Source organism: Panicum virgatum, chromosome 5N, assembly GCF_016808335.1.
Source record: "Panicum virgatum strain AP13 chromosome 5N, P.virgatum_v5, whole genome shotgun sequence".
NCBI lineage: Eukaryota > Viridiplantae > Streptophyta > Magnoliopsida > Poales > Poaceae > Panicum > Panicum virgatum.
The window spans coordinates 6,923,273-6,993,436 of record NC_053149.1 but is presented as its reverse complement, the minus strand read 5'-3'; the positions used below and the strand labels follow the sequence as shown (position 1 = coordinate 6,993,436).

Sequence of the window (70,164 nt, the reverse complement as noted above, 5' to 3'; positions counted from 1 at the left end):
GGTGCGGAAATGCTTGCCTTTCGCAGACATGTGAGACGGTGCGGAGATATTCTTTCCTCTGACGCTTTGTCTCATGCACTGGCTCATTCGATCCGCCGGAGATGGCATTGATGACATTTACCGTGCCTCCGACAGGATCATTGGCTCTCTCTGGGATCGTACCAGGTTCTAGCTTCGGCAGTGGAGGGAGGTAGTTGGATACTTGTGGTTAGTTTTGTGGGCGCCACCCTTGATGTGGTGCTGAAGGGGTTTGGATTTGTGGGAGTTGGGGTGTTGGCGCTCCTTAAGTATCCATTTTATCCCATGTTTAACTTTGATAATGGCATGAATTTAATATCAAAATCACTAACCATCCTAACCTCGGCCCGATTATTGGTCGTTTTCGCATTTGCACATATATTTTGGAGGTATTTCGTTTTTGCAGGTTTTTGACCAATTTTGGAGAATGAAATGACGAGGCCCATGATCACGCAATAACACGAAGAAAGACGAAGGCCAAAGCCCAAACAAAGGACCAAAGGCCATGACAACTAGAAGCCCGTTCATGCACATCCACCCTCTAATGAAGCCGAAAGGACAAAGCCCACAAGATGAGATCGAGATACTTCGGGGCTAAGCAAAGCAAATAGAGATTTAAGGAAGGATTCTCCGTCATATCCTTTCCCTCGAAGAAATCTCGAAGATAACGACGTCCAACGGGGTGCAATCGTGAAAGGTATAAACTCCAGAAGACTCCAGAAGACTTGGGGAGAAAGGAGGACGCGAGGTGGCGAGAAAATGGGCCAGGCCGGCCGGCCTGGGCCCATTGAGCCGGCCGGCCCAGGCCCTTTTCGGGGATTCTCGGCCTCCCCTTTGACCTAGGGTTTCCTAAGGCTATTTAAAGACCCCTCCCCCAGGCTCACACAGAAGATCATTGGGGAGACGTCGCCAAGGAGCAGGGAAGATAGAGGGACACCTCTCGGAGAGCCGAGGGTCGTGCTAGTTGTCTAGGGGCTTCCCTAGCCGACGTGGGAACCTTGCAAGGAAGGCCACGTCGGAGTTCTGGAGCTAGGATCATCAAGATCAAGGTAGGGCCCCGGTTGTGATCTTGTGATGTATAATCATTCATGGTGAAGTTACTTGTGATTCCGAATTTTTAGCGACCATGTTCTCTCTTTCGATTTCGTTCTTTTCTTTGGGTTTGCTTCATCATAGATCTATTATCGAGATAGATCGCTTAGCATGATCTTATAGTCATGGTGGCTAGAGGTTCATGGCGGAACTACCAAAGGGGGTTCGACTTGCTTCTGGGTGCTTTCGTCCAAATGGGGGCGTCGTGACAGGGCGTTGCTTTAGTTGATGGGGGTATCAAAGGATCGGATTGGAGATTTTGGGTTTAAAGATGCTTTTCATTGAGATTCACATCTGTCTCGCTTCACTACATCTGGCTTGAACTACAACATATGCATGATCTAGGTGATCTAGATTGGTTATCTCTAACTTTCTCTTGCTACCTTCGGTGTTTGCTGTTTTTAGTAGATTAGATTCGTTTTACACCACCTCAACACAAAGGATTCTCTATGTTAGTAGATTGTTTCTTCTATCTTTGGTTCTGTGGATTGATAAACCTTGGGGGAATACTCTAAGGGAAAAGCTACACGATCCCGTGCACTTGCGGTATATAAATTGGGGCGCTAAGGCGCGTCAACAAGCTTTTCTGGCGCCGTTGCCGGGGAACCATCGTTTTAAGATCCAATCTTACTTGCATTCATAAATATTTCTTTTTCTTTTTGACCTTTTTAGATCTCTTATTTTTTGTGCTAACTAAAAAAACGGATCTATTCCACGAAAATCAATCTAATCTAGAGTTTGCTTTATTTTGCTTTATTTTTCTTTTATGTTTTAGATCTTGTATATTCATCTTTCAGATCTTGTATATTTTTTTATTTTCACTAACCCCTAACAGAAGATGGACGGGAGCCTCTCCAACAAACCCGAAAATTTTGTGGATGATCCAGAAAAAAATTTACAGGCAAAGGAGACGAGAAGCACGATCAAGGAAGCTGGAACTAGTAGATCCAAAAGAAGAAGTCGCCGGTTCATCGTCTTCACCTCAAGCGACTCCACCAACAAGTCCAAAGGAGGCGCCACTTCACCAAGGGATGGCGCTACCAGAGCAAGAGCGTACGATCAAAGAGCTATGCACTCCAGACATTCGGGACTTGCCAATCCAAAATCTCGACAACATCGGAGTTCCATTCAAGATCAAGACTTCAATCATAAGGATGGTGCAAAGCTCGCCCTTCACTGGAAAAGAAGACGCTAATTTATATCTTCAAGCGTTCCTCCAACTATGCTCTTCAAGCGTTCCTCCAACTATGCCGCACCTTCGACATGCAAGGGATGACTCAAGATCAAATGAGAGCGAGGCTCTTTCCGTTCTCTCTACTTGGGAGAGCGCTGCAATGGTTTCATTCTCTACCGGCACACACGGTGCAAAATTGAGAGTCCTTGATGAAGGAGTTCATGACGGAGTTCTACTCGCCGGGCAAGACCCGAATTTTGCGCAACAAGATTGCTACATTCGCGCAAGCCCCGACGGAGACTATTGCGGAAGCCTATGAGCGCTTCAATGACTACCTCCGCGCCGTACCTCATCACAAGTTCTCAAGGGAAGATGTGGTCCAGAAGTTCTATCAAGGCCTCACTACTGCATCAAGGGGGATTATTGATGCATCGGCAGGAGGATCGATCATTGAGCTCACGCCGACTCAAGTTTTCAAGCTATTCAAGAAGGTGGCGGACAATGACACATGGGCATCATTGGGGCGCCTACAACCACTCCAAGCCGTGGGCGCCGCGTAGAGTGCATTGCAAGTGGAATGAGAAGAAGTTCTAGAAGGGGAGATCGACTCGCTCATGAGAAGGTTGGAGAAGATGGAAGTGGAAAAGAGAGAAGCCCAAGCTATTGATTTGAAGGCGGCCGAAGCAAGGTCTACATGTGAAGAATGTGGAGAGTATGGCCATGTCCAAAAGAATTGCCCGGAGGAAGCCAAGATGCTCGACTACATGAAGAAGGGAGAATGGATCCCGCAACCCAACTTCTGCTACGGGCAAGGTAGACCTCAATTTAATGCAAGCTCTTCCATTCAAAACTCGGTGCCTCTTCGTATACAATTGAAGGAGTTCATGGAGGAGATAGGCAAGATCAACAAGGACACCGTCACCAAGTTCAAGGCTATGGACAAGATCTTGGAGAACATTGATGGCAAGGTGACGGAGGTCGGGAGCTCTATCCTTCAAGTACTCAACATGATGAAGATGCTAGAAACGCAAGTAGCCCAGCTCGCCGGACGCTTATCTAGCAACGAAGGAAATTTTCCCGGGCAACCTCAAGGTCTGGAGACGGCGAAGGCAATTCAAACTCGCTCGGGAAAGGAGACCGAAGAACCCGAACATGCGGCGGAAGCAAGGAAGCCTAAGCCAAGAGTTGAAGTGGAGACCATCATCAAGGAGAAGGCGCCTACTCCTACGCCAGAGATAGTCACCGAAGAGCCGGAGTTTGAAATAGATGATATAGACACCAAGATTCTACCGCCAAGGCCACGATACTGCAAAGGTAAACATGAAGATGAGTAATTCAACAAATTTGTTGACATGGTACGCAGGTTGAGCATCAACATGCCGCTCTTGGACGCTCTACAAGTTCCAACATATTCTCGCTACTTCAAATACATCATGGGAAACAAGCGCGAGATACCGCCAAGCACCGTCAAGCTAACCGAGGAGTGTAGCGCGGCAATCGCTAATGAAGCTCATGAGAAGAAGAGGGACCCCGGATATCCAACCATCCCGTGTTCCATTGGATCTCTTATGTTAGAAAGAGCACTTTGTGATCTCGACACAAGTGTGAACGTCATGCCAAAGAACGTGTTCGAGAAGCTAAGCTTACCGGAGCCGGAACCCACCGCCATGTGCCTAGAGTTAGCGGACAATTCTGTTCGCTATCCTTTGGGAATCGCCGAAGATGTGCCCGTGAAGATTGGAGAACACTTAGTCCCCGTTGACTTTGTGATTCTCGATATGGGAGAAGGGAGCAAGGCGCCTCTCATACTTGGGAGGCCTTTCCTCAAGACCGCAAGGGAGAACATCGACGTTGGCAAGGGGGAGATCAAGTTCGACATCAATGGCACCACAAGCGAGTTTAAGTTTCGTCCACGCCTCGAGGTATGCAACATGATCAATGTCAAATATGTTCCGCCTCACCGCCGTGTCACCGAGGAGAGGCTGAAGAAAGAAGAGGAGCCGAACAAGAAGGAAGCGAAGAAGGAGAAAGAAGTCGTCGCGTCCATCGCGACAAAGAAGATCGCTACACCCGTCAAGATAGAAGCTAGAGGCACGCCTGTGAAGACCAAAAAGATGACTAACCTGGAAGACAAACCCGCACCAAGGATCGTGCGGAAGTGGGTACCCAAGACTGCAGCGCCATCACCGAGCGTTGGTCCGAAGTGAAGAAGAAGAAAGTCTAGCTATAGACTATAAACGAAGCGCTTTGCGGGAGGCAACCCATTCGTCGAGTCAAGAATAAAGCTATCGGGAGTTCAACCCATTCGTCGAGTCAAGAATAAGCTGCCGAGAGGACAACCCGTGAGAGATTTGGGTATGTGTGTCGAGAATTTTGCTACGCAAGGACATGATAAACTTTTGAACAATTGGTCGTTCGGTCGAACAATTCGATTTGGATTTTATTCGCTCGGTTATTTTGATGTTGTTTCTTATTTTAAACCAATGACATGAGCCATCCTATGATTTATTTGCCTCTTTTTTAGAAAGCCGCATCCAAAATTCCATACCTATTTTTGGCGACCGTCCTCTCCATGACGGCCGGACCAAGTTGAGATAAAAGACACGAGTAAAGCCGCGCTATGTTTATATTATTTAAATTCTTGATGCGTAGGCTCGCTCAAACATAGAGAGAATTTTCAGTTTCATTATCATAGGATTAGAATTTTCCTAACTTTAATTGTTCCCTTTTTCAAAAATTTCTCTCTCATTTTGGCAAAAAATTAGAATCTAAACCCAAGACCCACGGTTGAATTCGAGATTGTTCGCTATCAATTCATGAAAGTGAACGGTTCCGGTGCAACCAAAATTAATGTAGTCAGAAAATATTTTTCGACTTACAAATGTAAAGATGTTTTGATTCCCCTCTGATTATTCATTTATGCTCATTGCATGCTTTGAGTTAATTCTGAAATTTCGAAGTTAGAGGAGGATTCAACATCTAAACATGATTTGGAGAGGATTTATGTGCTTGATTAACATCTATTGATCAAAGTGAGTTCACGGGAAGGAATTGTGCTCTCTACCTACCACCACATGCAAATGATCCAAAGAAGGGAGCAGCCATGCATGGTAAGGACATGAAATTTTCAGCAAAGATGGCACCATGTGATGAATGAAGAAGTATGGGACAAAGTGAATGACACAAAGTGAAGAAATAATGTTGCAAGTGGACACCAAGGACAAGGAAGGAGTGGTGCATGGGTTTTGGACGGTGCAAAGCATAAAAGATGTACTGGACAGAGGCAAGAAATTGCGCCAGGAAGTCACCAGAAAAAGATAAAGTGAAGGAGGGCCAAGAACACCCTAGGCCGGCCGGCCCCATGGCCTTAGGCCGGCTGGCCTGGCCTCTTTTTAAGCCCCCTGGTGCTCCCCTTTCACAGGTATGCTCCTCACTCAATTCCTTGTTCGTGTTCTTCAAGTTCTTCACCCAGAAACATAAGCTAGAGCTCTGAAAAAATCGTCCACCAAAATCAACTCCAAAAATCTCAGAAAATTCACCACAAATCCTAGTTTGCTCCACTCTTCGATATATTGTTCTCCCACCAGCAAGAAACCCCCGGTGTGTTTATTTTTTAGTGTGTGCAGCAAAGAGTCACCATGAGTGACTTCATGAAGTTCGTCACCGGGAGGAGAAGGACGCGTTCATCAACACCCGACGCATTGGCAAATTCTTCGCGGAGGCACTCGGTCTCCGGGTCTCCGCGGAGCATGGAGGAAGACAACCTCGCACCGAGGAGCAACATGTTGCTCCTTGGTGGGATGAGAGACCCAAGAAGCTCCTCCACGAGATTCACCGAAGGGATGCCGCCTCCTCCACGGCGTTCGACAAGGTCATCCGCACCACCGCCATATAAGCCCAAGCATTTCGAATATGGGTTTACCATCTTGTCAATGGAAGAAAAAGAAAGGCTCAAGTTCATGAAGGGAAGGCTGCGAGCAAACTATGATTTTGATGATGAAGCATTGGAGAAGTTGGGATTCCATCATGACATCTACCAGCTCTTGGAGAACATCGGTTGGAAGTTATTTTCCGACGGTGTTACGGTAGACATACAAGAAGAAGTGGCTTTGGAGATGTTCATGACACTAGAGAAAATAACAGAGGTGGTGGATGATGAAGAAGTGCCATGTCTGAAATTTCGGCTCAAGAATGAAGAAAAAGTCATCACCTATGGAGAAATAGGGAGTTTGCTCGGGTTCAAAAGCAATGCAAATGAAATGGTGGAAGTCGAAGATGGAGAGCTCGATGAGTTTTGGACGAAGATAGCAAAAGATATCAATCGCCAAAGGAGGAATATAAGTAATGTGATTCTCCAAATATTCCACTCTTGGGTGAGCAAAAGAATTCTCGGGAGGATGAGAGAATCAAAGGTCACCGACCAAGAATTTTATTGGATGTATGCAGCATTGGTGAAGAAGCAAGTGATTGATCCCACCTACATCATGGTTAAAAGATGGATTTTTGAAGCATCATCCAGCACGGGAGAAGTTAGTTCAGGGTGTTATCTTACACTAATAGCCCGAGCCATGAATCCGGGGTTAGCGGTGATCCAAAAATATTATGTCCCGGGAAGAGATATAGGGATTGAACATTTGAGGCAAAGCCATTATATCGGAGGGGATGAAAAGAAGGGATTCACTATCTCCGAGATGGATATTTCCCTCCCCGATCAAAGGCTTAAATTATTCGCAAGAGGAAGGACCGATTGGCGAGTTGAAAACATTGGAGCAAAAGTAAAGAAAACAAAAAGAGGAAGATTGATTGAAGGAACATCAGAGTCGGCACAACAAGAAAATTTAGAAGTAAAGCTTCCACCACCAAGTTCCGCTTATTGGAGGAATGAATTTCAAGGTGCATCAAGTGGACAAGGACAGCCGCAAGGATCGATGAGTCTATGGGAAGGAAACCAAGATCAAGCATGGGGGCATGGGATGGCAGCGCCTCCACCGGTGTACCCGGCGCCCCCACAATTTAGCAACTATGGCTGCCCACCCCCATCATACCAAGGAGAGATGCCCGACCTGTCATTTGGAGCACAATTTTTTGACCTCCCTCAACCGGAACAAGGAATGAGAATCATGGGTGCCTATGTAAGAAGAAACATAGAAGACATAGACGCCATCCGAAGGCACACAAGCCAACTAGAAGATGGAACCGCGGGAATTGCATATCAAATGGGACTTCTAGGCCTAGCGCCACCGGAACAATTTGATGGAGGATCATTTCAACAATATTATGACCAAGGATACAACGCAAGAGGCAATCAAGGAGAGTGATCGACGACAAGACCATCAATAAAATGCGCGCACGTGTGGTTTGGAATTTTCTATTTCTTTTCATTTATTTTCGGCATGTGTGCAAGCTTGTGTGTGCGTAGCAATTTTCTTTTTTATTTTTTTCAGCATGTGTGAAATTTTCTTTCTTTTACTTTCATCACCATGATAAATAAATGCATCACCCACGCTTTAATGTTATGGTTAGTAATGATGATAGAAAGTTTGTGCCATATTAAAATATGATGATCGTTGCCGCCTTGTCTACTTTCTTGTGCTTGGTTTATGCATGTTTAAACTAATGCTCTCCCTAACATGATCTGAAAAATTAATTAAATGCCGGCTAATTCAATTGTGGAGGTTATGATAAATTAAGACCCACATCTTTCTATTCTTGCTCTCTTACTTAAGCTTGTCAAGGAAAATTTAATTCAGATTTAATTTTGAGCTAACCTTGTCAATGATACATTTTGCAATTGCTCTACCCTTCTAAAAGCCTAAATGTTATATCAGGACAAACCATTGAGCAAGATTTATTTTCAGGTGAATTAATTCAAGAATTATCTTCTTTGGTACGGGACTAAGAAGCTGACCATTCCGTATTTTTGTGTACCTCTCTTTTGATAGCCATTCTATCCATGCATTGTGAGTTTCTATACCGGGAACATCGCAAACCTCGCTGGATATCCACCCTTAACCAAAAACATCTCTTTGTGAAACACCTCCTTGACCACAACCTATATATTGAGTATATATTATTATTTCGACGACAAAACAATGGAATCAAGAGCAAAATTTAGTAAAACAAAAGCTTGGGAAGCCTCAAAGAATTTGCAGCAGAAAAATCCGAAGAAGTGGCGGCCTACAGGCAGTAGGCCGGCCGGCCCAACACCCCTAGGCTGGCCGGCCTGGGCCTTTTCTTCCTCTGTTGGCTTCAATCTTTTACGAGGAGATGCCCCATTGAATTCCAAAGTTGAGTCCAGAGAATTGATACGAGTTTTGTGCACTCACTCCATCAAATTATCATCACTTCATTGCTTGGGGACAAGCAAACGTTCAAGCATGGGGGGGGAGGTGGAGTAAGTGCATTGTGTTGCCAACGGTTCTGAGGAGCAAAAAGAAACAAAAGAAAAGAAAAAAAAAGAGAAGAAAAAAAAGATGATGAAAAGCTCCTCAGTTCCGTTTGCTTCATTAAATTCCAAGTACTTTGAAGATTATTCTATACTCAATTATTCCAACCATGTGCAATCCGATAACAAGGACTTCAGTTGTGCCTTGGGATCAACCGTTGCCATTTGCACATGTCCACCATCTAAAGTGTGTGTTCCATTCTCTCCCTCTCCACAAAGAAATTATTTTCCAATAGTCTTTTTGACGAGTATCGGTAAATCCATAAGAAGTATTTCTTGTTTTGATAATATCTTGATTATAATATCTTTTGTTAGGACTAACCTTTCCAGAGCTCCAGATAAAGCCGCACACATATATATGAGAGAAAGAAAGGAGAAAGTTCTAGCAAGTTTGAGAGACAAGATGAGCTGAGAGTTTCCATGAGCAAATTGCAATGAGGTTTAAATTATTGATCTTGTTTTAAGCATTATTTATGGAACTTACTTTCTTAATTCTGGGACTTGTTTAATTTTGAGAGCATGTGCTTAATAATTGTGGGGAAGCATTTAACTTGTATCTACCTTCCACATTGAAAAAGCCGGTTACAACTTGAACTATTAACTGCAAAATATTTTTGGGAGCATTGTGTTTTCTCGTGTATGATCAAGTGCAGGGATTGGACACCGAAAGGCAATACTGATTTTTATCAAAGACTTACTCGAGGACGAGCAAGGTTTAAGCATGGGGGGAATGTTGGCGCTCCTTAAGTATCCATTTTATCCCCTGTTTAACTTTGATAATGGCATGAATTTAATATCAAAATCACTAACCATCCTAACCTTGGCCCGATTATTGGTCGTTTTCGCATTTGCACATATATTTTGGAGGTACTTCATTTTTGTAGGTTTTTGACCAATTTTGGAGCATGAAATGACGAGGCCCATGATCACGCAATAACACGAAGAAAGACGAAGGCCAAAGCCCAAACAAAGGACCAAAGGCCATGACGACTAGAAGCCCGTTCATGCACATCCACCCTCCAATGAAGCCCAAAGGACAAAGCCCACAAGATGAGATCGAGATACTTCGGGGCTAAGCAAAGAAAATAGAGATTTAAGGAAGGATTCTCCGTCCTATCCTTTCCCTCGAAAAAATCTCGAAGATAACGACGTCCAACGGGGTGCAATCGTGAAAGGTATAAACTCCAGAAGACTCCAGAAGACTTGGGGATAAAGGAGGACGCGAGGCGGCGAGAAAATGGGCCAGGCCGGCCAGCCTGGGCCCATTGAGCCAGCTGGCCCAGGCCCTTTTCGAGGAGTCTCGGCCTCCCCTTCAATCTAGGGTTTCCTGATGCTATTTAAAGACCCCTCCCCCAGGCTCACGCAGAAGATCATTGGGGAGACGACGTCAAGGAGCAAAGAAGATAGAGGGACACCTCTCGGAGAGCCGAGGGTCGTGCTAGTTGTCTAGGGGCTTCCCTAGCCGATGTGGGAACCTTGCAAGGAAGGCCACGTCGGAGTTCTAGACCTAGGATCTTCAAGATCAAGGTAGGGCCCCGGTTGTGATCTTGTGATGTATAATCATTCATGGTGAAGTTACTTGTGATTCTAAATTTTTAGCGACCATGTTCTCTCTTTCGATTTCATTTTTTTCTTTGGGTTTGCTTCATCCTAGATCTATTATCGAGATAGATCGCTTAGCATGATCTTGTAGTCATGGTGGCTAGAGGTTCATGACGGAACTACCAAAGGGGGTTCGACTTGCTTATGGGTGCTTTCATCCAAAGGGGGCGTCATGCAGGGCGTTGCTTTAGTAGATGGGGGTATCGAAGGATCGAATTGGAGATTTTGGGTTTAAAGATGCTTTTCATTGAGATTCACATCTGTCTCGCTTCACTACATCTGGCTTGAACTACAACATATGCATGATCTAGGTGATCTAGATTGGTTATCTCTAACTTTCTCTTGCTACCTTCGGTGTTTGCTGTTTTTAGTAGATTAGATTCGTTTTACACCACCTCAACACAAAGGATTCTCTATGTTAGTAGATTGTTTCTTGTATCTTTGGTTCCGTGGATTGATAAACCTTGGGGGAATACTCTAAGGGAAAAGCTACACGATCCCGTGCGCTTGCGTTATATAAATTGGGGCGCTAAGGAGCGTCAACATGGGGCGCCGAAGGCGCTGGGAGGGTTCGAGGGGTGTATGTGGGGTTGTAATGGAATGTTGGGAAGGATGGTGAGAGGGTGGGATACGCCGAAGTCCAATGAGGTTGATGCGAAGGTTGCCACTGAATCTGCGGTGGGGGGCCTTGCGGCTGGTTGGTGTGGGTATAGTTGACGGGCTTCGGCGGCTGCTTGGTGTTTGCGGCTCGATCCAACTCTTCTTTCTTTTCTTTGACGAGGGGGCACTCACTCGTCCAATGACCTTTGTCTCGGCCATGTATGCAACAATAGGGAACTTTTTGCTTTCGGCCGAAGTTTTCCCTCCGACCCCGATTGGAATTGTTCCAATCGTTCCTCCCTCCTCTGTTGTTTTGAGGCTGGGAGTCGCGGGCTTCATCAATGGAGACCGTGTTCACGGCCTTTGGGGTCTTCGCTTGCTCGGCCTGATATGGCTTCGGTCGGTCGCGATTGCGCAACCTCTTCTCATTCATCTCTTCGATTCTCCGGCTTTTTCCTCTGTCTGAGATGCAATACTCTTGCATGATCTCGAAGAGCCTGTTCAGGGTCTTCGTCTTGCGGCGCTCGAGGTACTCCCCATATGGGCCGAGGTTCAAACCAGTGATGGCGGCTTCGATTACGGTCTTTTCTGCTACATCTAGAGCCCTCGCGCGAAGCCTGACGAGACGGTGCAAATACTCTTGCAGTGTGGATCCTTCTTGCTTTAGGTTGTGGAAGTCACATGAGTTGACCTCTTCAGGCTTCGGCGCTCTGAAAGCGGCGATGAGTTCGCTTCGGAGCTGGTCCCAAGTGTGGATGTGTCCACCTGGGAGGTTGGAGTACCAATGCTGAGAGAGGCCTTTCAGCGCAAGGACAAATGCGTTTACTTTGCATGCCACGCCGCCTCCGGAAGCTTCGATGGCCGCTTCATACTTGAGGAGGAAATCTTTCGGATCGGATTCTCCATGGAATTGCGGGAGAATGGTGGGGTTGAAGCGTGGTGGCCACGGGAGCTCTTCGAATTCTATGGCGAGAGGCGTGACAAGGTCTTGTTGCAGACGATCATGTTGCGGACGAAGCTGACGTGGCATCCTATATTCGCCTTCCTCTTCGTCCGAGAACTGATCTTCTTCAATGATAATGGGTTCCTGGCGAAGCCTCTGGGGCTGAGGTGCCTGTTGTGCGGGCCTGGATTCTTGGTGAAGGGGCTTCATCATTATCAGACGATCTCGAATGGCCTGCCGCATGGCTTTGCAGTGAAATTCTTCTTCTTTTAGCTTGTTGAATTGCTCCTCCAGCTCTTCGGCAGTGAGTTCCTGCCCTTTTCCCTTCGCTCTTGTCGCCACTAGAGCATTTGACATGTTGGCTTGAGTTTGCTGAGCTTGCTGTGTTTGACGGAGACGCTCGAGTAAATGAGCGTCTATTCTTCTCATGGTTTGGATGTCTTCGGCGAAGATGCCAAGGTCATGAAGATCGACCTCGAAGTCACCGTCAGTGAGGTCTTCGACCCCGAGGTCTTCGCCGTTGTCTTCGGTGTTGTCGCCGTTTGGCGCGACGGTGTTGTTGTTCGCAGGCTGGGCTTCGATCGAAGCGTTGGCCTCCGAAGTGCCGGGGTTTCACTGCCATGTGGTCGTGTTGAGGACGAACCGCGGGTGGACGCCAAAACTGTTGGTATAGGACACTCTCCGGAGCGAAGAGGTCACAACAGCTCGGATGGCAGAAGGCGAAGCCGTATGCGAAATGGCAGCAAATGCAATAATGACACGAAAATTAAAGCAATAGCAAGTTTGCTCTGTATTCCATAAAATAATTTGTATAGTTACAGGGGTGGTATTTGAAGCCCTACAGCTCACCTACCCACTTGGTAAAATTCCCTTGATGCCCCCTAACTGCCCCAAATACAGAATATTCCATGGGCTCTTAGGTAATATCGAATCTACAAACTCTCAGTGGATTACAGCTGGCCCGATATGTGGGTCCTAGTCTTGTTCCCGATCCTTCGCCACCAGATGCCCTCGACCATGGATTCGGCTCTGGACCTTCGTCGAGCGAGTCCGCCACTCTTCTTCCGCCTGGTTTCCACCCATCCTTGAACCTTCGCTTCGGATCCTTCGCGATCGAGCAGGACGGAGGTTGACAGTCTCGACGATGGGCGGGACCTTCGTCGATGATACTTCGCTCCGAAGCCTTCGCTTCGATGTCTTCGCTCTCGATCGCCGGCGCCTTGTCGCGAACCAGCATCTTCGCACCGCGCCGAAGGTGGCTTCCCCAACAGTCCTATTGTTCTATCCATTTTCTGGCCACCGCTATTGTGGATTAGTTCAATTTGGATCAGAGATGATTGAAGTATGGTTATGTTCATGATTCTGGCCACCGCTGTTTTGTGAACATTTAATCATAGCTTTGCTACTCTAGTTCATTAACTAGCCACCGCTGCGGTGGGCTAGGTTAGCAAAGAAAGCTGATCAGTGGTATAGTTTTTGTTGTGCCAAGATAAATAGTAAATGAGCTACCGTTGTGAATTATTTCAGATAAGTTTAAGGGCTGACACTTCTAATATTCTGATTATTCAGAATTCAATGGAAGCTCACAAAGAAGGATGGAAATAGAGAAGAAAATCTTAATGAGATATAGGATAAGTTTTCTCTATATCGATAACTTGAGATGAGATATATATCTATCTATATGTATATATATGATTTGATATATATATATATCGTGCCATAAGTATTTCTCCAATTTTCATTCAAACTCAGTTAAGGATTTACATTAGTTGTGTAACCATGATGGAAATACGTAATGTTTAATGATAGTTTAAGTTTTGGGCACAAAAGTAATAGCCTCAGTTATTTTAAGATTAATGGATGTGAATTTTGAACAATTCATATCATGTCAATTTTCTGATGGAGTCAAGGCAATAGGCTGTAATGGGTCTACAAGTTTTGAAACGTGATTCCAAAAGAAACTAAGATGCTAAGTTCATGGGTAACTATGATTCATTTTATAAAGTAAAGGTGGATTAATAATTATCTTGATACTCTAAGGTGAATATTTCCTCCCTAAGCTGACTAAAGTAAGAATGCGTTCCTAGTTTTTGGGGGAACATAATACTAAGATGGGACCATAGTGATTATTGGGATTTGTCACTAAATGGCGTATGTTAAGAAAGACTCTAAAGTGACAACATGTGAATGTATACACAGCCATGCCTGTTCTGTTTGCGTGATATAGCAAATTTCGTTATAAGAATAAAGTTAAGAATAAGATAAATAGGAAGATGTTCCTAAGGTTTCAGTTTTGAAGCTCTATGCTAAGCTCTATAAGTAATTGACTTAGCATGACAAGCCGTAATGCTTGACAAAACTTTATTAGTTTTAGTCCAGGAGAGGTCCACTGGAAAAAGGTGTTAAAAGATAGAAACACCATAATAACATACTTATTTAATTAAGTTACTATTTAGACAAGATTTTGTAACAGATATAAATGTGCACAATTAGTCTTATATCTTTTCACTCTTACATATATGAGCAATTCTGCAGAAAGCTCTAAAACAAGATTGGCATAATTAAGGCCAATTTTGTATAGCATGTTTGTAAGGATCGATGGACCAAGAGGGGGGTGAATTGGGCCTTTTTTAAATTCTAAAACAAAGTAAAGCAACCTTAACCTATGCAATGCTAGTAGGGCACCAATTCACCAACCGGATAACTAAGCTACCTACACAAGCTAAGAGAGATAAAACAAAGTAAAGCCTAGCAAGATAGAGCTAAGTTATGATCTCTAAGTCAAGCACATGAGTAAATTGCATGAAAGAAAATGCTTGAATAAAGAGAGCGGACAAGAGACGACCGGATTTTTTCCCGTGGTATCGATGTGTTGGCACACACCCCTAATCCACGTTGCGACACTCACAAAGAGTATTGTCACCTCCCAAGTCACCGAGACGAGGGCGCTCACTAAGAGTCTCCGTTCACCATCCCGGCGTGGTGGAGATCAAGCCACGTACAATCTTCTTCTCCGGGCTCCCACAATCCTTGGCAAGCTCCGCGAGAAACACCTCGATCACCGAGATCGCCTAGGTGATGCCAATCACCAAGAGTAACAAACTAAGGCCTTCACTTGAGCAAGAACCGATCACCAAGAACGGATGCACACTAGCTTCTCTCTACTCTAGTCCTTAATCTTGCTTCTTGATTGATTGAATGCACAAGTATGTGAATGATGAAGCTCAAGGTTGCTCTTGACTATGGTATGAGTGTTTGGATGTTGCCTGGTGTCAAGAGTGGGCGAAATGACCCATTGGAGGGGTATATATATGCAGCTCGCACAAATAGAGCCGTTGGAGAAAAGCTGCCAGAAAACTGCGTAGCGCCGGTTAATCCGACGTCCCTCCAATTGCATCGTCGGTTTAACCGGTGGATGTAAACTGCCTCTTCTGAAAACTAGCCGTTACAACTGGGGCAGATTAACCGACGTAGCATCGGTTTAACCGGTGAGTGTAGTTGTCCACTGAACCACTGAAAAACCAAGTCTCTGGACAACTGCACCGACGTTAACTCAAACCTATCGTCGGTTTAACCGATGAGTACAACTTTTGAATTTCTCTGAAAAACCATCTCACTGGTCAATTGCACCGACGTCTTGATTCAAACATCGTCGGTTAATCCGGTGAATAGAACTTGAATTGCCCTGGAAAAACCAACTCTGGACTAATGCACTGACGTTAAATTCAAACACGTCGGTTTAACCGGTGTATTGAATTTGTCCAGACTCTGCTGACTTCGTTTAACCGACGTATAGAAAATTGAGAGCGTCGGTTAAACCGGTGTATAGACTTTTTCTGATTTTATCTTTTCTGATTTGAGTCTTGAATGAAATCCAAATATTCTTGAGATATAGTTTGAGAACCACTTATTTGAACTTCTAGAAACCTGAGTGACCATAGTGTGCATCCATTTTCAAATGACCATGTCCATGCTCAAGTTACTAAGCCTTAACCCCTCTTAATAGTGCGATCACTACAAAACTATAAAACCTATACTAACCTAAGTGTCCTTCTCAACCTTGTGACACTTAGGACTAGAAAGATCCTTAGCCTTGACATATATAAGTTGAAAAACCGAGATCGCCTTTTAGAATAACCGAAATTGAGGGGCCTCTTTTGACATATGACCAAATGAGCGATAATGGTCTATTAAGCTGCACAAACTCATTAGTCACAATAATGGTTGTCATTAATCACCGAAACATACCTTGAGGGCCTAGATGCTTACAATGTTTTAGGCAGGCATGTGCAATATATATATTCTGGTAATATTAATGTATTAACATTGGTTTTGAATCAATGTCGCTGTTTAATAACAGTATTCCCTTAAAGTAACAACTTTTGGTTGATGGTGTCAAGCCCATTGATATTTATAACTATTATGTTGTGAATAAAGGGTCCCAGGATCAAGTCATTTTAATGCATTAAGTAAAATTGCTAGCAACATGACTAACTGAGGGTTTTATCTCTTATCCTACTTTCGCGAAAATTAGCATGGATTTGATGATAAACCTGAAATGTGATTCTAGATGAGGCCGAATAATTAAACTCCCAAAATAAGTTAAGTAAGTGTTCTATCGAGGTACTGTAGTGGACTTTGGTTAATGGTGTCCCAGTATTTCTGTAATGTTTGCCAATGACTCATTTGCTGGGTTTTGCTATGGTATTGAGTGTGAACATAAGGCGAATAAAAGTTTAAGTTTAAGATTAAGATTGTTCGATTAAGTGGGAGATTATTGATCCATGTGTATCCACCTTCACGTGATCAATGTTTTGAACATTATAAAGAATAACTTGTTGACCTTCGGTCAAGGGGGAGAATGTTGGAATTATTGACCTCGGTCAAGATCTAATTGGGCCGAAAGTCCCAATCCTAATCCAATTATTAATCTCTGTTAGTTGCCTTTGATCGGGAGGCAAACTCAGCCCATTTAAGGGTCCGGCCCCAAGCCTACAACACTATATAACCAAGGGAAAACCCCTGGTTTTCTCTAATTGTGATTACTCACGAGTTAAGCCATCAAGGTTAGCGTATCCTTAACCTAACCGATCTCTAAGGTGCTGGAAGGCTTGGAAGCACGGTGTCCCTCAATCTGCATCGACATCCACCCTGCTCTACTACCTCTACGGCACCAACGGGAGTTGTTGCTCGTCATCTACATCAAGATCTTCAACAACAGAGGCATCCGTGATGGCTATTAGTTCTGGTTGGTCATTAAGTAATTAATTCCGCATTAAGATTAATTAGTGATCATGATTAGACTAAGCTAAGATCCTGTTTATGGTTAATTAGTTCTAACAGTTGCTAGCTTCGATGGTGGTACATCTTCCCTGTATTTTTAATTTGTTATGCTGTAAAAATTTGTCCAATAATATGATATGATCTACAATTTTGTTTTTCCATATAAATCTTTAGGTGGTACTAGAATATAAAATATAGACCCAGGTGATGAGAGGAGAAAAAAGATGATAGAAAGATACACAAGTTTGACGGAAGAGGGTCAAGCGTGCAAAGACTAGGGAGAACTACCATCACAGGAAAGCTACATCCAAATCAAGCATATCGATTGAATGTGCCTCTGGTAAGAAATGGAATCAATGGATGATCGTAATTTAGTCTATGCACAATGTTCATCGATTTGCTAACAGTTTGTACGCATGTATAGGGGGCCATGCTCGACCATCTTCCATTGAGTGACACAAATAATAGCCAATCTGTCCAGGCGTGTTTCTCGTGAGTCTACTTGTGTGCTCGCAAGGATGAACAAGACTATTGATCCAACTGGAAAGAACACCAAGAACATTGTCTATAGAGATATGCTGGAGTCATGAGGTGTGTTTGGTTCTATTTTTATTGTCCATAAGTATCAATATTTGCTCCACTCATCATATTGTATCCAATACATTGATCTTACTTATTTTTTGTGAAAGTTAATAAGTAGACAACATCTGGATAAAATTGATGTTTGTGTGGTACAACTGGTGGTTTTTTCTGTGGTTAGCAGATTAAACGAAAGACAGCATGTAGATTTCTTATATGGAAATAGCATGAGCACAATTAAGTGTCTCCTTCTAAAAGTTGTATCCAAATGATTAGATAAGTATTGAACGGTCATGTAGATTTATAGTACATATATATTATATATATTTAAAGTATATATATATATATATATACTTTAAATATATATACGGTAGCGCTATTTTACACCCTAGGTGTAGAATGGGATTCTACACCCAACCAACTCAACATCCAGCCAGCTAACCAACGAACCGATAACCCCACCGCTCCGCCCCGTCCCCCACCTGTTCAGCTTCTTCCTTCACGAGCACGAGTTGCGAGCGGCGCAGAGCGCCGCGAGCGACGAGTGCGAGACCTCCCTGGATCGGCGGTGCGTAGGGCCAGTGGGAGTTGCGGGTGCGCATGCCGGCGATGGCAGCAGAGCGCGGGGCTGGTGGGAGCTGCAGCTCTCGGGCCCATCGACGGCGCGCAGGCCTGTAGCAGTCGCGATGATTCGCGAGCAGGAGTCGCGAGCGCGCTCTGCGCGGCGAGCGGCGAGTGCGAGCCTTCTCCGAATTGACGGCGCACGGGCCAGGGGCAGCGGCGATCTGCAAAGAACGAGCTGCGAGTGCCAGCCTTCTCCGATGGCGCGCGGTGGCGGCGGCGGTGTGGCCAGTAGCAGCGGTGCGAAGAGTAGATGGGGGTGGAGCCTGCTGCAAGATGGGGCGGCGTGGGGGGAGGCAGCTGCGCAGCCGGCGGGATTGGCGGTGACGGGCCGGCCAACAAACTGCAGTGGAATAATAGCCAGGCGCTCAAGCTTGATGATCTCATTGAAGCAAGCCGTGGCAGCGGGAGGTGCAAGCTCTCAGAGAGCCGGATGCTCGAGGGCCCGCGGGTGGTGGTGACGCAGTCTGCACAACCCTACTGCTCGGTAGCCGGCGGTGGGACCTGCTTGTGTGTGTGGGGGGTGGCGGGGGAGTGAGCAGCGGCGGCGCGTGCCGCCATGCCGAGGCCGTAAGGAGGCTGTACCAGGGTGAGCAGATTTGGGGGTTGAAAATTACTGAAACATTCGACTTTTCCTTTCAGTAATTGAGCTATTCCACCACAAATATAACTTCTCTCCGTGTATTTTGCTGTGTTGAGTTCAGTAGTTTATAGCATGATTTTTGGTTTTGTTCTTAGTCATCGATTGCTGGTTCAATAGTCTAGTATTTTTTTTCAATTGTTCAAAAAAACATTGGATGTTGCATATGATGAGTTCTACAGAGTATATATCAAGCTTGTTGGTTTTCCTATCAAGAAAGAATAGGACAAGGAAGAATAGACAACAATTTAATTACTTGTTCAAGGGGGTCACAATGCTAAAGTTGTGCTAGAACGGCAGGGGAATGAAGGGCCTGCACCATTGTTGAATTCAATAATTCAAAATACTGAACTACCGCATTTACGAATTACTGAGTTGACATACATAAGCATAAGTGGATCTGCATAAAAAATACTGAGCAATTGCCGGTACACCATTGTTGAACGTAAAAAATCATGTAAGAAAATAAGAAAATTATTAAACGTATATAATACTGAATAACTGAAGAAATTACTATAAATTGCATAAAATACGAAACTACAAATTGCATAAAATACTGAATAGGCGCTCTTGGATCCAAACATCAGCTGAATAGTTTTTTCTAAGTCTCTCGGTAAGTGAATCAAAACACAGGGGTTATATATACATCCAAAAATATTGAAATCATAGAAAATCATCCCATCCCCCCCTCAAATTTGTAACAATTACTGGCTTGCGTGGAACACTAACTAACTAGATCTATATTGATTACTGAATCTACGTATGCATATGTATTACTGGATCTGTATATAAAAAAGTACTGAATAATTGGATCTCATTTTTTTGAATCCATCCAATGTAAAAAATGGTGTAGGTGAAAAAGTCTCGAGTCACCAAAAAAATGTGAACAGAAAATTACTGTATGTACATAAAGAATACTGAATAACTGGATCTCCCTATTACTGAATCCAAGCACTATTACTGAATCCAAGCATGTATAGGGGTGTTACTAGAAAATAATGATTCACCAGCAACACCAGAGAAATAATGGAGAAGTGCATACTGCAGAAATAAAAAGGCTTCTATGGATTACTGAATCCAAACATATATATGTATTGTCCAGGCTACACATATGTACAAATATTAGTCACAATTAACTGTATCATGCCGCCTTCAAAAAAATCTTAAAAATACAATTGAGGCCTCTTAGTCTTCACTTGGAATCCTCTCCCTTGTGAAGTTCAGTACTATCACTATCATGTGCATGAGGTGATGGAGTTGGAAAAAGGGTGTCATGCCATATGAACCTGCCACTAGTAAAACTTTGAAAAGATTATTGACAAAAACGGAGCAAGACCCGCAGGATATTGAATTATCGGGTTACTGCTTTACTGAGAATAACTAGAGTGCTACATAGTATTACTAGTTTACAAAGAATTACTGAAAAATAAGCAAGAAATTCTAGGGAATTCAGAGATTACTGATATTTGTAACTATTACTGGATTACTGAACACATATCGTAAGCGAGGGCGGTAGGGTGACCATACCCCATATCCAACAGAATTGAGGTTTAGTTCTTTATCATCAAGCATCAGTAATAAAAAAATACTGGGCTATCTACGAAACCTAAAAAATTACTGATACTAAATCCTAACAAAAACTACTAGCCTAACTACCAAACATTGAGCACTGTTTAGAGCATAAAAAATATTCAGTAATCGCCAATAAAAATGGGGTGATTTTGAGTATTAAATATTACTCGTGTTGTTCTCACCTCAATTTGTTAGCGTCGTTGCTTACTTAATGACTAGCTTGATGGGATCCACGTGTCTTCATTTCCAATATACCCCAAGAAAACCTAGAACTTATATATGGAACAAAAATTGCGTAGATGATTCAGTAATTAGTCTATTCAAACTATGTTGAGTATCTGGCTCTAGATGATTCGTGAGATGATTGAGCTCATTAGTTTTGGTTACTGAGCTCTATTTCAATCTCGTGTAGTTCGGTAGTCTAGTATTTCATTACTGAACTACTAGTTCGATAGTCTAGTATTTCATTGCTGAACTACTAAACTACCTACTCAGTTCACATCATCAGTGCTCGGAATCGGAAAAAAATACTGGCCTAACAACTAAACCTAATAAATTACTGATACTACTGGCCTAACTACTCAATTTTGAGCGTCAACATTCAATAATTTCCGATAAAACAATAGTGTTGGGAATATTACTTAGTCTAAGCAAAACAAGCCTCTGTATTGCTAAACTAGCAAAAAAAATTACTGACACTAGATGCTAAATATAACTACTATACTAACTCATGTTTTTGAGTTGGTAGTTTATGGCATGGATATCAGTATCCTGCTTTAGATGGTTCAGTAAATAGCCTATTCAAACTATGTTGAGTTACTAAATATAAAAAATCGCACGAGTTCAGTAATTTTTTTTAGTTCCTGTAGTTTTTGTTATTGAGCTCTATTCAATCTCATCTATTCAACCTCATGTAGTTTAGTAGTCTAGTGTTTCGTTGTTTGATCCAGTAATCCAATAATAGCTACTGAAGTACTGTACTAACTCAAAGCACAGCAATGACCGAAAATTACCGATACTAGACTAAAGTATTGAGCCTAAAGTAAGCAATAAAAAGAATAATTATGCTTGCATTAACAAAATTACTGAACTGAAAAAATAAAAATACTTACAGAACTACTAGACTAACTACTCGATTCATATATCATCAGTGCTTAGCAATAAAAAAACTAGACTAACTACTAAATCTAACAAATTACTGATACTAAATCCTAACAAAACTACTGGCCTAACTAGCAAACGTTGAGTGTGGTTTAGAGCATCGAAATATTCAGTAATAAATTAAAATGGGCATGTGATTTTGGATATTGAGCATTACGCTCACTATTCCCACTAATTTGTCAGTGTCGCTGCGACCAGTTTGATGGAATCAGCGTGTTCATTTTCAATTGAGCATACATATAGATATGAATTCCAGATTAGAGGATTGCAAAAATTAGAAAAATGATGCGGTGTGATGCTCACCGGAGTACCTCGTGAAGGATCAGGACGCTTCTTTAACCTGCTGCTCGTCAGGACCATGCAGGGGAGGGACGGCAAGGTGCGCAGAGTAGGGATGCTTTCAGGCAGCATTCCCACAGATCGAGGTGCAAGGGCCAAATGCAAGGATGGGGAGAACGCCGGCATCTGAAACCCCGAGACACCGCTCGGTGCGCGAAGGGCCCAGGCGGGTGTGTGGAGACCGCGGCGGCCGCTCGCCCCGCCGCACTCCATCACCGGTGCCGTACCCCCGGCCGCTCGAGGACGCCGACGAGCAGCCTCCGCACCACGCCGCTCAATGCCGCCGCAGCCACGCGATGCTGCTCGCTGCCGCTGCAGCCTCCGCGCCCCGCTTGCCGCTTCCGCTTCCGCGCCCCGCCGCTCGCCGCCGCTGCAGCCTCCGCGGCTATCCCGCTATTAGCCGCCGTGCTACCTCTAGCTCGAGGCCGCCGCGCGCGCTCCTGCCGCTCACGGAGGCCGTGTTGATTTTTGGATCGGGAAGAGGTCGGGTTTGGGGAGGAGACGAGGGGGTGATTGGAGCGGGCGTGGGCCGAGTGGGTTCGGAGTGGGTCTGGCGCGGGGGAAACTGGCTCGGTCGGTTGGTTGGCTGGCTAGAGTCGGTTGGGTGCTGGGTGTAGAATATTATTCTACACCTAGGGTGTAGAATAGCATATATATATATATATATATATATATATATATATATATATATATATATATATATATATGTATAGAAAGATACCCATTTATGTGGATGGAAGTAATTCCATGGCCTTCTAAATATTGCACCAATTTAATTGGAAATGTATTGGATGACTATGTTTGTAGGAGGAAAAGAACTTTTTATTCTTAATATTTATATATTATTGTTATTTAACCTTCTATACAGTACTCTGATACATTTAGAAAATGTATTGATTAGGCAATCAATCACCCTAATTGATTCAAATCCATTTGGAATGGTATTGACCGGCCAATAAATCTCCATAATTGATTCAACTCGATTAGGAAAGGTTTTGGTGGGATATGTTTGAAGATTAACTTTTATAATCTTGGTCCCATCCAATTAGGAAAATATATTGACAGGCCAAGCTATTCATGTGAGGGCCAATAATACATAGGGCTCTTTGTGTAGAGATATATATCTTCTATGATCAAATTTTCATTCAATAAAAATATATAAAAAACTTAATTTTTAGTTTTTAATTTAATCAAATTATTTTCAAATAATTATTTTCAAACACGTGCCTAGGTACACGCATCTTCATTAGTTGTGGTAGTAGTAGTAGTAATAATAATAATAATAATAATAATAATAATAATAATAATAATAATAATAATAATATGATAAACTATATTTTCATAATATATCTATTCGAAGTTATATGAACTTATTAAATTTAAGAAAGTTTGACTCAGTTCAAATTATAATTACATTTTTTGAGGAATGGAGGTAGTATGATGTATGAAATCTTCTGCCGAGTGCTGACCGCCTGACCGTTATGAATTCCCATCCCCGGGTAGTTGGCATTCCCGCGACGACGTACAAAGCTTCTGGCGGCCGTAGAGGATCCTTCGAGATCTGGAATCGTTGCTACAGGCATGGGCTGAGGATGGACCTTGACAAAAACCGTAGGAAGCTTGCAAGACCGTAGAAAACAAGTTCTCACTGTCATGATGTGTTTTTTCTACTTGTTTGATGGCAATACGTGATGGATATGTTAGCATTTCTGTTTTTTTTAATCCAGAAGCATACAAATGGGGTGTCAGGGAGGTCTTTGTTAAGATTAATTAGGAATAATAGTGTCACACACATTTTATTCCACGTATCTCATTGATCTTAGCACACCTGACAGACAAAGGCTAATAATGATCACCATCAAACAAATGCTAATCACTCCTTTGGCACAACCTTGATGCCCTTGACGAGGAGCCCCCTCTTCCACTGCCCGCCATCGTACTCGAACAAGGAGATCTCCACCTCGCCCTCCTGCCCCGGCAGCACTTTCAGCTCCCCGGCCTTGAGCTCCATCCACTGGTTCCTGGGCCTCTCTTGCAGCTTATCCTTACGCTCCTGCACCGTCCTGTCGGGGAGCTTGAGCCGGAGGTTCACCGGCGCGGTCCACCCGTACGCCGGCTCGGTGAGCATCACCTCGAAGGCGACGTCGTAGTTGACGCCCGGTGTGAGGTGGGAGAGCTCCAGCTTCCCGTGGATCTCCAGCCAGCACACGTTCAGCAGCGACGCCGCCTCGATCTCGGAATCACTGATCAAATTGGGACATGTCAGACGTTTAGACGTGTCAGGTTCAGGACAGAGCAACAGAGTCAGTCACTGAACAGAGTCCTGAAAACAACAAAATGCTCATGCAGGCATAGCCTTATCCTTTTCTCACTTTTTTGGCACTCCAGAAATTTGCACAATCTCGTGCCGGTTCGTCTAGAGAGAGAGAGAGAGGATAGTTTCTGCAGCAGAGCATTACCTTGTTTCTTTCAGGGGATGCCAGCTCCTGTATCTGGGGTCCTCACTCCAGGTAATGGACAGCCCTCTGGGGAACAGCATGAAGCAGTTGCACCTGGTTTTCTCGTGCACCCAGTACTTCTGCATCAATCATGCACGAAACCAACACAAACACTGCAGCTGTAACGATTCTGTACAGCCAAGCACCAAAGATTCAGGTGTGTTCATGGCTGAAATTTACCTTTGTTTTCCCAGCCAGGTAGATCCCTGCGCCGTGCACCTGATCCTCCAGCTCACCTGCGGTGGCGGCCTTCTCCTGGGCCACGATCTCGTGGAACATGTGCGGAGCCGGCGCCCGCTTCGACTGGGCCTGGTTGCTGTTGCTGCCTGTGCCGGAAGCCCGGAAGCGGTGCTGCTCGCCGCCACCGCCACGGCGCGGCCCTCGCCGGCGCGCGACGAGTCGGACGACGTCTCATGCCGCGACGGCGACGCCCCCATTTCCCGCCGGCCTGACCAACTGAAAATCTCCTGCGTGCCGTGGGATGAAAGCTCAGCTGATGACCACCGGCATATATAGGTGCGGGCAGAGGAACCAGGCGGCGAGAGCGTGGATGAGCAAGCTGTTCTGAAGCAGCCGCGCGCTTTACGATTCCTGAAAAAAGAAACGCAGAGGGAATGCAACCATCCTGACTTTTGCCGCGGTGGACGGCCGGCGAGATGTGTCCAGAAGATCGATGTCAGCAGGCGATCGAGACGGTATAAAGCGCTTGCGGCGGGGGAAAGCTAGGAACTGAGCCTGTTCTTTTGCTCCAGCTTTGTGCACAGAATCTGATTCGAGATGATGAATTTTGCGCACGGAGACAGTGGCAGCCATTTGCTTCAGGAGAATCTAGCTTTCGGGTGAGGGTGGCCAGGATTTGCATGCTCCTGTGCCCGCTAACGCTGTGCGCTACAGCGATGAGCGGTGAGCGCAGCCGCAGCCGGTGACATGTTTAGCAAGTCCAAGGTTCAGAGAGACTGGGAAAGCGTTAAAGATCAGGTGAACACCAGAAGGGGAGGAGATCGACGATTCGTTAAGAGTACTCGTTTCGTCGATCTTCTCTCGTGCGCATTTCGTCGACCACGTCCTCGCCGACGGTGAGAGCTTAGCCTCACACCCCGGACCGCATGGAGGAAGAAGAATAGAAGAGGGAGGGGGAGATGGGCCAGTGGACCTGGGCCCTGAAGCTTGCCCACAAAAACCTGGCCTTGGGTCCAGTTCCCATTCTTCTTTCTCTTCTTTGATATGCTGAATTAAGGGAAGCAGCCCACTTATCAAAGGCCCATTGGTTAGGGTAGGGTTTCTTGACCGCAGTAGGCACAGGAAATAAAACAGCAATTGGAAGGACTTGCTCGCCGCTAGGCGAGAGCTATGACCTAGGCGACTAGGGCTGGGCGACTTGGACGGTGATCATCTCCGTCGAAGGCTTTCCACCGACACCGTGCCCTCCTCTTGATCCGATTGATCTCCCTCTGCTCGGGCTGACCAAGGGGTTGATTTTACTCAGCTTCCCGGCCTTGGCAGGTGAGAGATCTGATCTACAAGGGGTCGGCAGTGAGTGGATCATGGCAGCGGATTCATCGCAAGCGAGGGCTGGAAGGAGGGATGTTGAAGTGGAAGAACTGCTCCAGAAACTCGAGCTCAGCAAGACGGAGCGAGAGGGCATGGTCCTGCAGAAGGAGGAGAGCGCTGGTTTGTCGGAGATCAAGTGGATGGCGGGCTCCGGTACGGGGCGCCGCCCAGAACAATGAGTTGCATAAGCTGGAACTGTCATGGTCTGGGCAATGCTGTGACAGTCAAGGAACTTCGCGATCTCGCGAGGAAGTTTGCCCCGATGGTGTTTTGTGTTCTTGAAACCCCAATCCACAAAGCACGTGTCGAGTCGTTAAAAGGTACTCTAGGTTTTGATAATTCCTTTGCTGTCAGTAGTTCCGGCCGCAGTGGCGGGCTGGGGATTTTTTGGAATAATAAAACTAGAGTGGAGATTTTACCGTACTCGCAGTACCATATCGATGCAATTGTTACTGAGTACGGGAAGGAACCATGGAGGTTGACATGTGTTTATGGGGAGGCTCAGACCACAGAGCGACATAAAACATGGGATATGTTGAAATTTATCAAGGCCTCATCGCATCTTCCTTGGGTATGTATTGGAGATTTCAACGAAGTTCTGCATAGGGACGAACATTGTGGCGTTCAAGAGCGCAGCCACGCGCAAATTGCAGGATTTCGTGAGATGGTGGATGTGTGTGGGCTGTATGACCTTGGATTTGAGGGGCGTAAGTGGACCTTTGAGAAGAAAGTTGCTGGGGATCCTTCTGCCGTGTTCGGCTGGACCGCGCATTGGCCACAGCTAATTGGTGTATGTGTTTTCCGCTGGTGCAGCTAACTCATCTTACTGCAGCAGCATCGGACCACGATCCAATACTGCTCCGCTGGGAGCAGAAATCGGAAAGAGGAAGGAGAAGACGAAGTAAGATTTTTAGGTATGAGGTAATGTGTGAGTCCCATGATGAGTTTGCTTCGATGCTGGCTCAAACCTGGCAGGGCGCAGGGACGGCACACACACTGCAGGAGTTGCATGACAAACTGGTGTCGGTGGCTGGCGGTCTTAGTGCGTGGGACAATAGCATCTTTGGCCATGTCCGACGGGAGCTGAGATCGCTGAACGCCGAACTTGGACGGCTGAGATCGGACCCCACACATACTAGTGGCCCATCACAAGCTGAGCTCAAAGTGGTGGAAAGAATTATGGAGCTGAACCATCGGGAAGAGATCATGTGGAAGCAACGCTCTAGGATCATGTGGCTGGCAGCCGGCGATAAGAACACAAAGTTTTTCCATCTTAGGGCGAGCCAGAGGAGGAAGAAGAACCGTATCTCCAAGTTGAAGAGGCCGGATGGCCAGGTCACTGAAAATGCGGAAGAAATGGGTGATATGGTGTCAGATTTCTATAAGACCCTATACCGTTCAGAAGGAGTTACAGATATTGAGAGGGTCCTTGACACGGTCCCGGCAAAGGTTATAGCAGCAATGAATGAGGGCCTGATGGCACCTTTTGATCAGGAGGAGGTAAAGACAGCTTTATTCCAAATGTTCCCGACAAAGGCACCAGGCCCAGATGAAATGCCAGCACATTTTTTTCAGCGGCATTGGGAGTTATGTGGTGAGGAGGTAACCACAGTTGTTTTGTGTGTTTTAAGAGGTGAAGATGATCCGTCAATCATTAACAAGACTTGTATTGTGCTAATTCCAAAAGTGGAGAATCCGGAGGAGTTGGGCCAGTTCAGACCTATAAGCCTATGCAATGTCATTTATAAAATTGCTTCCAAGGTGATGGCGAATAGATTAAAGATTGTTCTTCCCAGCCTTTGTTCCAGGCCGTCTAATCACGGATAATATCATTACAGCTTATGAATGTATGCATTTTATGAAGAAGAAGACAGCGCGTGGCAACAGGTTTTGTGCTCTTAAGCTGGATATTAGGAAAGCTTACGACCGAGTCGAATGGGAGTATTTAAAGGCTATCATGATCCGACTTGGGTTTCATCGGCTATGGGTTGACATGATTATGAGATTGGTAACTACAGTGTCATTCTCAGTTTTGTTTAATGGGGATCGACTCGAAAATTTTGTCCCATCAAGGGGGATCCGTCAGGGCGATCCAATCTCACCCTACTTGTTCTTGTTAGCAGCGGAGGACCTTTCGTGCCTCCTTAATTCAAGAGTTCAGTCATCGAACCTCAGTGGAATTGTAGTGGCAACATCGGCTCCGATGGTCAGTCACTTATTGTTCGTAGATGACAGCCTGCTGTTTTTCAAGGCAAACAGGGAGAGTGCAGATGAAGTGAAGGATGTGTTACACATCTACTACCGAGCTTCTGGGCAGCGAATAAACATGGATAAGTCATCTATACACTTTGCCAAGGGTGTAAGTGGAAGCACGCGAGACGAGATCATGAACACTCTTGAGGTGCATAATGAGGCTCTAAGTGAGAAATATTTGGGCATGCCTACGGATGTTGGTACCGCAACCAATGGAGTGTTCAAATATCTGAAAGATCGGGTGTGGAAGAGAGTTCAAGGATGGATGGAACAGACTTTATCGGCAGGTGGCAAAGAAGTACTAATCAAGGCGGAGGCACAAGCTGTGCTGATGTACTTGATGTCTTGCTTCAGGCTACCGCGGGGCTTATGCCAACATTTAGACAGCCTACTCCGTAGTTTCTGGTGGGCCAGTAAGGAGGGGAAAAGGAGAACATGCTGGGTAGCATGGGAGGAGATGACAAAACCAAAAATTTTGGGAGGCTTGGGCTTCAGAGATTTCGAGCTCTTCAATCTTGCGCTTCTCGCCCGGCAGGCGTGGCGCATTTTACAGGAGCCTTCCTCCCTTAGTGCAAGAATCCTCAAGGTTGTTTACTTCCCTGATGCAGATTTCTTGGGTGCAACTTTAGGCCCATCACCGTAAAGGGTCTGGCGAGCAATCGTTGATGGCAAGGAGGTGCTTGAGTAGGGGCTGATCCGCAGGATAGGAACGGGGGAGGACACTGATGTGTGGCGCATGAATTGGCTACCTAGAGATGGACTGATGCGGCCTGTGTGCTGCACCAGTGACACGCTGCCGACACGGGTTAGTGAGCTAATTGACCCATTGTCCATTGTGTGGGATATACAGGCACTGAAAATGCACTTCATACCTTTGGATTGGGAACTGATACTGAATATTCCCCTAACCACGCGAAGGCAGCCAGATTTCTGGGCATGGCACTATGAAAAAATAGGGGTGTTTTCGGTCAGATCAGCGTACCGGATGCTGGTTAGTAACCGGGGAAAAAGGACGGATTGGATCGAGCACAATGCGGGCATGTCTGATGTAAGAGCATATCAGAAAGATTGGACAGACCTGTGGGGAGTAAAAGTTCCGTCGAAGGTCCGGGTGTTCCTATGGAGACTTGCCAAGCAGTCTATCCCAACTGGTGATGTAAGACACCATAGGAACATGGCACCAAACAACAGCCGCTCGATTTGTGGCTGCCAAGATTCCTGGAGACATGCGTTGTTGGAGTGCAACATGGCCAAGTGTGTCTGGGCACTGCAACGAGAGGAAATTCTGGAGGTTATAAGCCGAGCCCAACATGATGATGCACGTGGGTGGCTTCATGAAGCAATAGCAGTTCTTTCTCAAGAGGACTTTGTGCGACTGGTAGTGACGATGTGGTCGATATGGCACGCAAGGCGGAAAGTAATTCATGAAGACATTTTCTAGAGTCCCCTGTCGACTCACAGCTTCATAGAGCGGTTCATTGCGGACTTGGAGCTAGCTACACCGCAGGTGGAACAGAATGGACGGGTGCAAACTCAGGGAAGCGCGGCGCCGGCTCCACGCTGGATTCCCCCCCCCCCCCCCCGGAACCATGAAGTTAAACATAGATGCTGCACTATCGAAGAACTCAAGTACTATGACAATGGCTGCAGTCGCGAGGGACGAAGCTGGCCATTTCCAGGAAGCGTCGGTGGTTGTGATGCAGGGCATCTCTGACCCAGAAATTGCAGAAGTGATGGCATGCAGAGAAGGGCTCGCTCTTGCATCTGACCTCATGCTGAGGAAAGTTAGAATTGCAACTGACTGTGAGAATGCAGTGAGGAACATGCGAGGACCTGGGATGGGCTGTCACGGCCATATCATCAGGGAGCTCAAGGAGGGAATGGCAAGCTTCGAGAAGGCAGAGATCGTCCATGAAAGTAGGGCTTCAAATTTTGATGCCCACAGGCTGGCCAAAAGCTTGATGTATAAGCCATTAGGAAGACATGTGTGGCTGTTATCTCCTCCGGATGGAGTTTGTACCAACTACCTTAATATATGAATAAAGCTGGTACCCTAAAAAAAAGGAAATAAAACAGCAATGCTCCTGTTCTCCTTCCAGTCGCCGGCGTCCCCTGCTTCGTCTCCTCTTCATCGCCGTCTTCTCACACAACCGCCACCGACATGGTAACGTATACACTCTTCAATATTATACAACGGTGAAGGAACGCACTGTATCTTTGTTTTCCGGCCTGTTGATCCGTTGAAGCTTGTTGCTCTAATTTGTCCTGCTAAAATTCCACTCAACTGCAAGACCGCCCATTAATCCGATCAACCTGCGATGCTTTTGTCCGTGTGTGATCATGTCTTGTTTATATCATATATACTGCACTGTTAGTAACACAATTGTTGGGGGAGCCACCTTTGGGTGACGGGCGAAGGTGCGACACCTCACAAAACCAAAGCCCCGGGAACAAGATCGCATGGTGTTTCGGTCGGCAAAGGCCAAGAAGCGAAGGGCCTTCGGCGAAGCCCCAAAGTCCCGAAGCCAATGAGCGAAGCCACAAAGCCCCAAAGAGGACCCCGGCGAGGGGCTGAGCGGGAAGAGTCGGTCGTTCCCAAAAAAAAGAGCGGGAAGAGTCGGTCAATGCGTTATTGGCGAAGCCTCGATGGCGAAGGCTCGCCAACGAAGACCCACACGAGAAGGCATACAACCAGAGGAGGGATGAGCGACTTGGTTGATGGAGGCCAGGCCCGAAGGCCTGGCGCGAAGCCAGATGGCGAAGGACAAGTTACAGGAGGCCCACTTGACAGTCCAGCTGTAACCCACTACATTGATCCTAGTTGTAATGTTACGTTTGTACCAACGGAATATTCCAGAAATGTAGCAATTGGAGGGCATTACTGAGAATTTACACCGGCGGGTAGTTGGGGTAGTTGAGCCGCCGGCTATAAATACCCGCGTAACTGCCTGTGATGGGACATTGAAGACAGAGCATTACGCTTGTGCATTAATTTTCGTGTTGTTATTGTGGTTGATATTTTCTCTATCGAGGTTTCACCCTCGACGAACCGGATTGTTGTGATACCTCTTCGTTCCGAAGGGTATCTTACACCAACAATTTTGGCGCCCACCCGCGGTTCGTTCCGAAGCGACCACATGGCAGCAAAGAAGAAACCCAACACTAGCACTTCGACGGAGGCCAATGCTTCAACTGAAGCCCGCCCTTCGACAGACAACACCCTCATCACAATGACCAATGGCAACAACAACAACAACCTCGAAGACAATGGCGAAGACGTCATATAATAGCATGCTTTTGTGCTACTCAATACCATCCCTTCTCAATACGACAGGGGTTCGTCAGAACCCAGAAGGCCAATGACTACTTCAAGCGTTTCCAAGTCCAGTTCAAGAGACAAAGGGGTAAAATAACCATAAGGCTAGGGATGTAAACGGATCGAATATGAACAGATATTACTGATATCGTATTTATTTTCATATTTTTGTTCGAATACGGATTCAGATACGGATAGTGTTAGTTTTTGCCGGATAAAATTGTAATGAATATCGACATCATAAAAATGTAACTTTTTAGTATTCGGATACGGATCGGTTACAGATATTGGATACCCGGAATCAAATACGCACGGATAAAAATCCTTCTAGACCGGATCGAAATCTAATACGGTCAGAAAATATCCGTACCATTTACATCCCTACATAAAGGCCAACTGCTACCTCCGCCTCTGATTTTCTTTGTTTGTTTTTTTCCCCTTACTATGTCTACGTTTCTGCAGACCGACTACACAACTAGGATTAGGCTCATCAACCAAGACAAAAATAAGTACAACACCCCCAAGTACAGATTTGTTGTCAGATTTGTATTCTGTACAGCTCTACTACTGTCTCAGCTGCTTCCTCGTCTCTGTTCTGCTTTTCAATATAATAGCATGCTTATGTGCTTAGTTATCTTTACTCATCGACACACACACATTCTTTTGTCGAAAATAAAAGACACAAAAATTTGTGTACCTTAACAAGATGTTGCAGACCAACAAAGATATCACCGCCCAAATCGTGTCTGCAAGCATTGCTGGTGATATGGTCCTTGCCGCAGCCTATTCACACGAGTTGCCGCGTTATGGACTTGAAGTTGGTCTTGCAAACTATGCTGCAGGTAGATACAAACCAATATGATTTTTTTTAAATTGGAAGTTTGGAACCCAACATGAATTTGTTGTAGTGCGCATTCTGATTTCATTACATTTAGCGTACTGCACTGGACTTCTCTTGGCTCGCCGTGTTTTGAAGCTCCGTGATTTGGATCAGGAATGTGAGGGCAATGTTGAGGTTGATCTCTCCACCAGCTTTCAAATTAACTTAGGTGAATTTTGCCCAATATAGAGATGTCTTATGAGTTATGATGAATACATCAATGTTCAGGCTACAGGTGAGGATTTGTCTGTTGAGCCAGCTGATGACAGGAGGCCGTTTCGTGCACTCTTGGATGTTGGCCTTATTAGTGGACTACAACTGGCAACCGTATCTTTGGTGCCCTTAAGGTATTGAATAACTAAACTCAATATGCCATTGTTTTGCTCCTCTGTTTTTTCTACTATAGTGTTCCGCCGTGCAGTGCAAGACTGTAGCAGTGTTTTGCATGGTGCAGCCCAGCACTATGTAGGCAAAATATGGCTTTTGGTTTTGTAAACTAGAATCCTAGGTCATTATTCTGCATCTGCCATCTTGACAAGCTTACATGTTGGATGATGAATTTTGCATTATCAAATGCCATGCATCCTTTTTTAGCTTTATGATTTATGAATTAATTAATTAACCTTTGTAAAATAAATTTTATAATTGGCAAGCCTTTGCCTCTCAGACCTTTTCTTTTCTTGTGTTATAAACTTCCTTGTTCTTAATAAACACAAAATATTTGTTTTTCCATGGTATGTGATCAGTATTGAAGTTTGTCTTTCATGCAATGTCATCCTGCCAACAGGGAGCACTGTTTGGAGGTCTTGACATTCCGCACAGCGACAAGAGGTTTTCTGGCTTCAAGAAGGATGAGAAGCAGCTTGATGCAGAAATTCACCACAAGTACATCTACGGTGGTCATGTCGCGGACTACATGAGGGTTAGCGCTGCATTCTTGTTTTTTCTCCTTTTTTTTCGGGTTTGAAACTTGTACTTGTAGTGATACTTCTAGTGCTTGGTCCAATGTTATTAGATCATATCCTTACTACTTGAAAATAAGGATTCCCAAGGTACAGTTGTTGTGGACCGATTCTTCGGTCACAAGTTCCAGCGACGTAACAAGAAGGCAGCTTCTACTAGTGGCTAGGCGTATTTATGTTTTATTTTCTGTAATTCATATTATTCAGAGTTTGTTAGCTTGGTTTGTTAGGGCCGGCTCTATATAAAGGGGAGCCGGCACAAGAGACAATTAAGCAGATAATAAACCTCAAAGAGTTCAGAGCCTCCAAGGGAGGGCGACTAGGGTTTGTTACCCTGCTACCGTGCTATCTATCCCTAAGTGCTATCATCTGGTATCAGTTGCCTTTGATCTTGCGCCTCCCCTCAACCCACCGCCAAAACCCTAATCAATCCCTTCCCAGCGCCAACTCCACAGCCAGCAATCGGGCAGAGCCTCCCTCACCCGGCGCCACCCCTTTCACCGCCACCATGGCTGAAGACGAGGAGCAGCCAATCACCAAGGCAATCTTCGAAGAGGCCATCGACAAGATGATCAAGATGATGGACGATCTCGGCAAGAAGGTCGACACGGAGGTCTCCGCGGTTCGCCAAGATTACGCCCACCTGTCGACCACGATCAAGAACGTCCAGACGCAATTGCTAGACAAGCAAGGACGCTTCGACCAGGATGCATCTGGCGGCGGCTTTGATCGCGGTCCTCCCCCACCCGTCCACAAACTCTGTTTTTCCAAGTACGACAGATCAGAAGACCCCATCACTTGGATCCACAAGGGAGAACAATTCTTCCGAGCTCACGGCACACCGGAGGATCAGAAGGTTTGGACGGCCTCATTCTACCTACAAGGCGCGGCCATCTAGTGGTACTATGTGACATCTCAGAGTTTTAACATGCTAAGCAAGAATTATTAAATGTGGTTTGAGGCTAAATAAACAAGAGAAAGTTAAATTATGTGTTTCTTTTTGGAAAAGAACTTATGTGTATGTGAATGTATGTGTATGTGAATGTATGTGTATGTGTATGTATGTGTATGTGTATGTGTATGTGTATGTGTATGTGTATGTGTGTATGTGTGCCTAGGTCAGGAACCTCAAATAACTTCCAAACCAATGCAAATAGGCTTATGAAAATGAATAGACATGTTAACCATGAAAAGATTAATCAATGTCTAGTTGAACCTTAGGGGTAAAAGTGACAAAAATTACATGAAATGATAAGTGTTTTGTTTTGTAGTTTTCGAAAATTTAAAATAACTTTTAAACCATTGTTCGGTTAAACTTTTTCCTGAAATAAAAGTTGTAGGTTTTTAAATTCTCTACAACTTTCGTATTCAGAGTTTTCCATGTTTCAAAAGGAATCCTTGAGAAAAATTCAAATTTTGAATCAATTTAATTTCTCTCTCTCTTTCTCTCTACCCTCTCTGTTCTCTCTCTCCCCTCCCCTGTTTCGCGCCCGGCCGAGCAGAGCCGCCGGCCGCGCACCGCCCGCATGGCCAGGACCGCCTCCCCACCCCGGGTTCGCCCCGAACCGAACCCACCCAGTCCGCTCGGCCTCGCCACGCCGTCGACGCGCCAGGACGGCCGTCGACGCGCCACGGCGACGCCGTATAGCTTCGGCCGACCGCGCTCGCCCCCTCCCTCGCCCAGCACCGCCTAGACCCTTCTCGCGAGCTCCACAACGTCCTCACCCTCTTCTCCTGCCTTCCTGAGCGCGAACACCCCGTCCCGCAAGCACCCTCTGCCGGGAACGGCCGCCGCCGCCACCATGGCCGCCGCCGCCCCCTAGGCTCCCGCGGAACCCCCTCCTCCATCTTTCCTCGTGCCCAACATCACCCGCAGCTAGATTCCTTGCCTCTCACTGGTGCTCATCGACCCGCTCACCGCCGTCCCTAGCCACCGGGCCGCCGCCGCTCACCGCCGCCGCCGGCCGCTGCTCTCCGCGGCGCCGCCCACTCCGGCCACCCCAACCCTAACCGAGCCCACCCCAAGGTTGCTCTCGCCGCCCTCTTGCTTTTCCCCATGTTCCCCCTCGCCGCCGGCCGCCGCAGGCGCCGGATTCCGGCCACCCGCCGCCTCCCCTGCTCCTCAGTCCGGCCAGGGGCCTATTTGTGAGGAAAATAGATCTTCCAGGGGCCTCTGCGCAAAAAGAAAACTTTTTCCTTTTTGTTTTACCAAAGCAGTGAACTTGTAAATTCTATATAAATTCGTAGAAAAATCGGAAAATTGAAAACTCAATTGATCTGAGTTCCTTGTTATGAGATCTACAACTTTCATTACATGCATATGTTTATTTTCTGTCTGTATTTTAATCTAGGAAAAATATTATATTTCATAGACTATAATTAGTATAGGAGTTCTACTTAGCATCTGTGTGTTATTTTTGGTTGGTAGCTAATACATGCCATGCTTAGCGTTGTGTAAAAATTTGAGCACCAGTTGACCTTTGTAACTAGATGAAACCCTAGTCTTGGCTAGATCTAGTAAAATATTTTTCTTTTTATTTCTGGATGTTATGTTATAGATATGTGTATGAAACTTTTTCTTTGTATTTCCAATACTAAATTAGCACCACTGTCCAAGTTTCAATATTTTTAGATTTGTGTAGCTATTTCTTTGATTTAATGCTTGTTTAGTAGATATTAATTATGATAAATAGTTTATCTTGATAATAAATCATGACAATATTTATGAGTGTTATTTTTGAATAGTTTAGCTTGTCCATGGAGTTTGAGCCCCATTTTATGATTAGAACAGGATCTAAAAATTAATATTGTTAAGCTGATGTATGTTTTGTTTATTTTCTCCTATTTAATTCTGTGCATAATAAATCCTGAAGAATTCACAGTAGCTAATTCATCCCTTTTTAGACCTACTGTTAAAAGTTTGATATTGTTTTATACTCTGGTCTGACCTGTATAATTCAATCTTGTTCTAGGAGTTGTCTGATTACATGAATTTTTCTGGATATTTGGCTACAAGTTTTGGGATAAATTTTGCAAGATAGCTAGTTCTGTTTATCTTCTATTTGATGTAATTTTTGTTGATTTTACTACTGTATGTGTGCTGATTTGTTGATTTATTAACCAACCATGATTTAATTACTATAGGAAACTCCTCCCACTTGTTTAGGAAGTTAGTATAGCTTTCTTGTGCTGTTGATCTTGATGTCTTGTGTAGTTAGATATGTTGAGTTACTACTCTATAAACGATTGCCCAGTAAAATATGAATGGAAGTGTTTCACTCTTTAACTTCGGGCTTTGTTTGAATTACAACTTTATGGTGAAGCAGGTTATAAGTTGTTATCATCACAACTCACCCATGTGCATCTCATATAGATACTACTACTCTCGCTGACGGATCATACGAGCTGGTGCCCGAGTCCGAGAGTGAGCAGCGTGATGCTCAGGTGAATCTAACTGAAGTTACTGAAGACCCGAACTTGATTTCGGAAGAACCCAGATCCAGTTACGCCCAGGAAGGCAAGCCCCGGAGCATGTCCTTCTATTTTTAAATTATGCAACTTATTATTGTTCCTATCTACTTGTGCATTTAAGTTACAGGAGTTGACTGGAACCTTAGTTGCATGATCCTAGGTACCGATGCTTGAACACTAGTATGTGTAGGTCGCTAGTTAGCTATGCTAATGGTTCGGTAGAAGTCGAGTGATTTCCGGTCACTCGCGAGAAATTATATGAATTGGTTGTTTACTACTTGCTACCACTATAAGGTCTACGGGCGGGGTCATGATACTCTGGATGCCCCGTCTGTTTAGTGAAAAGTGATAAGGCCACAGTGTGTGGTAGTGGTGGTTAAGCGTTTGAATATGGTAATCGGTAAGCTTAAGTACTGGATTGAACCGCGGCCGGAACATACCTTCCCACCATCTTGACGTCGTTCTCATCTAGCTAATAACGGGTGCAGGGCCGGGCTCTGTAGTCGAGGGCGGTGGGCCTGTTCCGTGAAGCGGAAATTGAAGGGAAAAGTTGCACGTGTGACTTTGGGAGTAACCATGTGACGTGTGTTTAGGTCTGCCTGGCCAGGTTATCAAATTCGATTCGAATCGTCCGCCTCTCACGGATAATGGGACTGCTTAACCCTTTTGCCACATAGAGTAAGAAGTGGAAGAAGAAGATAATGATGAATTTGGTTGGTTGGATGGTAAAAGATAATTGTTTTCACCATGGATGCTATTTGATAGATGCTCACCTAGAATGGTTAATTGAACTAGAACCTGAAAACTATAACCTACAATTAAGGATCCACTCTTTACTGCTTTTCGGCAAAACAAACCCCTCAAGACAAAAGCCTTGCATGTCTAGATAAAGGGCTAAGTATACCCTCAGTCGGGTAAGCTTTGCTGAGTATTAGAATACTCAGCCTTGCTTGTGGCTCATTTTGTTTCAGGAAATACTTTTGAGGACATGATTGCCAGCTTGACATGGCCTTGCACTCTCCCGCCTGGTTGGTCCGTGGAGTGGAACACGTCCCCGGCCAACGATGACAAGAGCGAGTGATGTCACGAATCGGGCTTCATCGTGACACCCATATCATCGTTAGTTCTCGTGTTTATTTTCCGCTGCAATAAAGAACTCTGGTGTTTTCCTTTTATGTTGGTTTTACGAAAAGTACTTTGTTAAATTTGGAACCTGGTTTGTAATCCTAAAGTTATGTTAAACCCTCTGTGTTGTAAGATTTGGTGTATTGTTGTAATCTCTGGACTCGCCTTCGCGTGAGTTATGCTGCTTTGTTCGATCCAGGTTTAAGTGGTTTTATCGGGAATCCACCCGACAGACCTCCGATGTGCTCCGTCTGCGGTGCGAGTTAAACCTAATTGCCTTTGCAACGATGGTTAGCGCACTTAAGCCGGTTTATGTCGGGCGGTTCTGCCACATACTACCGCTGGGAGAAGAATCATGGCATTCCGGAGTGGAAAGCGTTCGTCGACGGCGTCCAGAAGCGCTTCGGGCCTCCTCTGCGTTGCAATCCGCTCGGCGAACTCTCTCATTGTCGCCGCACCGGATCTGTCGACAAGTACGTCAACCAATTCCTCAAGCTCCTGGCCCGCTGCGAAGACGTCACCGAGAAACAGCAGATCGATCTGTTCACGGCCGGCCTACTGCAACCGATGAGCACCGACGTCGAGATGCATGCACCGACCACATTGGAGGACGCCATGGCACTGGCGCATTCGTTCGAATGCCGCCTCCAGATCATGACCGATGTCTCTCGCATTCCAGCGCGCCCGGCCAAGTCGGCGGCCACTTCGTCGACGCCTGTGGCTCCGGCAAGCAACCCGCCCAAGGCAGCTGTGACCTCTACTAGTCCTCGCCGTCTCTCACCAGATGAGATGGCCCAACGCTGCCTCGAGGGCTTGTGCTTCAACTATCCGGCAAAACTCAGCAAGGAGCATCTCAAGCAATGTCCCATGCGGGGCATCTACATCATGGACATGGAGGATGATGATGCTGGTTCCAACTCGGACACCAACGGCTTGCCAAAGGTGTCCATCCACGCCATGACCGGCATCCCCACGGGCGACACCATGCTGCTGCACACCACGGTGTTGCCGGAGCCACTCGTTGCCATCATCGACTCGGGTTCGACACACTGCTTCATGTCTACCACCACAGCCGAACGCCTCGGGCTCCAGCCGACGCCGCGCCCTGGCCTCACAGTCGGCATGGCCAACGACGAACGTGTGGCCTCCACCGGCGTCTGCCCCAACACTGCGATGGAGCGAAGACTTCTGCGTCGACATCTACGTCATCCCCTTGGCGGGATATGAGCTGGTCTTGGGGTGCCAATGGTTGCGCACCCTGGGACCTGTGCTGTGGGATTTCAAGTTGAAGACCATGACGTTCTGGCGTGACTCCCACCGAGTTCGTTGGCTCGGCGTCGGCGCAACACCATCGCCAAAGTTGTCCGCGCTGGCCACGGTGGACCTCCTGGAACGTCTTCTGCAAGAATTCAGCGACTTGTTCGCCGAACCAACGGGCCTACCTCCTCAGCGCCATCTGGATCACCGAATCCACCTCGCCCCGACACTGCACCCGTGGTGGTCCGCCCATACCGCTACCCACAGCTACCGAAGGACGAGATCGAGCGCCAGTGCCAAGAGATGCTTCAGCAAGGCATCATTCGGTCAAGTACTTTGGCGTTCTCTTCACCCGTCCTCTTGGTTCACAAGAAGGACGGCAGCTGGCGATTCTGCGTCGATTACAGGGCGCTGAACGCCAGGACCATTCGGGACATGTTTCCTATTCTGGTTGTTGAGGAGCTTCTGGACGAGCTCCATGGCGCAACGTACTTCACCAAGCTGGATCTGCGCAGCGGCTACTTCCAAGTGCGGATGTTCGACGATGACATCGCCAAGATGGCGTTCCGCACCCACCATGGCCATTACGAGTTCCTCGTAATGCCATTCGGCCTCACCAATGCATCATCTACGTTTCAAGCACTCATGAACGAGGTCCTTCGCCCCTTCCTACGCCGGTGTGTTCTTGTTTTCTTTGACGGCATATTGATCTACAGCAAGACATGGGCCGAGCACCTCCAGCATATGCGTGTGGTCTTCACCGTTCTGCGCGAGCACGGCCTGGTGCTCAAGCGCTCCAAGTGGATCTTTGCGCAGCGCAACGTCGCCTACTTCGGGCACGTGATCACCAGCGCTGGAGTGGCCATGGACAAGTCGAAGATTGATGCTGTCAAGGCGTGGCCAATCCCCAAGACCATCAGAGCATTGCGAGGCTTCCTTGGCCTCACGGGCTACTACCGGCGCTTCATCCACAACTACGGGATCATCGCGGTACCACTAACCGCCCTCCTCTAGAAGGAGGCATTCCGCTGGTCGGACGACACCACAGCGGCCTTCGACGCCCTCAAGGCCGCCCTGACGTCCGCACCAGTGCTGCAGCTACCGGACTTCAGCAGCGAATTCATCATCGACTGCGATGCCTCCGGTTTCGGGTTTGGCGCGGTCCTCCACTAGGGCCAAGGGCCCATCGCCTTCTTCAGCCGCACTGTGGCGCCGCAGCATGCCAAGCTGGCCGCTTACGAGCGGGAATTAATCGGCCTCGTCCAGGCCGTTCGCCATTGGAGGCCGTACCTCTGGACGCGGTCGTTCACCATCAGAACCAACCACTGCAGCTTGAAGCATCTCCTTGACCAGTGCCTCTCGACTATTCTGCAGCACACATGGGTCAGTAAGCTTTTTGGCTATACCTTCTCTGTGATCTACATGCCTAGTCACCAGAACACGGCTGCAGATGCCTTGTCTCGCCGCGACGAGGACTCGGACAGTGCTCACGCGCTAGCACTGTTCGACCCGGAGTTCGCCATCTTTGACAACTTCAGACGGGAGGCGGACACCCTCCAAGACATCATCGACAAGCGGCGCGAGATCGCGGACGGCACGGCCGGCGCTGCTTGGTCCGTGGTGGACGGCTTCGTCATGCATCGCGGCCGTGTGTTCGTCCCATCGGCATCGTCGCTGTGGCCCCAGCTCCTTGCCACAGCACACGGTCTGGGCCATGAGGGCGCCCAGAAGACATTGCACCGCCTCCGTGCCTCCTTCTACAACCCGCACGCGAGTCATCTCGTCCGCGACTACGTCAAGGGCTGCAAGGTTTGCCAACGCAACAAGACCGAACATCTACATCCAGCGGGTCTGCTGCAGCCCCTCGATGTCCCGAGCTCGGTCTAGTCAGACATCGCCATGGACTTCGTCGAGGGCTTCCCGCGCGTTGGGGGAAATATGTCGTCCTCACCGTCGTCGACCGCTTCTCCAAATATGCCCACTTCATCGCGGTCGGCCACCCCTACACTGCTACGTCCATCGCCCGGGTCTTCTTCGACCAGATCGTATGGCTACACGGTCTCCCTTGCTCTATTGTGAGTGATCGGGACCCGGTCTTCACGAGCAAGCTCTGGACGGAGCTCTTCACGCTCGCCAACGTCAAGCTCCGCCTCAGCTCGGCGTTCCGGCCTCAGACGGATGGCCAATCGGAGGTTACTAACCGTATTTTGGGTGTCTACCTCCGCTGTCTCGCAGGTGATCGTCCTCGCAGCTGGCTGCGTTGGCTTCCGTGGGCGGAATACTGCTACAACTCATCGTACCAGTCCGCCCTCCAGACGACACTGTTCCAGGTGGTCTATAGCAGGCCGCCTCCGACCCTGCTGTCCTATGAGCCTGGTGTGGCAAGGGTGGTCGCTCTGGACCGCCATCTCCAGGAACACGGCGCGTTCTTGGCCGACATCCGGGAGCGCCTTCTCCAGGCTCAGGATTACATGATGGAGCATCACGACAAGACCCATCGCTGAGTTGAGTTTGAGGTGGGCGAGTGGGTCTGGCTTCGCCTCCACCATCGTGCAGCGGCATCAGTCAAAGGAGCTTCTTCCTCCAAGCTCTCGCCGCGCTACTACGGACCGTTACAGATCCTACATCGCATCGGTACGGTGGCCTATCGTCTGCAGCTGCGCCCAAGTCCCTCTTGCATGATGTATTCCACGTGGTGTTCCTCAAGAAGTACACTGTTGACTCGCCGACCACGACGGTGCCTCTTCCTCCCATCATCCATGGCCGGGCCGTTCCTGCACCGGCTGCTGTTCTGCACGCAAGACCATCTAGCACATTGTGGGATTTGCTCGTTCAGTGGCAAGGCCATTCTGATGCTGATGCCACCTGGGAGCCGTTGGAGCAGTTCAAGGAGTCTTATCCAGATTTCCAGCTTGAGGACAAACTGTTTTCTTACGGGGAGGGAAGTGTTGTGGACCGATTCTTCGGTCACAAGTTCCAGCGACGTAACAAGAAGGCGGCTTCTACTAGTGGCTAGGTGCATTTATGTTTTATTTGCTGTAATTCATATTATTCAGAGTTTGTTAGTTTGGTTTGTTAGGGCCGGCTCTATATAAAGGGGAGCCGGCACAAGAGACAATTAAGCAGATAATAACCTCAAAGAGTTCAGAGCCTCCAAGGGAGGGCGAACTAGGGTTTGTTACCCTGCTACCGTGCTATCTATCCCTAAGCGCTATCAACAGTTCACTAATAATTTGGAAACTTTTGGCCAGTTGATGACAATGTTATTGTTTTATTATTCTTATAAATAGATATTGTTCTTTGGGTATTACACAAGATAGTTGCGTGTATCAGCTCTTTACAGTGTTCTAATCTTGAATTCAGACACTGGCCGAGGCGGAGTCTGAGAAGTACCAATCTCACTTTAGCGAGTATATTAAGAAGGGCATCAAGGCAGATGATGTGGAGACTCTTTACAAGAAGGTGCATGCTGTAATCCGTGCTGATCCTAGCGTGGCAAAATCCACAAAGGAATCGCCAAAGGAGCACAAGAGGTACGAAGCTGATCGCATGAAACAGTCGGTTTCAGAGCAAACATGCTCTAAGATTGTGGTCGTCATCTGAATGTCCTTGGGTTCTTTGTTATCCTACATGATTTAGGTACAACTCGAAGAAGCTTACGCATGAGGAAAGGAGATCCAGGCTTGTTGAGAGGCTGAATGCGCTCAACTCCTCCGGTGTTGACAGCGATCAGGATGAGGATAACTGAAACGGAATGGTCGCGCCATTAGATAGCAGGATTGGTTTTAGAGCGATAGGTACTTTTGTTTTGTTGAAGAATCTTGGCAGGAATGTTTTGGTTTGGATGCAGTCTTTAATTTTGGCTTGGATGATATGGATTTTGAAAAGCATCTTTATAGGAGACGAGTTGCTTAATTTCTTGAGGCCATTCCTCTGGAGCCATTATAAAAGCTCACAATTCCATACATACCACTGAAAATATTCTTGTGCCTTCGGAGCCACTGGTTCAGTATCTTATTTCCCTCAGTGCAACTGCCGTTCATTTTGGCACAGACGGCAGCTAACGGCAGGTCGCATTGACCATCTTGCCCTTGTCTTCCACCTCGAGCTCCCCTCGCATCAATCCCTCGCCAGCGCTGCCCGCCATGAGCACGCCCCGACCTCCCTCCTCCGCCTGCTCCCCTCACCACTGGCCGTGCGCCATCGAAGACCTTGCTAGCCGCCGCCACTGTGCCATGCCTCGGGACATGGGTGCTGCTGCGGTGGGCGCCCCCACCCAGGGCTGAGCAGACCTGGCCCCTCTGCTCCTTCCACTCCGTGGCGCCTCCCTCTGCTCCTCTTCCCCCGCCGCCCTCTTCTCCTCCTCGCCCCTCCATTCGAGCGCGCCGTCCGCCGCGCTCGACGGCCACGGCGAAGCTGGCCCGGGTGCCGCGCTTGGCGAGCGGCGGCCGCCTCCCTCCGGCAAGCAGGGGCTCGGCCCTCCCTCCCTCCCTCCCCTAAGATTGAGAGCGCTTACCCTGCACGTCGTCGAGCTTGGCGGACGCGACGGGGATCCTCGAGTCGTCGGCACCGCCCCGATCGACCGCGCGCGAGAGCGACGTGAGCCAGGGGCTCACCCACGGGGTGGCCATCGTGGGCTCGTCGCCCCGTCCCCTCCTCCCACTCCTCGGCGGAGGAAGATGGGCGCGGGCCCGGCGAGGAGGCGGACGAGTCGACCAATGGAGGCGGCGATGCGGAGGCGGGAGCGAAGGTGGTGGTGGGCATCACGCGCGTTGGCCGATGCCTCCGGCTCAAGTGTGGGATCGCCGAATTGGGATTGCTGAGGTGGGGAGAGGCAAGAGGAGGGGATCAGGGGATTTGGGGGCGTCGGACTCGAGAGCACCGGAGCAGTGGAGCAGGAGCAGCCGGGGAAGGGGATGTGGTGGGCCGCGCAGTCCCGGCGGAGCGTGGCGGAGGTGCAGTCCTAGCGCGGGCGGGCAGATTGTCGCGCGCCGCCTCGAGAGGGAAGAGCAGGGGCGGGTCCGCGGCCGCGAGAGGGAGGAGCAGGAGCAGCCCGCGCCACCGAGAGCGAGCTGTGAAGTGGGGCAGTGGTGGGAGATGAGGCGGAGGTGGGGGACGGGACGATGCGCAAGGAAGGCTGAATAGGAGCAACACCGAGAAGTGAGGAGGCTGAGGAAGAAGACGGCTTACACGGGCCCACCTGTAAGAGGGGCAAAAGGGATATTTTAAGCTGCCGTTAGCAGCTGTCCTTCAAAAAGCTAACGGCAGTGGCATGCAGGGCACCAAAATTTTGCATTAGTGGCTCGTATGCCATTGCAACTTTTCTAGTGGCGTACATGGAATTGAGAACTTTTATAATGGCTTATAAGGAATAGCCTCTAATTTCTTTGGGGGGTAAAACCTGATGCGTGCGTTATGTTTTGTTTTTATTTGAGAAGAGTGTTTAAGCATGCTCGGTAAGTGTATGGTGTGGGTGCATTTGTTGGGGATACACATGCCCAATTAGTCTATTACAAACCTCCGTTTTAAAATAACTGGTAATTTTGACTTTACTATTCAAAGTTTAACCTTGCTTCTTTTATATGAATATTTGCACGCAAAGATAGAAGTGTATTACATCGATATAGTATTTCTTGTCACAAATCTAATGATGGTTGTTTCTCTTGACGCAGTTTTATAATTAAAATAATATTATCGGTCAAACTATAAATAATAAAAGTCAAAATTGTCAATTATTTTGAAACGGAGGTTAGTAGTATTGAGCACTATTCTAGGCCGTATAAGTATTTGAAAAGGTCCTAGAAGCATCTTTTGACCGTTCCCATACTCCAAAATAAGAAGCAGTTCCGAATCATGTGTCTGAAATTAAAAATCAAACCCTCCTACGAACGACCAACGTGTATCATGTGTCCAAAAATTTGACAATTGCAAGCTAGCTTTTTTATTTGCAAAAATAGGACGTCTTAAAATAGTTGAGCATCATGAAAGCCTTTTTACTGTCTGACTGTACATGTGCTCTTACTTGGCTTGGCGGTCAAGTCAGCCAAGTGACTTGGATTCCAAGTCTCCCCAATCTGGGGTCTGCTGGCCGTCGATGCTGGAACGGACGAAGGAAAGAACATCTTCCTCCCCTTCCACGTATACCATCGGACCATCCGAGCTGCTCTCATGGACAGTTCACAGTTGACTCCTCAAATGCACCAACACGAAGACGGCAAAACCCCCACCTGCTCCTAGGCACCTTCCTTCCGTCTCGTTGTACATCCAGAGTGGGCGAGCGGCTGCGGAGGTGGCGAGTTGCATCCCGCATCGGATCGAATTCTCCTTCCCCCTGTTCGGTAATGTTTCTCCGAGTTCAACCCCATCCCTCCTCCCCTGTTCTAGTTCTGTTTGCTGCCGTCGTGGATGTGTACCCTACTAATCGTTTTTTCCCTCCCACCTGTAGTTCGATTTGGTTGTTTCTCTTCTTCTGCAGAGAGCGCGATCGGCCGGTTGATCCCAGTTCAAAGATTTCGTGGCTGATCGAGGTGCGGATGCGGTTTATTTTCCATTTCAGTCCGCACCCTGAGTAGTGGATTTCATTTATTTAGTTAGTTATTTTATTATTGTGTATTTGTGTTCTGGATGTGATCGGGCAGGAGGATTCTGTAGGTAGCTCCGATCATGGATGACGAGGGAGCATCCACTTCTTCTGCTTCAGATTCCGAAACGCAGCATCACGAATCCGCAGCTGTAAGTGCTGCAAATTCCCGTGCGCTTTGTTTCGTGCCGTGTTTGGGGGTGTGGTCCGTTTATTAATTTGCAAGGCTTGTTTCCCCGTTCTATCCCATTCTACAAAAGAATCTTACAGGCATGGTGTATTAAATAAAATCTATTTGCAAAAAAATTTCAGAGATGGGTGTAACTTTTCGCGACGAATCTAATGACGGTGTAACTTTTCGCGACGAATCTAATGACGGTAATTAATCGATAATTTACTACAGTGATGCTACAGTAACCACCTCTAATCGCTTGGTCAAAGGCCTCATTAGATTCTTCAGGGTCACTAGCGCGAGGGTTCTGAAGTTGGTTTTGTTTGACACCGTAATTAGCGGTCAAAATGTCACTATTCACTAGCACGCTCTAGAACAGCACAAACCAAACAGGGCTTTGATTTTTTGAATAACCTTCTTCTAGTCAAGCATGTTTTAGTTGCCGTCAGCTGCAAACGTGCTGCTATGTGTATGTGAACCTTTCATTTCTTTTTTAGAAAAAGTAAAAATTATATGTGACATAAGTATACGTTGATCGAGCATCTTTTGGTTGCGCCTTGATGTTTGTTTGCTGGATTAGATGTGTTTGGATGCTGTAGTACTTACTTTCTATATACAACTTCTGGGTGGCTGAAATGTCTTCTTTACCCTTTGCTAGGCTGAGCATGGACTGGAGAGCGTCAAGCGAAAACTCTGCAGATTAGTTGCATCATCTCTTTCTGTAACTGTACCTGGCCTGGATGTGGAGCCAATGCTTGAGGTATCTAAACCAGGGTTTGGTGATTATCAGTGGTATGAATTTGTCACATGTGGTTTACATTAATCAATGATCCGCTTGCTGGCTTGAGTTTTAGTCTATGGACTAATATGAGGCATGTGCAGTAACAATGCATTGAGTTTATTTTCAAGTTTACGAGGAACGGGTACAAACTTCCAAAATCCCAGATCAATTGGACAGGTTTAGAACTGTCTTGACCTGTATTTTCAAATTATGTAGTTGCCTCGTTTGTTCTCCCCCAAACTTGTGAACTGTTAAAATATTCCAGACAATTTTGAATAATCTGCCTTCTTCGGACATTGTTGAGTCCACCTCCGTTGCTGGCCCCGGATATGTTAACATAGTCATATCCAGTGATTGGATTGCAAAGGTACAATTTAGATGTTCGATCCTTAACCTCTACTAATGCCCTGGTGACATAATTCCTCCATGCTAAATACAAGCCTTGTGACTGCAGATGATACAAGACATGCTTATCTATGGCATCAAAACATGGGCGCCAACCATGCCAGTTAATAGGGTAATCGTTGACTTTTCATCCCCTAACATCGCAAAGGAGATGCACGTTGGGCATATAAGATCAACCATAATTGGAGATGCACTAGCACGCATGTTGGAATTTGCAAATGTTGAAGTTCTTCGACGCAACCATGTGGGAGACTGGGGCACACAGGTATTGTCGTATTGAGTTTGAATATATTGAGGTAATAACGTAAAGACAGATTCTAACTCTTTGCTAAACTATCGATAATTCATCTCTCCAGTTCGGCATGCTGATAGAATTTTTGTTTGAGCAATTCCCAAATTGGAAGGAAGTTGGCAATCAGGCAATTGAAGATCTTCAGGTAAGTGTTAACATATGCCAATAGTTTAGTAAGTTATATCTAAGGGAAAAGTCTGGTTTCTTAATTGACATGTTTAATCAAAATATGCATCTTTTGTGCATCATTATTTCTGTACACATAACTGGTATTTTCTTACAACACCTCACCCAAATTTTGAGTGGCTTACTTGTTTCTTTTCTCAGAATGACGCAATTCAACTATTAATTGATGAGTACAGATATTCCATTCAAAAAATATTAATGGGTATAGATAGCTTCTGTATACCAATTTCTGTAATCAAAATATGAAACTAGTGGAGGCAAACAAAGTCTGTCAGAGTAATATGGAATCATGAATATGTTATAGTCTAGACACAGTTGAAGTGCATGCTACTGAGATAACTATCACTGTAATTATACCTATTTCTTTCAACAAATTTCCCATTCTTTCTAAATATATGAATTTTGTAAAATTGTACGAAATCTCCTTTCTTCAAATATCTTCCTAGTAATTTGCATGATTCAGCAAGAAGTTGGTATTGTCCCTCTGCTGCAGAGCTTCTACAAAGCATCTAAGATAAAGTTTGATGATGAGAGCAGTGGTTTTAAGGCTAAAGCTAAGCAAGCAGTAGTTCGGCTGCAGGTGAGTGCTGTTTTTAGTCATCAGCCTTCAGAATGTACTGTATGACATTTGATCTATTTTCATATACAAGCAATACTTGAACTGCAGCAAGGGGAAGACAGATATCGAGCTGCATGGGAAAAAATATGTCAAATCAGTCACAATGAATTTGACTCGGTGTACAAACGCCTCGGTGTGGAGCTTGAAGAAAAGGTACTGTTTCTTTCTACGGTATACCAATAATTACTGAGGAAAATATCCCGAATATTGTCACTTATGAGACCTATAGTTGGAAAGAAACTTTATGAATTGAAGTTGTGATGTAGTAATGCAATCATTTCTAGGAACATCTAACTTATGCTTATTTGAGAGAATCATTCCCTAACTTCAGATTCTTGATCTGTAGTAAAATGCAATTAGTTTCATACACACTTCCTGTTGATCTTTTTGTTCAAGGAATACTAAGATGTTCTGTCTACGAAGTGTCTAACTCTGAAGAATTAACCTGAATTTTATTTAACTGAATCCTAGTTTACTAATTAACCGTTTGGACTTTGGATATGTGAGTTCCAAGAGTTCTCAATAGTATCCACCTTCATGCTCACTTTTGTTCGAAAGTTCCCAAACTTAATCAATAACGAACATCATGCTCACTTTTTTTTCGAAAGTTCTTAATTAGGCCTTAACTAAACTGTAAATCTTCTCAGGGAGAGAGCTTTTACAATCCTTACATCCCGCCAGTTTTGGAGGAATTAACAAATAAAGGCTTGATTACGAAAAGTGAAGGTGCTCAAGTAATATCCATTGCAGGCCAAAAATCCCCATTGATTGTGGTCAAACGTGATGGTGGCTTCAACTATGCCTCCACAGACTTGGCTGCTCTTTGGTCAGTTGTGAAAAATAGAAATTTGCAAATTTCTCTCCTTTTCCCGTCTCCTCTTCTAGAACCAGAGGGCACAAATTCTTGTTACATGTTTAGTGAGCTGCCAACAAAATTTAATAGCTCTTGCTATGGCAATAGTATTGCCTTAGATTTTGTGAACTCAGCTCTGTTTTTCCTTCCACTCATGAAGGTATCGGCTTAATGTGGAGAGGGCAGAATGGATAGTATATGTAACAGACGTAGGTCAGAAGCAACACTTCCATAAGTTTTTCAGTGTGAGTACCAACTACCAAGTCCCACTAGCTTTGTACAATTATCAGGTCTTGCATTGTTGTTTAACGAAGAAGACCATTTGAAGGATTTCAATCTGACGGCACTTTTGTTGAAACTTATTGTAGGCTGCTAGCATGGCTGGCTGGCTCCCAGATCAAAACGAAAAGGAGTACCCCAAAACGACCCACGTTGGCTTTGGCCTTGTTCTTGGGTTAGATGGCAAGCGTTTCCGAACTCGCTGCTCTGAAGTAGTTCGACTGGTAGATCTACTTGACGAAGCTAAATCTCGGTGCAAAGAAGAACTTATTGGACGCCTTACTGAAAATGGTACTGGATTCTGACCCGTCTTGATTTTTTTTTTTTTTTTGAAATTTCTCTTCCTATGGCTGTACATAACACGATGATGATTTTGCTCAGGTAAAATTGCTGACTGGACAGTTGATGAGCTGGACACAACTTCGGAGGCTATAGGACTGGGCGCTGTTAAGTAAGTCTGAATTCTCTCTCTCACCCATATTAAGCTTGAACTACAGGGCAATGTATCTTTTGATCGATGTCCTTATTTCGAACCCTTTAGAAGATGAATAAGAAAGCGTTAAAAAATCTCGTGCCCGTCGCTAGCAGAGCCGAGTCTTCATGAACTTCTTGTAGGCTGTGCCGATATAGGTTCTAAGTAGTCTAGCATGCGCTCTAGAGGTGTGTTCGTATGTGTAGGTGTGGTTAGCGTGTGTTTGGACAAACATTCAGATGGTACAGCTTGTATCAAGACCTGAGGAATAATAAAAGTGTATACGTGGATTTTAAAACTACGAATCTCCTTTGAATTCTTCTGGAGGGTGTTTTATTGCTCATGACTCTTTTTTTTTGAAAAATCCGGTTTACATTCTCGAACTATAAAAAAAGTGATTTTCGATTTTCAACTACAAAACCGTATAATAAAGGCCATCTATTGTTGAAAACCGACAAATTTAACCCTTTAGGTGGTTTTCCATTTTGTGAGGATTAAAAATATTAAAATTTAAAATAAAAATTTTATAAGTAATTCAATTTAAATAAAAAATACGAAATAGGTATTAAAATTTTTCTAAAATTGTAATCTATCTTTTGGCATGTTACTTATCAGTTATTCATATCCGATTTTTTAATGTTCATAATATTTGATTGCTTGTAGTTATCCCCTGAATTGACTACATTGTTCTGATTATGCTTCTTTTCCCCTCTAATCTCTTGAAATTCAGGTATGCAGATCTTAAAAACAACCGGTTAACGGACTACACATTTAGTTTCGATAAGATGTTAAGTGACAAGGTACCTTCATGCACTTTGATATCTTTTGACCTCATAAAAAACCACTACCTATCAATTTGGATGATGATCACACCACATGATTCGATAAGCAGGGAAATACAGCTGTCTACCTTCAGTATGCGCATGCTCGTATCTGTTCCATTATCCGGAAAGCCAACAAGGATATTGAAGAGTTGAAAACGGTGAGCCTTTAATTTCCTTCTACTTCGAACCAACAACGACCTGTCCTTGAAGCAGAACATCAAGCCATTACTGATAGCTGTTGCTCTCTTTGTTGTCGGTTTCAGAAGGCGTCCATTACCTTTGTCCACGCTGATGAGCGTGCCTTAGGATTACATGTAATACGGTTCCAAGAGGTACGTGTTGGGAGGTTATTATTCCAAGTTTGTTGCATTAGCTCTTGAACCCGTATGAGCTGTAGCTTGGAATTTCCGGGAGCAGAAGAGTAAGACACCTTACATCTGAGGTAGTTCCAGGAAGTACAAACTATAAACGTGACATCTTTTGGTGTTTAGGTTGTCGAGCAGGCCTGCGCTGATCTGCTTCCACATTATTTGTGCGACTACCTGTACAGCTTATCTGAAGCATTCTCAAAGTTCTACGCCAGCTGCCAGGTAACATTTTACTTGACATCGCTTCTCTTCAGATCTCCTCGCTTGTATGGACTTTCAGTCCTGCACCAGATGTTGATACAACTGTCTGTTCCCCCCTTGTGCTGATTCCGGCAGGTGGTTGGGTCACCTGAAGAAGCGAGCCGTCTGTTGCTTTGCCACGCGACGGCCGTCGTCATGCGGCAGTGTTTCAACCTGCTGGGCATCACACCAGTATACAAGCTGTAATACATCACCTTGTTGCTGTTGTTGTTGGTCCTGCAGCATAGCCTCTCAACAAAAAGAATTGGGAAGTTTAATGAAAAAAATAGGAAGTTTAATAATAATAAAAAAGAATGTAAAGCGTTCCCTAAAAAATAAATCGCAAAGCTAGTTTACAAATTACGTGCTACAGTGCTCGATGTAAATATAGATTCCTTTTTTACTCTGTGTGCTCCATACGTGCTACAGTGCTCGATGTAAATATAGATTCCTTTTTTCCTCTGTGTGCCCCATTTTTCCGTGGCTCTCCTTAGTCTTTGTACGCGTATGTGATTTTTTAAAAAAAAACTCGTACGTGTACGTGTATGTGATTTTGCATGACTGACCTCTAGACAGCAAAAGACACTCCCGCAGTAGCTAGTTGCAGCAGTAGGTCCTTATGCAGCAGAGAATAGAAATGTAAGAGGAAGCATAAGCCAGGAATTCAAGGCTGCTGCCATTCGTCATAAAAAAGAACGACCCGTAGAGGTGACATAAACAAGCTCTATTCAATACAGCACGCAGGTTTCCTCTTCTTTCACCCCATTTATCTAGGGGCATTCAACTCAAGTGCCTCTGGTTGTCAAATGTCTCATATTTCCTCACATTAGCTTCATCATAGGTAAAGTAAGCATAAGGTACAGCGAAGATAGCTAATCTTGTAAATGGAGCTTCAGCCTTCTCCTGCCGGTAAACTTTGCAATGCAACCACTGCAGCATACATCCGGCATTCTGAAGCATCCATAAGCTTTGCTACTGCCTAGCCCTCTTGGAGCTGCAGCTCGGGCACTTGTAATGTTTTATGCTTTCTGCCTTGGCGGGAGTTATCTTGACGCACTTGCCGTGATACCACCTCTCGCAGATGTCGCACCCAATCCAGAACTCATCTGCGCTGTATATACCACCACAGGTACCACAAAGAGTTTCACCGTGATCACTGTCATCTTCTCCGAATGCATCTTCTGATGCTTTTCCGTTATTTTCTATCTGTAGGTCATGTGTTTGTTGCAGAATAAGAATGAGTTGAATGTAGATAAAAAGAATGGTAGCAGCAATAACAGATATCTTTTACCTTTACTGAGGGTTTGGCCCTCCCACCATTGTCCATAATAGACCTCTCCTTAGATTGTTGTTGTCTCGCACCGGAGACAACTTCAAAAACAGTTTGCAATTCGTTAATCATACCAAATAAACGCTTCCTATTGGATGACAGTGAAGACAGCGAGATATCAGCAACATTGGCCATCTTAAGAATAGAGAGAATGAAACAAACTAATGGCAATGCAGCATATCAAACCTTTCAAATTTAGTACATAAAAATTATTCAAAGGCTATGATTATACTACTCAAATCACAGTGCTAATATTAACATCATTGAAACTTGAAAGAATTGACACAGAAGAATTGGCGAAAAACAGATTATTAACAGTGCGAATCCACATAAGAAGGCATTAGAAGGCCTAATCTGAGGCGCTACTCTTGGTGCAACAGGAGAAAAAAAATCCATGCTAGTGTGGGTTCACTTTGATTTAAGACAGTTATCCTCCAAGGTGCTGGTAGCCTGGTACAGTATCCGCACTGTTAGCAAGGCAATTAGGGTTATGAGTAGCTGGCCCGTTGGGCCTTGGGTGACCGGCGCCCAACCTTTCTAGCTGGGGGCGCCGCCCCCTCTGATTTGGTAGATAGCGACGAGATCCCCCTGATGGTGGTGTTTCTATAAACAATCTAGGGTACCCCGTCTATATATGTACACCCCTGTGCACCTCTATCAATCAATCAATCCATTCATTCCCCGCAATATACATTGCTTACATGGCATCACGAGTTAGGGTTTCTTCCCTGCTCCTTCCGCTGCCATAGCGCGCCGATCCGGCTGCGCCCCAACCCTGTGTGCCGGCGATCTGCCACTGCATCCACCATGGTTGTGACCTGCCCTTCCTCCCCGCGCACCGTCGACCCCGCCGCCGCCGCTGCCACCGCCCAGGCGGAGCGCGAGACCGCCCTAGCCAGGGCCGAGGCCGCGGAGCAGGAGGCCGCCGCCGCTGCGCAGGAGCGTGATGCTGCTGCCCAGCGCGCCCGCGACGCCCTCGCCCGTGCGGCCAGGGAACAGGCCCTCGCCGCCAAGGGCGCCCCCGACGCCGATCACGACGCGGAGAAGGAGGACGCCGCCTCCGTCGACTCCGGCGGGACCGCACTTCATCACGCCGTCCTGGCCCACAAAGCTGCCGCCCTCGTCAACCTGCACGCCCAGGCCATCAGCGTGCAGAACATCCGGAGCCTCGTCCACGTCCTCGACATCAACGCCGAGAATTACACCCGGTGGCGTGATCAGATCCTCCTCGTCATCGGCAAGTACTCGCTGGAGAGTCACGTCCTCGTCGACCTTCCCGCGCCCGACTTCCCAGACTGGACACGCATGGACTGCGTTGTCAAGTCCTGGATCGCCGGCACGATCTCCACCAACCTCGCCGAGGTGTGGTGATCGATCGCGTCGCCACCGCCCGTACCGTCTGGTGTGCCCTAGAGGACCAGTTTCTCGGCAATCGGGAGACCCGCGCCCTCCACCTCGACGTCCAGTTCCACAACCTCGTCCAAGGTGATCTTTCCATCACGGACTTTTGCAGGCGCCTCAAGAACATGGCGCAGCAGCTTGCGGATCTTGGGGAACCTGTCTCGGATCGCACGCCGACCCTCAACCTTCTCCGAGGGCTCAACGAGCGCTTCCGCGACGCCGGCCGCCACATTCGCCGCGGCCACCGCTTCCCCAAGTTCAAGGACGCCGTCAACGAGCTCATCCTGGAGGAGCTCACCATGGGGCATCAAGCGCCAACTCCCCCCACGGCCCTTCTCGCCGCTATGGGGCGCCACCGCCGCCGTCGTCCTCGTCAGGAACTCGCCCCCCTCCAGGCCTCCCGCACCGAGGGCGCCAACTCCGGAGGACGCTCCAAGGACCGCCGCCGACGGGGCGGCAAGCCTCGCTCCGGCGAGCAGTCGTCGTCCTCCGGCAGCGAGCCGTCCAGGGGCGGCAAGCCGGCCTCCGCGCCTAGCACAGGCGGTGCTGGTGGCGCCACCTGGCCGTCCTTCCTCCACCTGTGGGCCGGGGCCATTCAGATGTGGCCCAGCCCGCAGCCCTCGACGCCGCTCCCCGTCGCCCCGACTCCGCCATAGCAGCAGCAAGCGCTGCTGGTCCAGCAGGCCCAGGCACAAGCCTTGCTGGCCCAGCAGGCGCAGGCCCACGCCCTCCAGGCCGCTCAGGCGCAGGCGCAAGGTCAGATGGTGTACTTCCCTTGGGCGCCCGGCGTCCAGGCCCCGGCCATCTCACCAGCTGGATGGGATCAGCAGTCGCTCGCCTCCACCTTCAGCACTGTCTCCCTGAACCAGCCTCCTACCACTGACTGGTTCTTCGACTCAGGTGCTACCTCCCACATGACCTCCGATTCTTTCAGTCTCACTCATAATTTTGTCTCGCAGTATCCCTCATCCATTGTTGTCGGTAACGGTTCTTTACTTCCGGTTACCTCTACTGGCACAGCCACTCTTCCAGGTCCTTTTTCTCTTAATAATGTTCTAGTTTCACCTAGTCTTATTCAGAACCTGATTTTTGTGTGCCAGTTTACTTCTGACAACAATTGTTCTGTTGAATTTGATCCCGCTGGCTGTTCTGTGAAGGATCTGGCGTCTCGGAGAGTTTTCGTCAGGTGCAATAGTGCTGGTCTGCTATATCCCCTGCGCTTGCCCCCTGCCGCCGCCCTCGCCGCTGGCTCCTCTCCGCCCTAGCACCGCCGCCTTGGTCACCCCGGTCATGAAGTCATGACCAAGCTAGCCTCTGTCATACCTTCATGTAATAAAGAACTTAGCACATCTTTATGTCATGCGTGTCAGCTCGGTCGCCATGTTCGGTTACCGTTTACTTCTTCCACTTCGCGTGCGTCCAATAATTTCGACCTTATTCATTGTGACCAGTTGTTAGTGTCTCGGGCTACAAGTATTATTTGGTCATTCTCGATGATTGCTCGCACCACTTGTGGACTTTTCCTTTGCGCCTAAAGTCTGACACGTTCTCTACTTTGGCTAACTTCTTTGTTCATGTGACGACTCAGTATGGCGCCACCATCAAGGCAGTTCAGTGCGACAATGGCCGCGAGTTTGATAACTCCAGCGCCCACACGTTCTTCCTGACTCATGGTACTCATCTCCGGATGTCGTGCCCCTACACCTCCTCCCAGAACGGTAAAGCTAAGCGTGTCATTCGTTCCACTAACGACATTATTCGCTCACTTCTCATCCAGGCTAGCATGCCACCGTCTTACTGGGTTGATGCTCTCGGCGTGGCCACCTACCTGCGCAACATCCTCCCAACCAAAACCCTCGGGTTCGCTACACCGCACTCCGCCCTTCATAGGGTGCCGCCTACGTACGATCACCTTCGGGTCTTTGGTTGTGCTTGCTACCCAACCTCGCTGCCACAGCCACTCACAAGCTTGCGCCGCGTTCTACACTCTGTGTTTTTCTCGGCTACTCCACTCACCACAAGGGATACCGCTGTCTTGACCGTTCCACCAATCGAGACATCATCTCTCGTCATGTTTCCTTTGACGAGGGCTCGTTTCCCTTTGCTGAGCCGTCTCGTCCTCCCCGTGAGGCCGACTTCGAGTTCCTGGATGATGTTACTATTAACGTGTCGGCCCCCATTGGACCGTCACCTCTTGTTTCCTCTACAGGATCTCCCCCCGGCGCCGCCGTGTTGCCACACACAGCCCCTGGCGCAGCCGCGTTGCCACACGTGGCCTCCGGTGCCTCGACGACGCCCGCGTTGCCACACGCGGCCTCTGGCATCCCCGTGTTGCCACGCGCGGCTCACGGCGACCCGACGACGTCCCCGGCAGGCGCCTCGGCTCTCCCTCGACGGGCTGGACCGCCCCCTGGCTTCCCACCCCTACCGGTGGACAGCCGGCCTTCCCCATCGCCGGCCTCTGCTCGGCCTCAGCACGCCACTTCACCGTCCAGTCAGCCCCAGGCGGCCGCTCCGTCGCCAGGCCAGCAGCCTGCTGGCCCGGCTTCTCTTCACCGACCGCTCACCACCTTCCAGCACGTCTACGTCCGGCAGCAGCAGCCCCCTGCTGGTCCTCCTCCTCCCTTGCCCAAGGGATCCCCCTACAGCAGCCCCCGTGGTGAACCAGCACGGCATGACCACCAGGGCGAAGTCCGGCTTCCACCAGCCGGTACTCTTCCACGCCGCTCCACTATCGCCGATCCCGAAGACCTTCTGCAGCGCCCTCACCGATCCCAATTGGCAGGCTGCTATGGAAGCCGAGCACGACGCTCTGCTGGCGAACAAGACTTGGGATCTTGTTCCTCGCCCGCCTCTCGCCAACATCGTCACCGGCAAGTGGATCTTCAAGCACAAGTTCCATGCAGATGGAACTCTGGAACGGTACAAGGCGTGCTGGGTCCCCCGCGGCTTCATCCAGCGCCCAGGCGTGGACTTCGACGAGACCTTCAGTCCAGTTGTCAAGCCGGCCACAGTTCGTGACGTGCTCTCTCTGGCACTCTCTCGCGGCTGGCCTGTTCATGAACTGGACGTGAAGAACGCCTTCCTGCACAGGACTCTCTCTAAGACAGTTTACTATGCTCAGCCTGCTGGCTTCGAGGATACAGCTCTTCCTGACCACGTATGCCGCCTGAACAAGTCTCTCTATGGACTTCAGCAGGCGCCCCATGCCTGGTACAGTCGATTTGCTGCATACGGCCTCTTCTGTCGGACTCCTTCAGCGCACCGTCCCTGGGATCCACGGAGGCCAAGTCGGACACATCCCTGTTCATCTTCCATCGCGGCGATGATATGATCTACCTGCTGCTCTACGTCGACGACATTGTGCTCACGGCCTCTTCTGTCGGACTCCTTCAGCGTACCATCACTTCGCTGCAGTCTGAGTTCGCTATGAATGACCTCGGTGAGCTCCATCACTTCCTGGGGATGCATGTGCAGCGCCGTGGCACTGGCCTGTTCCTCTCTCAGCGCCAGTACATGGTGGACCTTCTGGAGCACGCAGGCATGGCTGAATGCAAGCCGTGCGCCACCCCTGTAGACATTAATCCGAAGCTGCTAGCACATGGGCCGCCCATCCAGAACCCTTCGGATTATCGCAGCCTCGCAGGAGCTCTTCAGTGGCTGACCTTCACTCGTCTGGATCTTGCATATGCCATCCAGCAGGTCTGTTTCTTTATGCATGATCCCCGGGAGCCGCATCTTGCTGCCCTCAAGCGCATTCTGCGCTATGTCCATGGCACGCTGCATATGGGTCTTCTGCTGCAGCCCTCTCGGAGCTTTGACTTGACGGTGTACTCCAACGCTGATTGGGCTGGCTGTCCCGACACCAGGCGCTCCACCTCCGGCTATGCGGTCTTCCTCGGCGACAACCTGGTCTCCTGGTCCTCCAAGCGGCAGAACACAGTCTCCCGTTCCAGTGCGGAGGCTGAGTATCATGCCGTGGCCAATGGCGTGGCCGAGGCCACCTGGTTGCGCCAACTTCTGTTGGAGCTTCATGCGCCTTCACGCCGCGCCTCGCTGGTATATTGTGATAATATCAGCGTTGTCTACATGTCCTCTAACCCAGTCCAGCATCAGTGCACCAAGCACATCAAGATCGATCTTCACTTCGTGCGGGAGCGCATTGCTCTTGGTGATGTCCGTGTCATGCACGTCCCGACGTCTGCATAGTACGCCGACATCTTCACCAAAGGGTTGCCTACTTCACTCTTTCAGGAGTTCAAGTCCAGTCTGAACGTTTAGGGCTTCGACGATCAGACTGCGGGGGCGTGTTAGCAAGGCAATTAGGGTTATGAGTAGCTGGCCCGTTGGGCCTTGGGTGGCCGGCGCCCAGCTAGAAAGGCTGGGGGCGCTGCCCCCTCTGATTTGGTAGATGGCGACGGGATCCCCCTGATGGTGGTGTTTCTATAAACCATCTAGGGTATCCCGTCTATATATGTACACCCCTGTGCACCTCTATCAATCAATCCATTCATTCCCCGCAATATACATTGCTTACACGCACAGATTACAGTATTTGCACAGATTACAGTATTCATATGAGTACTGCATGCAAAATAAAGAACTGCGTATTGCATACTCTAATATACCATGGGCATGTGCATGAATACACATCATTTCTGATGCAAATTAATATAGAAACGAAAATTGCAGCACTAAGAAACATAACTTGAGAACTTTATATCCATAAAAATCAAGTATACAGATGTTATATACGATAGCAGGTCATGGATGTCAGATATATGCTCCTTGTGTTATTTTTCCACAAACCTCTGGAGTCACATAAGCTATACTTTTCAGTAGATATAATTAACTCCACCCTAGGCTCTCCATAGCACATCAGCATTGCACATATTTTAGCATGATCATGGAAAAGTGTATTCTATTTTAGTTTGAATTGATGAAATACAGCTTTCATGAAATCGAACTTTATTTGTCTCGAACACTTCTTTTTCTCGATAACGTTTATTTGTTGTTTCCCTTTGCGAAAAAAATAATATGCAAAAGTGGTGTAATGAAACTGGTGGCTACTCAGTGTTTTGACCTTAAATTATCTAGAAAAATAGAAAAATCAAGTTCCTATAAAAGATGTAGACTTAAAGAGGTTTCTCAGAATAAGAGGGAGATTTGCTTACACGAATTGGGTGGTGTGCAGGAAAAGAGGTGTTGGAAAGATAACAGAGAATATCAGCATAGGTGCAATTCGGTAGCCACAATTGACACAAAAAGTCCTGATTCTCTAGATCCATAACAAGATGTTCAGGCTCTAAGCATGAAGAAACGCCTTTCATTAACAAAAAGTCAGGTATTTCCTTACAGTAGAATGGTAATCTTTAGCTGTTATGGAGTAGGACGTATCCAGGAACCAGGACACACCACTAATTAACCGAAGATCTCATAAAATGTTTCAAGCAGCTCACACAAAATATTGATGCACAAGTGGAAAACTAGTCAGATTCACAGCTTCCAAGAAATAATATTTTCCCCTGTGGAAGCGTCTTCGGAAAGTTGGTACTTGGTATTAGATAAACATTGAACTCAGCCTTCAACTAGCACAAGTCCACACTGGCAGTCTGGGACCACTGTTTACAGACATAGAGCACAGAAACACTGAGATATGTGTGAAGATGTTTATCCACAAAAGTAACAAGATTTCAGTAAAAGCATGCAGCTACTAGAATTCAAGGCTCACTCGACTCACTATCATCATGACATCACAGAAGGTCATGAAAGTCTGATCACTCCAACAACTCACGGTAAACAAGCAAACTTATCACAAATCTGCTTTATGTGCCTGTGTAAGTCTCTGTAGTAGAGTTTCTTTAGAAGCAAGCACCCCCAACTACCCAAGACTTCGGAAGTTTGAACCACACTTAGACTCTCACAGGAAACATCAACAGGAGTGCCCTTTGCGTCAGAACTACTGCTAAGAGAGTCAATTGACTTTACCTTCACCCATGGTTCTTAAGGCGTCGCCTAGGCGTCGCCTAGGCGACGCCTAGTCGTCCAGGCGCTCAAAAATCCAAGGCGTCCGCCGACGCCATGTCAAAAGAGAAGCAAACTGAGAGGGAGGGTGAGGGAGGAGGGAGAGGAAGAGGAGGGGAAGGATTTCGACGATCTGCGGGGGAAGGGGAACAAGAGGGAGGGGGTGGTGGCCTACCTGAGCATGGTGAGGAAGGTGGGAGAGGGAGCGCCGACGAGCTTCGGCGGCACGAGGGCCTAGCGACGGCGCGCGGGTCCGGTAGTGGTGTCGCGCGGGGCCAGCGGCGGCGTCTGGCGGAGCAGCAAGGGCGGACCGGCGGCGGCGGCGGCGTCGGGCGGAGGAGCGACGGCGGGCCGGCGGCGCGAAGGGAGAGGGAGAGCTGAGAGGGCAGAGTGCCGGAGCAGCAAGCGGACCGGCGGCGGCGTCGGGCGGATGAGGAGCTCGAGGGTTCTGGAGGGTGGAGTCGTGGAGATGATATTGTTGGGCTGGGCCTAACTGTTGGGCTGGGCCCTCTTCTTTGCCTTTTTTACTCTTTTTATTTCCTATTTCTTTTCATTTCCTCCCTGTGGCATATGGGTAAGGCGTCGCCTTGCTCGCCTAGGCGTCGCCTCGCCTTGCAGACGGGGTCGCTCGCCGTGCCTCGCCTTAACGCTTTAAGAACTATGCCTTCACCTCAGTGCAGAAGTTGAAATCCTATTGAGGAAGGAAACATCTATCAAAATTATGCATCCTAGTAATATCATAGGCAACCGAGAATGGCATCTCCTTGCAATCAAAACTATTTCTCTATGAGATCAACAAACTGGCCACATACTCCAAAAATGTCAGTTCGTCCATTGTGAAACGCATTAAATCCTTGTAAAGGGGAAAAACAAGTAACAGCCTACGCCTCCGAAATTTCCATCACCAGATCACTCGAGCATAACAAAGGCATCAAATCCCAACAGAAACGCCAATATGAGAGAAGTAAGACAGCAGGGATTGGACTGGGGCAGCGTACCGGTCATTCCGATTGAGTCGAGCAGCGTAGTAGAAAGCGACGGAGAGGAGCCATGAGTCGGAGTGGACGGCGACGAGCGCGAGCCAGTCGCGGCGGTTCATGCCTTCGCGCGCGAAGTTGATCCCCAGCGCGGGCTCCGGCAGCTCCGTGGGCACCTCCTCCGCCGGCAGCGCCACCTCCCACGCCTCGTTTGCATACCCGTACAGGCAGAGGTTCTCCTTCTCTGCTCAACGCCCACATCACCCCAACCCAAATCAATCACACCGAAGTTCGCCCGGAACAGGGAAGGGATCGCGTCGGGATCGAGAGGCGCGACGCCGAAGCGCAACTCACCTGGATCGCACTGCGCGTAGAAGTCCTCGACGTCTGCGAACGAGGGAAGCAATCGAGCGCGGTCAGGTCCCCGCTGGACGAGGATTAGGGTTCAGGGAGCGAAGGGAGTAGAGAGAGGGAGAGAGACTCGAGCTCACTGACCGTGGGTGAGGGCGCGGAGGATGGCGGAGCGGCGGGCGCGGTAGTCCTTGAAGATGTCCTCGGCGGAGCGGGGAGGGTAGACGACGTGGCCGCGGCCGGAGGCGGCGTCCCCCATGGCGGGCGGGGGGGGGGGGGGGGGCAGCGGCGAGGCTCCTCTCGTGATCTCCGGCGAGGTGGTGGGTGAGGTGGCTGTTCGCGGCACTGGTGCAGGGCGAGGCGAGACGGTCAGATGGGGTGGGCCGCTGGGCGCATGGGGGGCAGAGCCGAGCCGATCTGGAGCGCCGGACACGCGAGGAAAGGTTGCTAAAGAAATGGAATTTTATATACCTAGGAAAATGGATTTTGAAGAGCTCACCGGATGCGTTCCTGAAATTTTATGAAATTCACTTGGAATAGAATTTTATGAAATTGCAAAGAGGTTCCTTCAAAGTTTGAACTCGATTTTTGTGTCTCAAGTTATCCTCGTTATGGAGATGACATTTCAGCAAACTACAACTGTCATCACGAAAAACACAAGTACTATGATTTAATAAGCTGAACAAATGACAATGGGCAATCAGCAACGCTGGCGCCTGGCGTCATGAAGCGCTCGAGTAATTCACAGATGTCGTTAGCAGATAGAATTGATTAAGTATATATTGGTTGTATAATATGTTCATTTACAACAATACACACTCGTAAAAAGAACAATACATGATATAAACAATAAATAATTTATAATATAATGATACAGGTGAGAAACAAAACGGTGACACCTTTCACTACCATGACTCCAATTCTCCAGAACTGAATTCCCATTCGGTACTTAATGATCCAAATCTCGAAACTGATTACTAAGTGCAAATAACTCTAATCTTTTTTCCTACAACATTGCACCCCTTGGATGCCTTTGTCTAGCCCTCTGCTCTTCCATTTCATTCATCCAGTCAGAAAGCCGGAATATACCCTTCCACAACAGGTACAATCCAGCTGCGATGATTATCGATAGCGAAATAATCAGTAGCACCCTCAGCACATAGGCCTTGACTTCCTGCAAAATGTAAAATTCGTTGTAAGGAGAACAGATTTCAACAAAAGCAGCACATTTTGTATTCTCCACTACACACCTGGAATTTTGATACTTTAACGTCTTGTCCACGGTCACGTCGCTTCCTGCGTTTGGGCACATTTGCAACTTCCACAGCTTGGCTCTATAAGGAAAGCACAGGAAATGGGCAAAAATTCCAACATAGCTACAAATTTGATTGCTTGACAGTAAAAACGTTTGTATAGAACAACAAAATTACAATGTTTAAAATCGCCGGCTATGCAAGATAGCGGAGTGGTTCCCCAGCAGCTAAGAACAGCTATAGCCAACTATAGCTGGCGCTAACCATTTAGCGGTTTTGCAATAAAAAAAGATGGCCAAAATCAGGAATAGAGGAGCAGTGAGAGCACTTGCACCCGCAGCTACCTTTTCGAGGAGAGCACGAGTGACTTTCAGAATGGGGAGTGATTGGATAGGGTTAACTGCTACCTTCTTTTGCTCATTTTGGGTCCCCGCAAGATGACATTTTGTAGCATGTAGATTTTGGGGCCGCTCAAGGCATTAGCGGTCGCTACGTTCAGGCCCATTTAGCGGCTATCGCGGGCTAAAATAGGTTAATAGCGTTTAGGAATCCATAGCGGAAAAATCAGAATATCCTAGCGTCCGTGCTACCCAGCAGCTATCTCCGGCTATAGCAACCGCTATAGCCGGAGATTTAAAACTTTGCAAAATTAAGACACAAGGTTTTGTATTTAAAGGTGTAAAATTCAGTACCTTGGTCTCCTGACTTTTCCGAAGATGCAACTCAGGATCTGGCACCTTCACCTTTTTCTTGCAGTCTTCGCCACAGGCAAGCAAGCCAACTCCAAACTGACTTTTAGGTACTTCTTTTGGATCACGACCAGAATTACGGTATTTCTTAAGGACATCTTGACATATCCACTCTTGTTTCAGCGTGTTGCACGCACAACGTACATTGACCTTGATAAATAGTATAAGATATCATAGAGTCAGTATGATAAGTATGATTGAACAAATATAACTTAACCAAAGGTTCAAACTGCAAACAAATTTTGCACTATAAAATTGAACTTCTCACTGGAATACAGTTCCAGCAGAAAAGCATTGTAGCCCCACAGATTAAGAACTGTGCACCACTTGGAAATTACTGGTTGTTCCACACTAAACACTCGGAAAGTCTGAATATGCATGTTGAGAGCCTCAAACATACCTTTTTCATGCACTGATCAACCGATGGGCATGTACCAGGGTGGCATACTTCTGAGCAAAGATGGGGACAATTCGGTAGCTTCCTGTTCAAATAATATGTTCAAATACTTCATACAATATAAACAAAGTTAAGGAAATTTGTGTTCAAGTTTAGTAACAACTAACAGCAGAGAGGTTCACCAACTTCAAAACAGAAACAGTTAGGATCCAGGAAGAGATTTAGCGACTGACCTGTGACATGGGCCACCACACGACCTTACTTTAAGCTGTTCTTTAGCTTTTAAGTTGTTAAAATACACACACTCGAAAGCATGTACCATAGCACCACAATGGCATGGTTTTTTAACAAGGACTTTGCAAGGTGGACAATCACTCAGATGGCATGGCAAAGGGCAACGATGTGAACAAGGAGGCTCCCCAACCTGAAACAAACATTAGAGTCAATATCCTGCACCAAGCTTAAAGCCATACAAAAATGTAATAGCTTCTTCATATTAAGCTTTGTTAAACAAACTAAACCAAAGTTGTGGACTTGTTGTATATGAGAAAGAGAATAACAAACCCTTTGACAAGGAAGATCGCACTGTTCACAAGGCTCAGCAAGTGCATTCTCTTTGTTGACAGATGCTATTGGATCTCCTTCAATTTGTTTCAATGGGACCTCTAACACATGGCAAGATTTTGTACAATAATGGTTGCCACAAAGAAGAGGATTCCCACATAAATTTTGACAGGGAAACGGCCTCCATTTGGAACAAGGCATCTGCAAGCAACAAAAGTGAAGTGTATGTTTTCTGTATTCTGGTTTGCAAGCAGGTATCTGTGTGCTGTGCGCATGAGCGCGACACACATTAGAGGAAAAGGGGGGGCAGTAATAAATCGACCAAAAGACTGCAGTGTTAACAGAAACTTACAGCACGTTCTTGACCAAGATGCTGACCAAAGCATGGCACTAAAACCACCTCTTTGCATGGTGGGCAAGGTATTCCAGGTGTACATTCTATTTGCTTTTCCATTTTCCTTTTTGTTGGTTTTAGTGTGAACTCAGGGTTTGGAGGAGAAATAGGGCCATGACACCTGTGTAATATGATGTGAAGATTGTTAAGGCATCAGAGGAAGTAACGCCTTGCTAGACAGCCAAGTACCAGCACCATTGAATGCAATCCATTGTCGGTGAAAGTGAAAAATATACCTTTCTTTACATATGTGGCTACAGGAAAGTTCTTCTCCACAGGTCAGCTTGCAAGGTGGGCAGGCTCCATAGTGGCATTTGTGGGGCTAAGGGAAGGAATTAAATATCATATTAATTCTGAGAACCCATTTGTTACAGCAAAAGCACCCAAACCTACTATTACCATTCTAAATTACTTGCAAACAGTGTCAAACAGCTGAAATAAAGATAATCTAGGCTCTACCACATGAACCCAATGTGCATATATATTAATTAATATTATGGTTATACCCCAGGACAGTAGAAGAAGACAAAGAAGATTACCCTGCATTCAAGCTTATGCCTGCAAAGGCGAGGTATATTGCATTTCTTTGAGCATTTCGGTGGTTTCTGATTCTTTTCAGTCCCACAAGGAACCTGCAATAGAGCACTTATTACTCTTGGTAACAAAACAGCAGCAATGGTACAATTATTTAACACAATATGCAGAAGTTGAGACAGGAGACACTTCTAAAGTTGTATTCATGGGAAAATTAGTTCAATAGCACTGAAAGAAGACCGTTTCCGTGAAATACCATTAAAAGATCTCCGTTCCGTAAAATAGCACTGAAAGAATCCACGTTACCCTCAACTAGCATTCCATCACTTTCTCCGCTAACTCCTCCGTTACTAGCTTCTTCTTCCTCCTCGCTGCCCCCTTCACTCGCTCCCTCCCTCCCTCCTCTCCCGGCAGCAGGGAATGAAGGCGGCGCCCAGGGGCTCGGGCAGCAGCCAGCAGGCCCCGCTCCAGTGCCGCCCCCAGCTCCCACCCTCCGGCCGCCGCCAACACAACCGGCGCCGCCTTGTCACCGGACTGGTTCCGCCCCTGCCGCCCTCGAAGACCAGCGGCTCGGTTCTCAGTTCTAAGCGAGGCGGCGGTGCTTTGGTGGCTGATGAGCAACGGGGACCGGTGGAATGAGTTCAGATCAATGTGGGGAAGCTCGTGGTGGTGGTGGATTGAGCCGGCGCCCAACAATAGCTGCGAATCGGGCAGAGGAAATGATGGCGGCGGGCTGCCTGCAGCTCTGGCGAGTTTCTGTGGTGGCAGCGCTGCGCAACAAGAAGCAGGGGCTGGAGAAAGCGGCGCGTGGAGGAGAGGGAAGGGAGGGAGCGACGCTCTACGACGACGACTATCGCTCCGTGGCTCGGCAAACAGCGCTGAGCGATGCGTACGCGCATCGCGAGGGAGGAGACGGCAAGCGTCGGCAGGCCGTCGCGTGCGATCGAGAGCGCAACAGGCAGCAGTACCGTGGCGCCGGTCCGTGGCTTAGCGAGGTGGGCGGCAAGAGCGAGCGCTTCTGCTCGAGCATTCCGGCCGCTGGCCAGGCTCAAGTCGAGGGAGGCAGGAGCGGGAGCTAATAAAACACCAGGCAAACAGGGATGGGACGGGGACGCCCCTGCCCGGCTGCCCTGCTTCCTGTCCATGCGCGCCGCACGCGGGTCAGTGTCAACGTCCGAGGCAACGAGAGGAAGAAGAAGGAGCTTCTGTCCAGCTGCTCGTGACGGAGAGTTAGCGGAAAACATGACTGAGTGCTAGTTTACGGTAACGTGGACTTTTTTGGTGGTATTTTACAGAACGGAGATATTTCACGGAAACATTCTTCTTTCAGTGCTATAGAACCAATTTTCCCTTTATTCATTCCCCTTTGTTTAATGAGTAACTTGTGTGTAATGGGCCTAGAAACAAATTTTAGCAAACAATCCTGTCCAATGATGCCGACAGCACAAAGATAACTTATTCAAAGGATATGAATGACATAAATGAGAGTCTACCGAGTTCCACCTCAAAGCATGTTTTCCCACAAGCACAAGAAATAGTCTTCATCAGAGGACAAGGAGAACAAGCACCTCTGCCAAACAACAAGAGATGTTAATAGAAGAACCAAGAACATTAGGGCATTAGGAAGAATCCATTTGGAAAAATTGACATTTTGGCAAAGTGTGTTGTGCAAGCATATAGCTAATAGTGTAAACTGATTTGGGGTTGATAGTACCTGTGGCATGGTGAAAGGCATTTATGGTTCCCACATCTGAGCTTCCTATCACAAGTCTATAAAAAGATACATCTTTCTTTAGTGCTTGATAGACATCTAATACCATAGCAGTAAAAAGAAAGAAAGAAAGAAAAATGATGCACCTCAGAGCAGGGTGGACAATCGCCAGCACAGCAACGTCGTTTACAAGCATGGCGACCACAGTTTCGCAAGCGTTGACATTTCCTTTCACATGTCAATTCTTGGTAGCACGGCACCTGATGCAGTGAATCGCAAGAACAACAGAGCTTAAGAATTTATATTCTAGTACTTTACTAATTAATAGCATAGAAGCATACATGACTAGCTATAAAACCAACATTAGAGGAATTGCCTGTACCATAATATACTTAGTGAATTTAGAAGTGGAAAATGAGAAATCACTACTTAACTAACTGTTACTCTGTTAGGTCATTTGCATGAAGGTGTAAAAAAAATACTCTGTTAGGTCATCTGCATAGAAGTGTAAAAAAAGCTGCCATCCAAAACAATGTAAAGCACAGAAGCCTCCAAACATCTCCAAACATCCAATGCAGGATTGCAGGGTAATTGATCTAAAAGACTTGTATAAATTATCTACAAGAGCCCAGAGCATTGTCACTTGCATAAATCATCGACGGAATTTCAGAGCACCATCACTTGATTTTCATATTAAGGGAATTAATGCTCATACTGTCTCTAAAATCTAAACTGAGTTTTGCATTTTTCATGATTTTATCCTTCACAAACATGGTGCATAAGATGCATACCTCCTTCTTCAGACCCCCACAACGGCAGGACTTTGTGATCACAAGCCGGCAAGTCTCATCACAAGGACCACGATGGCACCGCTCAGGGCACCTGTGTCGTCCACAACCAAGCACTTTCTCGCAAGTAGACCCACATGTGGCAGCCTCTGCATCGCACTCCAACTTCGGATAATCTTTCTTACCACATGGGCAAGTGCGCCGACCTCGGAGTGGACATTCGCCACATTTACCCCCATGGCACCCCCTCTCACACCTATGTTTCCCGCAATCTAACATCCCACCACACTCCCTCTTGCACTGGAAAACCCTTTCAGAGCATAGTTTCTCCTCCATTGTCTCTCCACATTCACATTTGTGTTTTCCCCTCACTGCACACGGCGGGCAGGGCCCGTCATGGCAATTCACCGGACAACAGTGGAGACCACAGCTAAGACGTTTGTTACATTTCCCCGCACAAGAGTAACGCTGATGTGCGCAGCGTCGAGGCTCCCGGTGCGCCCCACAAAAGCAGGGCGCATTAGGGACAACAGCAGTGCATGGTGGACACGGCCCCGGGTGGCACAGCAGTAGGCAGGTGTGGTCACATCCGGAGTCGAGATTTGCATTGAGGCGGCGGCGGCACACGTCGCCGCAGGAGTGGGGGAGGATCCAGGGGTCCGGAGTCGGGTCTACTGTCTTGGAGCAGAAGCAGAGGTAGGAGGTCGGAGTCTGCGATTTGGGGTAGGCGAAGCGGCACTTGGGGCAGCCCCAGGTTAGGCACGGCACGGCAGCGCCGGAGGCTGACTGGTGGGCCCATGACTGGATGCAGGGGAGGTGGAGGATGGCAAAGCATGAGGAGGAGCATGACCAGACAGGATCGGAGGGGCGGATGGGGTCGAAGCAGATCAGGCACGGCGGCGATCGGCGGCGCGCGGCGGAGGAGAGGAAAATGCCGACCTTCGAGAGGTCGGCCCCCTCGCCGGCAACCGAGAGGTAGGCGGAGACGACGGAGGCGGTCGCCGAGTCTGAGGCCGTGAGATCGGCCTCATCCCCGGAGGAGGAGGAGTAGGAGGAGGGATCGGAGTCAGAGGCGGCGCTAGGGTTCGCCTCCGGGGGAGCGGGTGCCAGCGACGGCGAGGGTGCTGGTGGGCGGGCAGTGGCTGCGGCGGCGGTGGAGATGCGGTTCGTCTTGCGGCAAGAGGATCCGGCTGCGGCGGCGGCGTAGGAGAACGGCATGGCCGGCGGCGTGGTCGTCGCCGGAGACGGTGGTGGTGGTGCTCGCGAGATAGTATGCGAGCAGTGGGGCAGCCTTTTGCAGGTGGATCCAGTGATCCACGATATTTTCCTTCCCTTCTCTTTTTTATGAACTGGGCCGGGTGTTTTTTGCTTTCTTCATTTGGTTGGGCTATCCCCCAAAACAGCAAGTCAACAGCCCACAGTAATCCTGGGCTTGGTTGAATTATTATCCATTTCGCTTTGTTGTTTTTTCGTTTGCCATTTGCTCTTCAATTCTTGGCGAATGCTCGCGATTTTCTTTTTCAAAATGTTAGCTGGCAATTTACACGATTTTAAGCCGAAATCATGTTTCCAACTAAGTACAGACCCAAATATGTAATCTAGTGGGGGGCAAAGTACTATGATTTTTGTGCTACTCCGGCATGTCTGAATATCAACATTTTTTTACCAGAGGTACTGTTACTTTTGAGCTTTGACCCATTGCGCAAACGCCAACAGTTGTCTTGACTCTTGATCGATTCAACCGTCACATTAGAGCACGATGGAGACCAAGGAAAGAATAGTAGAGCTTAAGCCTTGTTTTGATACCACAATTTTTTTTGGTAGATTCGCACGTCCCATTGCTGCAGCGAAATCTTAGAATTACAGTCAGTTTGGATGAACTAAAGTTGAATGCTAAATTTTAACATCTATCAGCACTCTCATATCCCGAGCTAAAGTTTTTAAGTCTTGGTTAAACTTAACTCACTCCATTAGCAGTCCTATTTGGATGAGTTAGTACTAAAGTTTTAGCACTTTTGCATATTAACTATTGGGAAGTGTTTGGTTCCAGATTTGTAACGCAAACGGTACTGGTAACAGATCGCGAAGCAAATGAAATCCGAGCAAGCGATTACACGATTTGTTTGGTTCATCTCTGTGGGCTTCTGATTCACACCTGCCACCTCCCTCTATGGTGCTCCTCTACAGCGCTCCTGATGTTGGTACCTGTTGAAGCCAACACTGCAGTTTCACATTGAC

At 47.3% G+C, this 70,164-nt stretch overlaps 3 protein-coding genes, 1 long non-coding RNA gene and 2 pseudogenes across 8 annotated transcripts; 2 read left to right on the top strand and 4 right to left on the bottom strand.

Moving 5' to 3' along the window:
• Positions 1-20,021: 20,021 nt before the first annotated feature.
• LOC120676972 lies at positions 20,022-22,597 on the bottom strand. Its single transcript, XR_005676060.1, has 2 exons — positions 22,034-22,597; positions 20,022-20,298 (listed from the first exon to the last, which is right to left on the bottom strand). It is a non-coding gene; the product is annotated as an uncharacterized LOC120676972 (long non-coding RNA).
• A 1,252-nt stretch (positions 22,598-23,849) lies between these two features.
• LOC120674219 lies at positions 23,850-25,217 on the bottom strand (annotated as a pseudogene).
• A 6,936-nt stretch (positions 25,218-32,153) lies between these two features.
• LOC120676847 lies at positions 32,154-43,297 on the top strand (annotated as a pseudogene).
• A 2,233-nt stretch (positions 43,298-45,530) lies between these two features.
• Positions 45,531-51,926, top strand: LOC120672939 (arginine--tRNA ligase, cytoplasmic-like). Of its 3 annotated transcripts, none has more exons than XM_039953570.1 (19): positions 45,531-45,720; positions 45,828-45,909; positions 46,034-46,114; positions 46,793-46,926; positions 47,017-47,092; positions 47,181-47,282; positions 47,370-47,585; positions 47,677-47,757; positions 48,292-48,378; positions 48,466-48,570; positions 49,065-49,243; positions 49,431-49,515; positions 49,639-49,840; positions 49,931-50,000; positions 50,752-50,821; positions 50,914-51,003; positions 51,109-51,177; positions 51,337-51,435; positions 51,550-51,926. In XM_039953570.1, the coding sequence occupies exons 3-19, from the start codon at positions 46,046-46,048 to the stop codon at positions 51,658-51,660; spliced, it is 1,845 nt and encodes a 614-aa protein (XP_039809504.1). In that variant the 5' UTR covers positions 45,531-45,720; positions 45,828-45,909; positions 46,034-46,045; the 3' UTR covers positions 51,661-51,926. The 3 variants fall into 3 exon arrangements, with proteins under 3 accessions (XP_039809504.1, XP_039809503.1, XP_039809505.1); XM_039953569.1 differs by having other exon boundaries at positions 46,021-46,114; XM_039953571.1 differs by lacking the exons at positions 49,065-49,243; positions 49,431-49,515 and having other exon boundaries at positions 46,021-46,114.
• A 179-nt stretch (positions 51,927-52,105) lies between these two features.
• LOC120672941 (PHD finger protein ALFIN-LIKE 1-like) lies at positions 52,106-61,965 on the bottom strand. Of its 3 annotated transcripts, XR_005674422.1 has the most exons (6): positions 61,681-61,896; positions 61,540-61,572; positions 61,207-61,429; positions 52,745-52,871; positions 52,353-52,659; positions 52,106-52,307 (listed from the first exon to the last, which is right to left on the bottom strand). XR_005674422.1 is itself a non-coding variant. In XM_039953572.1 (5 exons), exons 1-5 carry the CDS (start codon positions 61,793-61,795, stop codon positions 52,426-52,428), a joined length of 732 nt encoding a protein of 243 aa, XP_039809506.1. In that variant the 5' UTR covers positions 61,796-61,965; the 3' UTR covers positions 52,106-52,425. The 3 variants fall into 3 exon arrangements, 2 of the variants coding, with proteins under 2 accessions (XP_039809506.1, XP_039809507.1); XM_039953572.1 differs by having other exon boundaries at positions 52,106-52,659; positions 61,681-61,965; XM_039953573.1 differs by lacking the exons at positions 52,106-52,307; positions 52,353-52,659 and having other exon boundaries at positions 52,745-59,805; positions 61,681-61,898.
• Positions 61,966-62,290: 325 nt separating this feature from the next.
• LOC120672938 (NF-X1-type zinc finger protein NFXL2-like) lies at positions 62,291-69,241 on the bottom strand. Its single transcript, XM_039953568.1, has 13 exons — positions 67,930-69,241; positions 67,285-67,398; positions 67,142-67,197; positions 66,931-66,997; positions 65,433-65,525; positions 65,130-65,215; positions 64,852-65,014; positions 64,500-64,700; positions 64,169-64,359; positions 63,939-64,020; positions 63,482-63,688; positions 62,787-62,870; positions 62,291-62,710 (listed from the first exon to the last, which is right to left on the bottom strand). Exons 1-13 carry the CDS (start codon positions 69,142-69,144, stop codon positions 62,543-62,545), a joined length of 2,727 nt encoding a protein of 908 aa, XP_039809502.1. The 5' UTR covers positions 69,145-69,241; the 3' UTR covers positions 62,291-62,542.
• Positions 69,242-70,164: the final 923 nt, after the last annotated feature.

Coding starts and splice junctions, on each gene's coding strand:
- LOC120672939 (XM_039953570.1), top strand. CDS start 46,046: ATGGATGACGAGGGAGCATCCACTTCTTCTGCTTCAGATTCCGAAACG. Junction 46,115..46,792: donor AGCATCACGAATCCGCAGCT/GTAAGTGCTGCA, acceptor ACCCTTTGCTAG/GCTGAGCATGGACTGGAGAG. Junction 46,927..47,016: donor GGGTTTGGTGATTATCAGTG/GTATGAATTTGT, acceptor AGGCATGTGCAG/TAACAATGCATTGAGTTTAT.
- LOC120672941 (XM_039953572.1), bottom strand. CDS start 61,795: ATGGGGGACGCCGCCTCCGGCCGCGGCCACGTCGTCTACCCTCCCCGC. Junction 61,430..61,539: donor CTACGCGCAGTGCGATCCAG/GTGAGTTGCGCT, acceptor GGCGTTGAGCAG/AGAAGGAGAACCTCTGCCTG. Junction 52,660..52,744: donor GGGCCAAACCCTCAGTAAAG/GTAAAAGATATC, acceptor CATGACCTACAG/ATAGAAAATAACGGAAAAGC.
- LOC120672938 (XM_039953568.1), bottom strand. CDS start 69,144: ATGCCGTTCTCCTACGCCGCCGCCGCAGCCGGATCCTCTTGCCGCAAG. Junction 65,216..65,432: donor GGCATAAGCTTGAATGCAGG/GTAATCTTCTTT, acceptor TCCTTCCCTTAG/CCCCACAAATGCCACTATGG. Junction 63,689..63,938: donor TTGATCAGTGCATGAAAAAG/GTATGTTTGAGG, acceptor CTATTTATCAAG/GTCAATGTACGTTGTGCGTG.